Source organism: Chionomys nivalis, chromosome 15 (genome assembly GCF_950005125.1).
Source record: "Chionomys nivalis chromosome 15, mChiNiv1.1, whole genome shotgun sequence".
NCBI lineage: Eukaryota > Metazoa > Chordata > Mammalia > Rodentia > Cricetidae > Chionomys > Chionomys nivalis.
This window is the reverse complement of record NC_080100.1, coordinates 1,526,548-1,598,636: the sequence shown is the minus strand read 5'-3', so window position 1 is coordinate 1,598,636 and position 72,089 is coordinate 1,526,548.

Genomic DNA, 72,089 nt, shown 5'->3' with positions numbered 1-72,089 from the left:
TTAATCTGTTAGTTGCTCAGAAAGAAGGAACTGTCTTTCAGTATTGGAGTGTCCAGTGGTAGATATCCTTGGACATGTATGTGATTGGACACAGCCCAGACAGTGAAGGTTAAATACATCTCCATGCTGATGGATCCACACAGTCAACAGCCATCCCACTGGCCAGCAGGACTCCTTGGTGCTGTCTGTTAAGCCCTGACTTGGCAACATCTGCCCAAACACCTAAAGCACCAACACTTTACAGGTAAAACACACAGTGCAAATAGAATCCAAGGTTTCCACTCACTTCTCTGCCTCTCTTTATGGAACTAAAAGAGTCCTAGACTCCTCTCAAATCTCTGAATCCCACAAGGATGAAGAAAGCAATGCATTTGAAGCCATTACTAAAGTCCAAGGCACAGGACAGATGCAAGGAAGTGCTACTGAGGCTGCTGGTGTATTCGCTTCAGTTTCAGCACAAAGGGGAAAAGAAGGCTTGGAGCATTGTAGAGAAAACACATAGAGAAACATAGACATGGAGCCAGATCCTCAAAAACCAGGTTGATATTAGAATCATGATTCATAGATGGAGACAAGGCTGCATTAAAGGGCTGAGTCATGGCCAGCCTTGCAGTCAGCCCCCAGCCCTCCCTGTGGCTCTGGAGAGGAGAGGTTTAGAGTGTGAGATAGTGACCCCCAGAAGACCACCTCCCCTCAGAACTCTCGGAACTGAACCTATAGACCCCAGCGAAAGCATCACTTCATTCAACAATGTTGAGTTTTCTCTTTTGGACCTTTGTGAGGTACTAGGTGCACATGGAAATCTTTGCCTTGTTAAAAATACTGCTTAGTTTGTGCACCTCTTGTTATTATGGTTTTGTGTAAATAAAACCAAAATTTTCAGTGACATATTGTATTATTATTTAATATCAAAATTTTAGAAAAATACGCCATTATACTTCACTTATGTTGCTTTCAGAGCCTCTTTATCCTTTAGATAAATTTTCCCCAGAAGCAGTTTATCTGAGTTTTGCTATAAAATAACTTTAATCAGGTACAGCACAAATGAACCAGCTGTTATTTCTACTGCCAATCACAGGTACACAGGAAGCTCTTACCTACCAGAGTGGATGCAGCGTTTGTCTTCATCCTACGACAACTCCCCTTTTTCAAACACCCACTTTCAGCCACCTTCCTGTTCAGGCTCACTCGCCTGTGGGCTCACAGACATGAATTTGGGGATTCCGGTAGGCAGGAGGATAAACTAGACCTGGTTATTGGTGGCTTAGTCCTTTCCATACGGCCCTGTTCACAATCCTGGTTTCACAGTGGCACACTGGGAACCTGCCAAGATGTCCAGTCCTGGGCTAGCACTCCTGCTGAACCAGTGTGGTGGGGGCGAGGAGGGGCTATGGTCGGAGCTTCTGAAATGCATCCCTGCTGTCCCATGTCACTAATATCCAGGAAGCAAAGTGTGGCACATTCAAGTTCTTTTCCTGCATGACAGAATGCACATTTTTACGTCTTTCTGCCAAAATTTTCTTTTTTCGCTACACAACCAGGTGAACACAGTAAAAGGCGACCATGCTACAGTCTGTATACTCTGCTACGTCATCAAGAAAATCAACCCCTAAACTTTAAATTCAACCAAACTCAAATTCTTAGCAATGAATAGAATGAAGTCAGTGTTGCCGAAACTTTACACCATTGACCCATCTCAGTTCCAAATAATGTTTTTTTTTTTTTTTCCCTTCTGAAATATCTGAAACCTCATCACGCAGCCTCCACCGACCACCTCTTAACAGTCTTGTCTTCCAAGCTCCCCCCAGATTTCTTATTAATCTCTGCTTTCAGCATGCGAAGGCTTATCCAGCCCAAAGCAAAGTACCAAGCTGCTCCTTATAGTATCCGATGTCAGGAAGCAGAGGGAGGTGAACACTTATGCTCAGCTCACTTTCTCATTTTTATTCAGCCCAGGATCCCAAGCCCAGGGAATAGTGCTGCTGGGTTTTAGGGAGGGTCTAAGCCCTTCTATTATGCTGATCAAAATAACCCCTCATAGGTATACCTGAAGGCATGTGTCCTAGGTGATTGATTCTAGGCCCTGTCTATTTAACCAGTCAAGACTAATTATAACAGTCTGTAAGATGAAAAACTTTTAAATCTTCACATTGGAGTCAAGTTGCTGAGGTCATGCGGCAGCCTGACCCTGAAAGCCAAGCAGCCAAAGGAAACCTTGCGGGAAGATCTTGTCTGGTTCTGCTTGGGAGAACACCATCTGGCATGATGGGAAACTCAGGAGTCATACCCAAAATATTTCAACAAATTCTACAAACCAGAAAAAATGTAAAAATTCTAGACATATACTGCATACTAAGTTAGAGTCATGAATAAAAAAATTAAAAGGCAAATAATAAATGAAAACTTAGTTGAGAATCTGGATCTGAATTTGGTTTTGCATCCAGTGTCATATTAAATAGAGCCCTCTTCTGAGATCAGTCCAGGACCTGAAATCTTTATGTGTGAATATTGTCTAACACAAGAAGAAGAAATACTTTCAATTCTTCTCAAGCCCTTCCAGAAAATTAATACTAAAGTTCGTAATTTCCAAATTAATTTCCAAAGTTCTTAAGTTCTGCCAGAATTAGCCTCTACCAAGCTAAAACAAGGACCCTGTAGGAGAGAAAAATCACAGTTCAATATCCCCAGTGAACAGACAAACACAAATCCTCCAAAAAAAGCCAGGGAACAACACAAGTGCATTGAGAAGTCAGTCACCAAGATCAAGTGGGACCGACGTGGGAAAGTGGATGGTTGGGCAGATCAATAAACATTATGCCTCACATTCACGAGACAGAGGCCAGACGCCCAGGACTGTTCCACTGATTTGGAAGAAATCTCTACAAAAGTCAACGTTGTTTCAGGATCAAAGCACCCTAAAATTTATGCAGAAGGAATATACCTACACATGACAAAGGCCATGGAACATGTCACAGGACAGGTTAGAACCGTCAAGCTGAGGAGCCCTCTTCTGAGATCAGAAAATGAGACAAATGTGCCCCTCCTCACTGACTCTATTTAATATGACACTGGATGCAAAACCAAATCAATTACATAAGAAAAAGAAATAAACGTGAGCGGAAGATGTGAAATTGTATGTCTGATGATAGTATAATCTTATACATAGAACATTCCAGGACTGCGCACACACACACACACACACACACACACACACACACCAAACCCTGTTAGAAATGTCGTTCAAGGCAAATGTCAGAAATCCGTGCGAGATATCATTTACTGAGGACATGTGGGGTACAAAAGGGTTTAGGGAAAGGGAAGAAGGGAGGGATTATGAAGAGGGGGGAGAAAGAGGAAGGAATGGAGAGAGAAGGAGGAAGGAGGGAGGAGTGTGGGAGGGAGACAAAGAGAAGAGAAAGGGGAGGATCAGAGGTGAGAGAGGGAAAGACAGGCAGGGAGTGAGGAAGGGAGAAATGAGAAAGGAGGAGGGAGAGAAAGTAGAGGGGCATAATAGATGAGGGCGGGAAGAGGGGAAGAAAGGGAGGAGAGAGAGTGTCTGCCTCATTTCCTTGAACATTATTTGAGTTCTGCTTCAAGAGCTCCATTTTGTTAGTATTTGCTTCCCATAAACAGACCCCAAATTAATCAAGGCACACTGAGGTCACACTAACCACAGGTCTGAGGCAGAGAGACCTCCTGTGTACTGTGCGTACCCAACAGTGAGTTCTCACCCTCTCACCTCCAGAACAGGGGTATCCTCTACCTTCTGTAGCTAGGGCTTCTCTCACCTGTGGCATCTCCTTCCTTCACTAGCCATCAACACTCAGAACCACCCCTTCATCCTTGAGCAAACACTGTAACATCCAAACCAGCAACACTAGCAATTTGCTCGGCACTCCAAGAATTCCCCCTAATTATGTTTAAGGTTTGCGTAATTGTACACAATGTGTTGCGCCGTGATGTGTACATTTGCTCCAGTGTTCTCTCTCTTAGACTGTAAAGTAGAAGGTGGAGAAGTATCGTTTTAATGATGTTTGCACAAGACTCAGCAGGAAACCTCAGCTGGGGAAACAAAGTGGAGTCATCCGGGAGCTCAGACATGTGTGTTTTCCCAAACAAACAATCCAGTGTTTGCTAGGCTGCTTCTCCTCTATGCAGACACCAGAAACCAGCATGTATTTCGTCTTACTTCACATATATGCATCTTCAATAACCTGTACCTCAAAGCACAGTGATAGAAGAACCAGCATTATCTGTAAGGTAATATAAATATAAATATCTATGTCAATATAATATCTATATGTTCACAACACTGGTGCATGGCGGGGTGACCCCACACTGACAGGACTCTCAGTCTACTCTCTCAACTTCCGAACCTTACTGTGTCTCAGTCTCGCCAGACAGTTACTCCAGAGAGCTTTCTCTATGAGCCACCTTGATCTCTCATGTGCCCACAGCGGCAGCTTGCGTCCAGACCTGCCTTTAGCACAGCGGCTTTGTTAACAGTCACAGGCCTGTTTGGCAGCATCTGGAAGGAGAGAGAAACAAAACTAATAGACACGTTAGGTGTCTGGGCCGTGCAATGTTGCCCCATCTTGTTATTTTCCTGTGTTAGCATAAAAGAAAATTGTTGGTCATTACGCCATCCTTAACATCTTGACAATCCTTTAGTATACTGTATAAAAATCGTTAATTACTGCAATAAAGAAGCGGCACCTATTATCCATGCAGTGTCTTGGTTCCTCTTCTGCGAATCTCTCCCCAGGGCCCTATAATTGCTTCAGCCAACCATTAACCCAAAGCAATGAACTAATAGAGAGTATATTATTGTTTAAATAATGCATTTGCTTTGAATATACAGTTATGCTGTATGGACAGGGATCATAAGAGGAATATAATTTAGCACAGGGCTTCAGCAAGTGTGTTAGGCTTTTCATCAACATTTTGAGGCTCTGCCAAAGTCTCTGACAGTAATATGACCATTTCCTTAGCCCATCTGGAAAAGGGTCAGTGACCCATGACCTCTGGCTTCACTCTGGTCCCTGTTCAGGACCAGCCTTTGCTCCCATTGATTAGTCAGTGACCTTCATCAGTTAACTAATAATTGTACTGGATGATCATCTGTTGCCATTTGCACAGGAAAGGGATGTTAGTCTTCGTCCAGTCTGCTGGATTTGAGTTGCACTTAGTAGATGTTTACTGGAGAGTGTGTTATGGTCAAAGGCTGTTGGATTATGAGATGAATAAACTGGGGGCTTGCCTTTGAGTATTTGTGGACTCATTATAAAATCCCTGATAGTTGTTGCATAGTGTGTGCTACAGGTGTGTCCTACCTGGGACCTGAAGACTGTATGTATCTCATGTTAGCTATATTATGTACCCAACACATAATATCTAAAGTTTGGGCTGCCTTGTTGAAGCTTTAAAGTTGCTGCCAGTTCAACATGGAAAAAGCATGCCTCTAATGCAAGCAGCTCACCTCTGCACAGGGCAGTCCGGCCCCAGTGGGAGAACAGCAGGACATCTGCAGTCCAGGCATGAAGATTCAGGCAAGAGACTCAGAGACAATATCAGCACTCAAGATCCTCAATACCACTGTCATGAACAAAGAATGTGAACTTTCTAGAAAGACACAGCTGTGGAGACCGGAAGCACTTGGTACGTTCTGTGCTAAAGGGAATACTGGGAGATTTGGGTCAGTGTCCTTAATACTGAATCAGTATACAAGCACACCAGTGATGAAGATAAACTAGAGAAGTACACGCACATGTCCACGCATGTACACCTGCCAATGTGTGTTCATGTGTGCACGTGTGTACATATTTGTGTACCTGTGCAGCATCTCACCAAAGACTGTTGGACTGAGCTCCTCCTTGGGGATGGCAGCTGATCTAGGCTACACACCTTGTACACTTATCCATGATGGACTAAGAATCATCCTAGTACTCTGCATTGTACAGAGATCTATGACAGACATGGATGGAGAGACCAACAAGCCTGACTCTCTTAGTTGTATCCTTAGCAGCAGCATCACTGGGGTCACAAAGACGCATTTCATACCTTAGACAACTGCTCAACTGTTGCCTAACACGACACTGCCCTTTGACATTTCCCTGGCAGTGTATAAAGGTTTGTTTCTTCATTTCTTCACTGGCACCCAACATTGCAAGCTTTAAAATAAAATAACAACAAATCAGTTTTAGAATGATTTGTGGTTAACTTAAGTAAAAGTTTGAGGAAAGTAAAGATTTCCTTCAGCTCTCCATTGCCAGCTCCCCCACAGAGGTGTGGCAAAGGCAGGTGCTGACCCTCCACTGGCAAGGGCATCTGAAGCTCACGCCTTGCCCTAAGGCTCACTAGGGTACTCTAGGTGTGGGCAGATGTCTAACACCACAGATCTAGCATGATAGTGTCACACATAGAAACTGCTCTATCCTGCATACCCTACGTACTCATTACCCCCAAAGCCTGGCCTCCCCTCACCTCTTTACTGTTTCCATGGCTCTTCCTTTTCTTGAAGGCCATGCGGTTAGAGTCACAGAACATCTATTTACGGTTCTCCATGTCTTCTTGTTTGGTGGCTTGGTGTCACTTCTCATCAGTACAGAGCATCCTTGATGTAGACTTGCCATCAGTTCTCAGAGGGTGCCACAGCTTGTTCCTTAGCTTACTGTGTGGCTTCTCAATTGTTCCCAGGTTTGGGCAATTATGAGCAAAGCTGCTGTCTGCATCCATATACCAGTTTCGTGTGACTTGAATCCTAGGAAGTAGATTATGGAGCTGTATAATAAGAGTATCCCTAGTTTTGTAGGAATTGTCAAGTGTATCCTGAAGCAGCTCTACCCTTCTGCATTCCCACTGCCATGGTTCCAATGGCCCGAGTATCTTTTTACGTCAGCATCTCGCTGTTTGGGATGCAACAGCTTTGTGCTTTCAAATCAGGTTGTACAATTTCTTTAGCTTTGTTCTTGCTCAAGACTCTTTTTTTTTTCTTTTTGACTATTCAGAATCCTCGAAATTCAGGGTGGCTTTCTTCCACCTGGAGGAAAATGTCTTCAGGATTTTCACAGGATCACATTGAATCTCGAAGTCAGTTTTGACAGTGTAGACACTTTAATCCAGTAACTCAGTGAACACTTCCATATAGTTGTATTTTCTTAATGAATGGTTTTTAGTTTTTTGTATAAATTTTTTTACCTCCTTGATCAAATCTGATATCCTGGAGGAGGTCTTGTCTTTTTCTACTTCCCATGTAGATTAGATCCATGTATGTCTCTCTTAGGGTCCTCTTTGTTGTCCGGGTTCTCCGGGGTTGTAAATTGTAGGCTGTTTTTTTTAATTGTATGTCCAAGAATCATTTATGAGTGAATACATATGACATTTGTCTTTCTGTGTCTGGTTTACCTCATTCAATATAATGTTTTCTAGATCCATCCATTTGCCTGTGAATTTCAATATGTCATTATTTTTCTCCATTGTGTAGTACTCTATTGTGTAAATGTATCACATATTGATCCATTCTTCCATCGAGGGGCATTTAGGTTGTTTCCAGGTTATGCTACTATGAACATAGTTGAGCACATGTCCTTGTGGTATGATTGAGCATCCTTTGGGTATATATCCAAAAGTGGTATTGCTGGGCCTTGAAGTAGGTTGTTTCCTAATTTTCTGAGAAATCATCAAACTGATTTCCAAAGCGGCTGTAACCTGTACTTCCAGAATTGGAAAACTTAAGGGAAATGGACAATTTTCTGGATAAATATCAGTTACCAAAATCAAATCAAGACCAGCTAAGCAAATTAAATAGACCTATAACCACTAAAGAAATAGAAGTAGTCATCAACAGTCTCCCAAACAAAAAAGCCCAGGACCAGATGTTTTCAGCTCAGAATCCTAGAAGATTTCCAAAGAAGAAATTATACCAACACTCTTCATGTTGTTTCACAGAATAGAGAAGGAGCATTGCCAAACTATTTTTATGAGGTTACAATTACCCTGATACCCATACCATACAAAGACATTACTAAGAAAGAGACTTATAGACCAGTCTCACTCATAAGCATTGATGCAAAAATACTCAATAAAATATTGGCAAATCAAATCCAAGAACACATCAGAAAAATCATCCACCATGACCAAGTCAGCCTCATCCCAGAGATGCAGGATCGTTCAACATACAAAAATCTGTCAGTGTAATCTACCATATAAACAAACTGAAAAAAAAAACCCATGATCATCTCATTAGATACTGAAAAAGTTTTAGACAAAATTCTACACCCCTTCATGATAAAGGTCTTGGAAAGAGCAGTGTCTAATTCTTAACAATTTTGTGGTGAAATCTTTGTTTCTACACCAGATCATGGTGACAACAGAGATGCTTAACTTTATCCTTTTCAATCTGAACACATTTCATTTATTTTGTTTTCATGCCTAATTGCTCTGTCTAGTATCTCTAGTTCCACATCAAGAAGAACCAGACCAAACGGTCATGCCAGTTTCTTCCTAATCGTAGAGAAAATGCTTTTCTCATCATCAAATGAGGTGTTATCATTGGACCTGCCAAACATGGCCTTTATTGTATTGGGATACACTTCTTTAGTGCTTATTCGGTGAGAACTTCTACCAGGAAAGCATGCTAAACCCTTCCAAGTACCTTCTCTGAGCCTGTGGAGATGGTCACAGGGTTTCGCTCTCAGTTCTGCCCCTGAGTGCTGTCTTATTAACTCACCTGTTACCTGAAGCTCTGTTTGTGTTTCAGGGAAAGTTTCTGTTGACTGTCTCATCCTTCTTCCTGGGTACCTTTAATCCTAGTACTCAGGAGGCATTCCAGATATTTATAGGTGGACACAATTTTATTTGCCCACAATCTCTAATTTCCATGTGGCTAGGGAATATGTTCCACATGATTTTAATCTTTTTAAACTCTTTTACTTATGGCTTAGTACATAGTCAATCCTGAAGACTATTTTACTTCTCTGCTTTCAAAAAATATGCAAGTATCAGTCAATATTCTACCCTTACCTTTTCTGTCCCATTTTGCAGCCCATACTTAGAGTAGATTGTTGGCATGCCTAGTCATGGTTATTGAGTTGCTCATGTCTCCTTTGATTCTGTTGGTTTTTACTCTGTGGGTCTGGGGCTCCATTATGTATACATTGAAAACTGTTGTATCTTCCAAACATTTCCAGTGAAATAATTCTGTTTGCTCTCTAGATCCTGAGGGATTTCTGGTTTCTGCTTATTTGAAAGTCTGATTTGTTTGTTTTTTATCCTGACATTACATCCTCACTACAGCTTTCTAGCTGTGATCATTTGTCTCAAGTTCATTTTATACACATTCATGTGCTGGTCCTGGCCATTACAGGCTGTGTGGGTGGAGCTGAGTTATAGCCCAGGTCCTTCCTGCTCACTGTGATCTTTGCTTGGTAGAGAATGTGCTCTCTCTCCCCGCATGAGAAAACATGAGATCCAAGAGGCCCACTTGATGGAAGGGCATGATGGTTCATGGAGTGTTTCTGGGATGATGTCATGAAGAAAGGATGTGTGAAGGACCTGGGCCAGTGGACAGAGAAGCTAGCCACGAAGCAGATTTCTAGCAAAATCAGTACTCTGGTTTGAAACAAAGAAAAGTAAACCTTAGACTGATTAACCAATCACTATGGATGCTAGCAACATGAGAAGTGTGAAGGGGGATATAAAGTGTTCTGGAAAGTTATCCTTAAAGTAGTTCCTATAAGCTGGGCAGGTAGCAGACACCTTTAGTCCCAGTACTCAGGAGCCAGAGGCTGGCAGATCTCTCTGAGTTCAAGACCAGCCTGGTTCACAGCATGATCTCTGGAACAGTGGTGATCACCTGGGCTGAGAGTTAATGGAAACGTCCTGGTAACAGTGACCTCACCTTTCTCAAGCACAGCTCCTCTCTGCAGCTGAGACTTGGAAAAGAGGAATTAATTTATTAATGCAGTTCTTTGGGTGTGCAAAGTCTCCCTCACGGTGGTGTGTGTAATGAGCCTCTGTGTAAACTGAGGTGGGACGGCTCATTATAAAGGTGTCCTCGGGAGTAGCCTGTGGGGGGAGCCGTGTGCGGCTCGATAACGAGGTCCTAATGACAGGTGCAGGAACAGGCGCCTAGATGCAGCCAGAACAGGCGCCTTGCGCTGCACAGAAATTCAGCTCGTCACAGTTGCTCCATGACAGAGGGTGAGTTTCTCTCTCCAGGAAGTGCCCCATCCGTGTAGAGACCTCAGTGAATCTACATCCACCTGTGACTTCCACCTGTGACTTCAGCAAGCTCTTTCTGAAAACTCCTCCCTTAGAGGCTCCTGCTCCAACTGTCTTATGTCTTCTCTTAGCAATCTTCAGACATAAGCACAAATGCATGACAAAATAAAAGCCTCCTGAAAGGTCAGCCTCCTCCCCCCACCGTCTCTGTGGGGGAGTTGTGGGTGTGGCTATGAGTGTGTGGGTGTGTACACGAACTATTTAACAGTCCCCCAAAACCCTTGGAGGAGCTGCAACACGGGAGTAGAAACCCAGGTTCTGAGACACAGCAGAAGGTGTCTGTTGCTTCCAAGTTTACGAAGCTGTGAATGACTTGCCTTCTGAGGCAGGAAGATAACCAATGGGTTTTCCAATAACCTCTAATCGGCCCCAGAACAGGAGCCGCCCCTGGGCCTTGGAGCCTCAGATTCCTGCTTTGTGGAGCAGTCGTTTCAGTGATGATTCAGCAGGCACGGAGTGACGGATTCTGATCTGTAGTCACCACTGTTTGTGCAGCTATCCTTGGTGGTCAAGCTGTCAGCCTGTGAAAGGAAAGTGAGAACTGGGGCACCTCATGGCCACTCCCGGGCTGGTGAGTCAGCTCAGGGTACCCGGACTGCTAAGGAAATGGCTGGTCTGGTCTGTGAGCCTCCTAACATCCTTTGACCTTCAGTGAACTTAGAGACTCCTGCTCATCACTGAGCTGTAGGACATGTAGAACGCACATGCCTGTCACTGTCATGAGCACACCTGTAAGAGTTGCTCCCTGGGACCAAGGCTGTCCTCTCAGAATCCCAGCATACACCAGTCCTAGAGATGTTCTGGGTGTAAACAGAGAGCATAATTGCTGTAGAGAGCTTTCCAAGTCACCCAAGCCCGTGGGTGTGCCAACCTCTCTAGGGAATATTTTCAATGTGGATCGTAATTTTGCATTTAAGTGAATCTCTCTAACTTACCTTTATTGGGATTCTGTGCCTTCTTGGGCTAGGATGGGACATGTGACATTGTGTGAGCCACCACTGCAGATTTTCTTCTTAAGTTTTTCAGCCCTCAACAGTGCCTCCTCAGCTCTTCCTGGAGTGGTCATGAGTCAGGACCTCTAGTTAGCAAGCTTTGGGGTTCTGATGAACGGTTAACACACCCCCTCACTCTCTGGGTTTTGATCTTTAGTAATAACCAGACATCAAGGACCGGATCTTCACACCACTTTGCAGAGGCAGCAGCTGCTGCTTCCTAGGAAATGTCAAGAATGTGTGAAATTAAACCCTTGAAAGCACTTCTGTGAAGTTTCATCGCGAAGGCCGGAGCTTGAAAATCAGAATGAGCACTTTATTCAAATAACTAGGCACAGGGAATTTATGCAAGAATTCCTGCAGCTGTGATCAGTTAAACCTGGGCTATGTTCAGTGGTTAAATTGTGTTGGTTAAGAACAGCACACACCTCCTCCAGGGTCTGACTATGTACCCCAGACTGGTCTTGAACCTGCAGTGTTCTTGCCTTTGCTTCCGTTCTGGGTTTGGGATTATAGTACAAGCCACAATGGTGAATAACTACTGATTTTCTTTGTGTTGCAACTTATCTAAGTTTGATAAGAGCCACAGATGAAAAAAATTAAAAAGAAATTAGATCCCATGGCAAACAAACAATTTCACTTTGTAATATGGATTAAAGAATAATTCCCCAGGGATAGGGAGATGCTTTTCCATGGAAGCATTTGGGCCAGAGCTTGAATCCCTATAACTCGTGGGGAGCCAGACACAGGTGTGTACACCTATAATCTCTGCACCCCAACTACATGATGGGGTAGTAGAAAACAGAAGCTCATTGGCCATTTAACCTGGTGCCACAGAAGCGAACAACTAGAGACCCTGTCACAGAACAAGGAGGGAGGCAAAGACTGCCACCTGAAGATGTCTTCTGATCTCCACACATGCATAGCTGACACACGTACACTCATGCTCACACATGGACTGACACATTCATACAGACATATAGAGCCACATCACATCAAATTACATTTGCATAAAAGATAAACAAATGCGTATCTTCCCAGGACAAATAAAGATTCTCAACTTCATACCTGGAACTGGGGGGGGGGGGCTCTTGTTTGGAGAGAACCACGTTGCATGCCTACCCTTTCTGTCTCCATCCTTTGGGGGTGTCTGTGGTCCAGGTCAAAAGCCCCATACTAACAGCTGAGGATCTGCTGATGCCAAGGTGTTGTGATGTGACCTCTCCTTGACCTCAGAGTCTGCAGAGACTATGAGCCCAGAATGGGGAAGCCAATTGTCCATTTTCTTGGTGAGCATTGGAGCTCCAAAATGTACTCCTCACAACATTCTGGGGATACCTTACCACATCTGGGCACACTTGTGATCTCTGGTACCACCTCCACGTCATACTTGGGGCTTGCTGACTGTGAAGGTTTCTTTCTGCTGTTGTGGGACAGGGACATTGCCAATGGTTCTGCCATGACTTGATTACTTTTCACCAAAGTTGGTGACACGCTTTCTTACCACTATAGGCTAAACCATATCTTTTCTATCACAAACTAACTCTCTAAGCCCCAGGCTCTCAAAATGTGCCTCTGTTTAGAGGCCAGTCTTTGAAGGATTGACTAAGCTAAAATGAAATCACCATTAACGTTGACTTCATGCAATGGGTAGACTTGGGAGAAGACCCGGGATGTGGGCACTATTGAGACACCACACAGGGACATGGGAGAAGAGGGGCCACATCTGTAAAGTCACATGTGGCTCTCAATCTCGAAGCCACCAGGAAATGAGGGAAAACAATTCTGTTGGTCCTGTACTGTGGGCACCGCAGCAGATAAAGGCATGCCATAATGCCTCTGGGTGCATTCCTGTCCAGGAACTGTGTGCTTCCATTCCTTCAAACACATAAGAAGAGCTCCTGAATCACGGTACGAAGAACACATAAATGTGTACCTCATCCCGTGGCATGTCAATGCATGTGTAATTTTCAAAATATTTGATCAGCATCTGTCACTCTGCAAAGACTTGTGTGTTTATCTTGGAGCTGGGTGTGAAAGACTCTGCACCCACCACGGACCTGCAGCTCAGAAGTCAAAGATCAGAGATGAAAGAGGAAGCTCAGGGGTCACACCGTAGGGGCAGAGTATAAGTAGCATGCATGAAGCCTTCCAGCAGTCCTGACGAGCCATAGAAAGGACAACATTATGTTGGCTTCATGCAGCAGGCTTGCATATTAAAAATGAAGAGAACCTGAGCAAAATCAGAGTCCAAAAAGGCCAGCTGTTTTTCTTGCTTTTGTTCCTTTGCAAAGCAGCCATTGATAATCAAAACATAAACAGGGGGTGGGCCCTGTGGTGAGCGCACCCTTTAAATAGAGTGAGAAGGTAGCATCGGGCAAAGCAGCAAGAGTTCCCTGTGTTCTGTGGACTGACCTTTCTGTAATTGTGAATTCTGGACAAACAGACCACAGGCGCAGGGCTGGGAAGGTCCTCCTCCCACCTCTCAGCGAAATGAGCCGCCTTTTAAAGAGAAAAGGCATTATTGATCAAAAGAGAAGGGTGGCTCCCTATGTAAAGAAGGCACAGCTGGCGTCACCCAGTGCCTCATGCAGGCAGCACCAATGCCCCCGCTTATTAAAAACTGGCCAGATCGCATTCCAAGTCAAGCCTGCGAAGTTAATGATAAGCTCACAATAAAGCACCAACATGGATGTGAGCCTTGTAATACACCCTGATTACTTGCGTTTTCATTAGCGACCAAGCAGCGGGCTGGCCGGATGGTATTTGACACACAGACGGATGCTCCCAGGCGTTCTGTGCAAAGCAACCTCACTTCAAAGTCCTTGCCCTGCTGGCTTGGTTTACACCTGAGCCAATTAGCTGGGGAGATCAGAAGGAGCCTGAAAATGGAGCTGAGTCCTTATTTCTGGGTTGGAGAAAGTTACTTGATCCCAGGTAAAATGATACCAGGAGAACAATAGCAGAGAAAGTGAGAGGGGATGGGAGCAGAGGGTGGCGGGCACTGTGCACACACATGGAGCCCAGAACTGGCCGAGAACAGGCTGGAGTGAGGCCTGGCCCTCACTCAGGGGGTTTGTTGGGCTTTTGTTGGCAACAAAGGGGCTAATTGAAACGAAACAGTCTGCAGTCTGTTTGCTGGCACATCAAATATGCTGTAAGATATGCTGATGCGCACTCTCCCTGAATTATTGAACATCACAGCTTCCAGAAATAAGACAGGCAGGCAGGGCAGAGGGAGGTGCTGACATGACCACTCCGCTCCTCTGAAGCCTGTCTAGATGGCAGGGACCACTCCAGTGCAGGGATGCTTCCTCATCCGCGGTTCCCTCTGAAATGATGTAAGGCACCAAACCCAGAAGAGAGAAGATCCAGTCTCTATCCTCTCCACAAGAGACCTCCACTCAGAAGACAGCTGGGGTGGCATTATCTGGGGGCCAAAGGTTGGCATCCACTCTTACAAGGTCAGAGACCTGTCTGCCGGGCCACCATGTTCCAAGCTCTCCTGGAACAATACATCTTTAGTGTTGGGGACAAGTGAAGTGGAGACTTGCTGGGTGACGCTCCTGCCCTCCTGCCACCAAGCCACAGAAAACCAAAGAGAGCCACTGACGGAAACCTCAAAGAGGGGCAAGATGTGTTCTGAGACATTTGAAAGCAGTGCATGGTTGTGGGCATGAGCACATGTGAACACTTGAGGGACTGTGCTCCCATGTATGCACAGTCCTGTTGCACAGATGCATGCATAATACACTGGGAAGAGTCACAGTCCTGGGGCGAGAATGCCTCAGCAGAATTAACTTCAGCAAAGTCCAGTTGGGCCTTGATGCAATGTTTGGTAGGTTAAGGTGTTTTTCTCCCTTCAGCACGCCAGAATCTTGTAATTCACAGAAAGACTTCTCAGACTCTCTCCCTGCCATCGGGATCTCAAAGGTTGTGCATATCAAGAATTGAAAGATGTGATGGAGTAGTCAGAGGCCACTATGCAAACCCAGGAGCCTCTATCTACAGAGCCTTGGGATCTGGAGTACAGGAGATGCTTGTATAGCAGAGACACAACCACCATGAGTGGTGGCCTGCAGCCGCTATGAGCGATAGGCTATTCCCTTCCCCACCAGTGCTAATTAAGAAAATGCCAGGCTTGTGTACAGCCCAATCTTATGGAGGCGTTTTCTCAATCGAGCTTCTCTCCTCTCAGAAGATTTTAGCTTGGTAAGATGACATAAAACTAACCAGGACAGACTCTTATCTTCACCATGGGGGCTGCTGGCCATTGGAAACTGCAGAGGCAGAATTACCTACTTTTTGAAGCAGCCTGACATTCTATACCATGAGCAAGGCGACAGGGATCATATCTGAGGAGGCAAAGACTTTACAGGCACAAGACTGCTCCTCAACTCTCCATTGCTGGGTAAAGGACACTGTCACTACTGACCCATTGGTCTTGACTCTGCTTCCCAGGGCTCTGGATCTCTATGGACCATATAGTATATGTATATAAAGCCATATGCATATAGTATGTGAAGTCAGGAGAGAGTGAGCAAAAGGCTGTCTGAATCTTGGTTAGAGGCTCAGGCATCAATTTCAATGGAGGATAGAGAGATCACAGTCTAAAGATATGGGTAGAAAAGCCAGCCTGACCCAAGACAGCACCAACCAGACATCCAAATGTCAGTCCTGTATAGGGCAAATGGTGACCACAGCAGGTGTGAGTACAGACCCTGTAGTGAAGCTCTTAGGATTTCCACTGCTCTAATGGTAGTCCTGAGGCCTAGAGGTAGTGGTCTCTGGAGGTCAGAAATCCCTGACTGACTGTCCACAAAGCCTGACCTTACTCCCTGCACCCACCTTTCCTGAGTGATTCAGTAACCTTTCTGATCTGAAGCGATACACTTGGATTCTGCTGTATAAAAAGAATATAGTCAAAGCCTCTCCCTTGTAATGTTTTTGTAGGTACAGAGACAAATGGTATTGGATGTCAGGCCCTGTTCCAGTGTGTCCTCCATGCTGAGTTTCCTACCTAACCTTGGAAGTTGACTGGAATACTTGATTATGAACTCTGAAGTGTCTGGATGAGAGGAGGTGTTCTAAATGAATGTTGGAACCCCTAAAGCACCCTAATGCAGCAAGATACAATGGAGAAACCAGAGCAGGAGACTAGATACCCAGTGCCCATGAATAGAGCAGACATCAACACCCACGGTGTGCTGAGATACCTCAGAGATTTACAGAAAGAAGGCCTGCAGGGATCTGTCCCATAAGGAGGGAAATTCCTCCCACAAAGTAGAAGAGCAGGAAAGGGATGACTATGAGAAGTCTTAGACTGAGAGTCACAGTTTGAAAAGAGATGATGATGTGGGATGTCCTTTTGTATATGTGTTGCTTTTATTGGTTGATGAGTAAAACTGTGTCAGCCAATGGCTTAGCAGAGCAAAGCTAGGTGAGAAATCTGAACAGAGATATATAGAGAGAGGAGGCAGAGTTCCATGTAGGTGCCAACGGAGGCAGATGCCATGCAGCCACCCAAGAAGTAAGAGGCAACAAACCATGAGCCTCATGGTAAAATATAAAATAATAAAAATAGGTTAATTTAAGTTGTAAGAGTTAGTTAATACAAATAATGTTGCTATGAACATAGTTGAACAAATGCTTTCGTAGTATGATTGAGCATCTTTTGGGTATATTCCCAAGAGTGGTATTTCTGGATCCTGAGGCAGGTTGACTCACAACCTAAGACCCTAAGCAATAAAGAGGGTGCCTGAACTGGCCTTGCCCTGTATTCAGACTGATGATTATCTCAAATATCACCATAGAACATTCATCTAACAACAGATGGAAACAGAGACAGAGACCCACATCGGAACACTGTATTGAACTTCCAAGGTCCAGTTGAAGAGCAGAAGGAGGGAGAGTATGAGCAAGGAAGTCAAGACTATGAGGGGTTCACCCACTGAGACAATGTGCCTGAGATAATGGGAGCTCACCAACTCCAACTGGACTGGGAATGAACAAGTATGGAATCAAACTAGTTCCTCTGAATGTGGTTGATAGTTGGCTTTGGAATTTCCACAAGGCTGGGTGACTTGCCTTCTCTTAAAGTTGGAGGGGGGTGGGACAAGGTTGTGTGGAGGGAATAGGGAGAAAAGTGGGAGGAGGGGAGGAAATGGGAATTTAGATTGGTATTTTTTAAAGTTGTAAAATAAAATAATAATAACAAATTAACTAATAAATATATTCATACATATTTTTTTAAAAAAGAGTTAGTAGCCGGGCGGTGGTGGCGCACGCCTTTAACCCCAGCACTCGGGAAGCAGAGGCAGGCGGATCTCTGTGAGTTCGAGGCCAGCCTGGTCTACAAGAGTTAGTTCCAGGACAGGAACCAAAAACTACGGAGAAACCCTGTCTCGAAAATCCAAATAAATAAATAAATAAATAAATAAATAAATAAATAAATAAATAAAAGAGTTAGTTAATAAGAATGTCTGAGCTATTAGGCCAAACAGTGTTGTAATTAATATAGTTTCTGTGTGATTATTTGGGTCTGGCCGTCCAGAAAATGGAAGAGCAGTCTCCACCTACAGCTGATGAGTGTCCTCAAATAGAGCTACAGTTCACAAGAAGAAGTCTGCCATTCTCAGTCACTATCTGGAAGCTGGCTATGGGAAGAAAGAACCCATTCAGGAACAGCAATGAACTTGGATCATGAGGAAAGACTGCCTTTTGTTTGCATGCCTAGCAGCTGAGGGGTGAGAGGAGCATCTCAGAACCTCCATTAATACTGCCAGCATTCTGTTGACACTAAGAAGGCCAGGGAAGAGGAACAGAGGAGCAGATGAAACTTCAGTCAGATAACAGGTTCATTGCAACATAGAATAATCACACTGAATGTAAATGGCTAAACTCCAATAAAGACAGATTTTTCAAACAATCAGTGAGACAAAAACCAACAGTGTTCCGTCTTTCAACTCAAGAATAATCTGAACATGAATGATTGGAAGGGCCCTGTGCTTTCTCACTAAGACTGAAGGAAGGTCTTCCCTTAGGAAGGCTGTCATATATGTAGACATTATCAAGGAGCACCAAGGAACCAGTGGGCACATGGTAACTTGGTGGGAACACTAAACCGTGAGAATTTATCCTTTGTCAATGTGTATGAAGCCAGCTGTTGATATAGAAAATGATGTATGCAGCAAACTGACCTCACACTTCAGACTTGTTCCTAGAAACCGCTGAGTTCTGGGCATTCACTTGCATCTGATATTTTTGATGTCTAATCCATTTGCACATGCCTGGATGGAGATGTGGTGCTGGGTTCCAGACCCACTACATTTTATGGTCCTGTTTAAAGGACTCAGTTCCTCTAGATATAGCTGCCTCAATGTTTCTAAAAGCATTTAATTACCTCGTCTTAAAATTTTGATTATCTTTCTCTAGTAGCTTCAGTTAGAAGATGTAGGCTGACAACAACTGATAAGTCACAGTGTCTCCCAGATCTTTCCTCCCAGTGACTAGTATTTGCTCCCTGCTCCTTCAGACAGTGACTTAGACTGAATTCAGTCAGACACAACTGTGTATAAGCACAGGAATTTCCTTTGTATAGATTGTACTTAATTTCTCCTTTAAGCTAGGATTTAAACTCTAATAAAGGAAAGACATAAAAATGTCTCCAACACAGACACAAACTCAATAATGAACAGAATTTTTAAGATAGTCATATGACAGATAAATAAATAGATAGATGGTTTATAGATAAATGATGGATGAATGGATGATAAATGGTATCTAGATGAATAAAAATAAAATAGATGATATACAGATGATTGATGATAGGTTTAGATAAATATATAGATATAGATAGTAGGTAGAGATATGAAAGGTATGTAAGTGATAAATATATAAATGATAGATGATAGTTTAATGGATAGATTTAATTATAGATAGATGATAGATATATATGATAGATAGATGATTGACAGATGATAGAAATGATAGCTAGATAAATAGAAAGATTGATCAATAGATAGATAATAGATAAATAGATGATAAATACATGATAGATAGGTGATACATAGATGATAGATAGATATGATAGATGATAGACAGAAGATGATAGATAGATAGATAGATAGATAGATAGATAGATAGATAGATAGACAGATGAATGATCAGGAAAACATAAGCAAGTATGGGTAGGTAGAGAAGAAGCTCCAGAGGCAAGAGATGTTGCATATAAATGACCAGCTACTTCCTGAGATCCTCTAGACTTTCTCTACATGCGGGTATCACATGTTCCCTGGGCTAAGAGCAATGTCTCTAGACAGGGAGAGATTAGGCAGAAAAAGTTCTGGAAATCTCCTTACCGTACGACATTGTTTTCAAAGGATTGTTGTGAGAGCTTTTGATGACAGGGAATATCTGCAGCTTTCACAAAGAGGTCAGTGTGCATTAACATGTGAGCATTCTGTATATACCCAGGTGCCTGAAAATTTAACATTTAATCCAAGATTAAAATCTACAAGAAAGGGCTGTGGTCCTCAACTCAGATTGTGGGTCCTAGGAAAGGGTCTGCACTATGCAGAATATAAAGACTCATTTGACGCTGGCCTCTCTGAGTCCAACTCTTCCTGCCTCATAGTCTTTGTTTCTCAACATCCCTTTTCACCCTTCTTGGAAGCACTCAAGGTCCTACTGGGAGCCAGGGTTTATACCTAAACCTAATTACTAAATCACAAAAGAAAACAACACACATTTGTATCTAGGCCTCTGACTGTTGTGGAATATTAGTTTAGATGGGTTACATTTGTTTATGCTGTGGATATTTGTTTAATGATGCAAAGATGTGTTGCATTCATTCACATTCCTTTTGTTTAACTCTGTGAAGCTGTGCTGCTTTGCCTGCCTAAAACTCTTGATTGGTCTAATAAAGAGCTGAACAGCCAATAGCTAGGCAGGAGAGAGAAAGAGACAGGGCTGGCAGGCAGAGAGAATACATAGAAGGGGAAATCTAGGGAAGACAGTGAGAGGGGGTGTAAAAAAGAGTAAAGTGCAAGGATGCCAACCATAGAGTAAGAAGGAAAGAAAGCTAAGAAGCACAGCAGCAGATGTAGTTAAAGAGAAACAGGATAATTTAAGTTAGAAAAGCTGGCTAGAAACAAGCAAAGCTAAAGTCAGGTATTCATAAGTAAGTAAGGAAGAATAAGTCTCTGTGTGTTTCTTTTAGATCTGTGTAGAAAGCCCTCAAAGAACAAAAACAAAAAAACTACACCTGACTTCTTAGGGGAATTCTCTAAAGATACCTGGACGTTGTGCCCAGTTCACCGTGAGTCTCTGCGCGATGTTCCTTTTGTTGTCACAGTCTAATATTCCACAGTGCCTAATGCTCTGCACCCAGCTGCCTTTGTACTCAACGCCATCATGGTGTGGAGCGATAGGGAAACATCATTCTTGTGGAAGGTGCTTATTTATCACCTTCATCAGTAAAAGCAAAACATTCTCGTTTTCATTTTAACAGGTGACACAGATCCAAGGATTGTGTTCTTTGTTTTGTTAAAAACAAATAGAAACTCCAGCATCTCTTGTAGTCAAGGTTGACTAACAACTCACTGCACAGCCAAGAAAGACCAGGAAATTCTGACCTTTTTTTCCTTCATCTTTCGAGTGCTGGGATTACAGGTATACACTGCTATGTTCGGTTTATTTGATGCTAAAGATCAAACCTGGGTTTTGTGCAAGTTGGGCCAGCACTGAACCATCTGAGTTAAATCCCCAGGTAGGTCTCCCTCTGTTTTTCTCCAGGGCTTCGCTCCTCCCAGTCAAGAGCATGGGACTGCACAGCCCCAGGAAGTCCTGCTCTGCTGTTCTGGCCAGCTGTGGGAAATCCATGCTCAGCCTCCTCTATAGTTAGCTGATGGTGGATTAGTTACCTACAGGCTTCAGAGCCTGGCTGAAGAGGCTCTGCACCTTACCTCTTCCCCTTCCCTTGTTCTAGAGAATATGCCCATGACCAAGCATGTGTCCCTTCTGATGAGGACTCAGATTCCAGCACACATATGTTGGGGAACCATCTCACCTCTGACTGTCTCCAGCTTTAGCTGCAATCCTGGAGCTGCATCCTGAGAGACACACCACCGCAGGCATTGAACCAGGGCCAGCACAGTTACAAGTCACTTGACTTCCCAGTTCCCCTCAGGAGCAATGTCTTCTTCAACAGATGTTTTCAAAATAATGAAGCAGAAGCATGCATTATTGACAGCGCTGGATGCTTCCCCAGTGTGTGTGTGTCTGTCAGGACAGAACAGAGTGCTCAAACATGCTCCGCTGTCGTTTAATTTGAAAATTAGGAAACACCCACCCTGGCTAACTGTGGAGAAGAAAAGGAAGGTCCTAGAAGCCCTGAGGTCTTTGAAATATCCCATCAGGTTGTTCTGTGAATGGTGGAGTCTCCTCTGACACGGGTGTAAGCAGCCAGCCTCAGTCTCACTTCTTGACTTGAAGGCCTTTTAAATTTGCAGAAAGACACATTTCACCATACCAAATAAGTCCTGGACTAGGAAGCTCCTTCACATGGTACTTAACTGGATATACCTGGATTGGTTCTGTGACTGGAGTCTGCATGCCGGACCCTCCCTCCTGCCGTACACATGGGTTAGGAAGTTGCTCACACTGAGAATCATGCTTGAGCCACGTGCTGTCATGCTGACCATGTCTTTCCCAGTTGTGCGGTCTTGCTGTGAATCTGAAGTGTCTGTTGCCTCCCCGAACATCTTACCAATCTTTTTCCTAGTTCAAAGTAAAGATGATAGAGCTGTTCTGCTATTATTTGCTTTGAACACATAATTCCAGAGCTCTTTCCTGGTCCCTATAGATAAAGTATAGATAAGACCAAGTTATCCCCCACCCTGTTGAACTTGAACTGATAGAGATAGATGGTGAACAAAGAGAAAGTTGGGTACCATTAACGGCATGGTCTCAGTCAGTGTTCTAATAATGCGAAGAGACACCATGACCAAGGAAACTCTTCTAAAAGAAGGCATTTGACTGAAGTTTGTTTACAGTTTCAGGGGGTTAGTCCATGGAGGAGAGCATGACAGCATGCTGCTAGACATGGTGCTGGAGTCGTAGCTTAGAGTTCTACATCTAAATCCACAGGCAGCAGGAGAAGAGAAACACTGGGCTTGGATTGCACCTCAAATCTAGGACATTACTGTGTGAGAATAAGGAAAATGAGCAGCCAAGGAGGGAGGAGGAGGGAGAAGGAGGAATGAATTTAAAAGGAAAAATCCAAAGTGGTGTTTTATTTTGATATTAAATGGCATTTGTGGTAATGTGGATGTTTTTGACAAATCCTGAAGTAAAAAGTCTCCATCTAACATTTTCTGCCTTTGAGAGAACTAGGATTTTCAAAATAAGAAACATTTTTACATTGGGCTGGAGTCATGGCTGGGGCATGAAGGTGGCAGAGTCTATCAATACCCTTTCAAATAAGAAGTATAAACTTCACTCTAAAATGTTGATGTGCTCAACATTTACAGTGTAAATTCTTTTAGACAAAAACATGAACTTGGACGAAGTTTTGTTCTGGGAAGGGGAAGGAAAATAAAATTCCTTGAATAGGAGATAATACACGCACACAGAGAGACTAAAGGTTGAAAGAGGACAGCAGCCTGCAGGCCGCAGGTTCAGGAGGGACACGATGCTGAGTCAGCGGAGCTTCCTCTTTGCCGCGTATCCACTGACAACCCAGAGAAACAAATAGGCAAGCAAAAAAGCCAGCAAGAGGACACTGTAGACCGGGGGTCCAAAGAAAAGCAAAAGCCAGGGAGTAAATCCAGACAGTAATCACCCTAATCCAACAACATGCCTCTTAAAAGGCCAGCGATTAAGCTGGGAACACCCCTGTCTAGGGCTGTACTGAGGTGGTCCATGCTTGCCACCCTGTTAGGAGAGGCTGAGTGGGAAGACCAGACTCCCATCACCATGAGCAAGACATGGTCGCCAATACCCGGGTACCACGGAGCCTGTTTGAGCTGATCCTTACTCATCAACCTCACTGCGCTGGATGACAGAACCACGTGATGTGTCAACCATCGACAGGAAGAGCCCAGGCATGAATCTGCAGGCACGTGCCAGATAACTAAAGGGTAGACTAGGCCCCCACAGTCATGTGTGGAAATGTTGGGGATTTAGTCACAGCTCACTCAAGATGCTGAGAACCAAGAATAGCACAGACTGATTGAGAAAGTAAATTCTGTTGTGTAGATATTAAAGTGTGTGGTGGTCTGAATGAAAATGGCCCCCATAGACTCATAGGGAATAGCATTTTTGGAGGTGTGGCCTTTTTGGAGAAAATGCATCACTGCAGGGTGGGCTTTGAGGTTTCAAAAGCTCAAGCCAGCCCTAGTGGCTCACTGTCTCTTCCTGCTGCCTGTGAGCTCAGATGTAGAACGCTCAGTCGCTCTCCAGCACCAGCTCTGCCTGCATGACACCATACTTCCCACCATGATAATGAACTAAACCTCTGAACTGTAAACCAGCACAAATTAAATGTTTTCCTTTATAAGAGTTGGCATGGTCACGGAGTCTCTTCTTAGCCATAGGAACCCTACCTAAGACAAAGTGTTAGAAGCTTCAGGAATGAACAATGTGAATGTGCCTTCAACAAAAGAAAGTGCTAAAAGAACCAAGGAGAAGCTCTACAACTAAGACTAAAAAGTGACTTCAGAGAGAAACATCAGTGGGTTTACTCGACAGCAGCAAGGGAGAGGAGTACAGAGTCAGAATACTTGAAGACGGGATCCTAGGAAACTTCAGTGTGAGTAACTGAGGGCAGGCAGCCTGCAGAACAGTTATGAGAAACCTGGGTGGCAGTAGCTATTACTCAGACCACTGTCCTCTGGTAAAAAAGAGAGAGAGAGGACTGAAACATACTCTATAATATACCACTACAAAGACATAAATCTACAATTTGAAGAACCCCAAAGACGTATGCCAGGACACATGTAGACAAACTTCTGGAAGCTAATGGTGATGAGAGATCTTAGAAGAGGTCAAAGAACACATTCCTACAAGAGGAGATGATTTGAAGTGTGATGACTTCTCCCACAGGAGCATGGAAGACAGGAGGGAAGGGGATATTTTCAAGTGCTGAAATCAAAACTTGGTCCACTCAGAATTCTTACTCAAAAATAGTGTTCTGAATAAGGATAGGCATGCCAGGACATGCTCATCTGAGGGAACACTTTGAACCTATGCCTCCAGAGAACTACAGGGGAATTTCTCTAAGGAGAAAGAAATGGGGGGAGAATGGCTTTTAAAATGAGGGAGGGAGAGCAGGAAGAGAGGCTGTGAGGCCAAGTGTTTCCCTTGTTTCCTAGCTTTCTTGAGTGGTGCTTATGATAGGACCAACAAATTATACCTCTGCTTATGATGTGGGATTCCCCTCTGTGTGCTGTGAATACCGTTGGTTAATAAAGAATCTGCTTTAGGCCTATTGCAGTGCAGAATAGGGCAAGGTGGGAATTCCAAGCAGATAGAGGAAGAGAAAGTAGGCAGAGTCAGGGAGATACTATGTGACTGCCAGAGGAAAAGACGCAAGCCACCAGCCAGAACCTTGCCAGTAAACCACAAGCCTCATGGTAATATACAGAATAATAGAAATTGATTAATTTAAGATGCAAGAGCTAGTTATAAATATGCTTAAGCCTCCTGCCCCGCTACCAGAGATCCTGACACCTTGAGGTGGGGAAATCTTCCTGGTCAGTTGCCCTCCAACATCAAATGGATATGATGCACTCCTTTACTTGGAGATGAGGTTGGAGATTGTTCTGGGTGCTCCTGCTTGAACTTTCTCACGTTCACCAGTGTGGTCAAGGGAGAGAGACACTTGTCACCACACAGAAGGTCCCCTAAGGACTTCAAGTTACTGCTAAAACATGTAATTCCCTAAACAAAAAGACTTCTGTGCTCTAGAGACTTACACAGGAGTCAGAGCTGTAGAGATTGAGGAATGATGAAAAGCAGTTGTGAGTTTTCAAGATCTGAAAATGGCAGCCTCTACAAGACCTGTGGGAAGCATAGCAGACCATGGTCACCTCCCCGGCTTCCTTTCCACCCACCTACACCCAGAACACTTCCTTCCCACTTTGGTTTCTTTCCTCTGAATATTTTTAAGCCACCGCGGTTATAATTTAGCTTTTCCAAAAACCCAAGTCTAAATTAATTATAGTTCTGCTAAAGGGAAAAAAAGATATTAGATGGCCAAGCTGAAGTAAAATGAGTCAACTTTTTCTCCCCTTATTAGATTTTAATGGTATTATTATAATAATTAAGCTTTTCATTAATTTCTTCATGCTTATTGAGTTACAGTTCCCTGCAGATTTGAATCATATTTAACATGTAATTATGGCAGTCCATTTTTAGAAGGAAATGTGGATGTGGGGTGTGGAGTCACCAGGCTTCTAAGCTAAGAGAGAGGGAGATAGCTGGGCATGGAAGCACACCTGTGACCCCAGCACTTGGAAGACTGGGGCATGAGGATTGAGAGTTCAAGGCCAGCCTGGATGTATGTCCAGATACTGCCGACACTGTCAAGAATGGAAGGACTGGGGAGAGAAAGAAAGAAGGGCTCTCTGCAGCACCCCAGCGTGACCTCAGCATTGCATGTGTGTGTGGTGGTTGGACTGGAGAGAGAGCAGAGTGTCAGTTACAGATCTGGGGTTTGCTGAGGAGGCAAAGACTTGCTCTGCTTGGTCAAATCTGCCCAGGGAACATCACTCACTTCTGGCCCATTTCTTGAGCAGCCATGGTAACCTGCTACTCTGAATTTGGGGTCTGTTGCAGTGCCATGCTCTTAGAGCTTACATGCATGTGTGTGTGCACACACGCACGCACACTCACAAACACACACTATATTGATGAACACCACAACCCACAGCAAATACAGTGACACTAACCAAAGCTGCAGACTCCAGCCTAGATACAAGAATTCTTGAATTTCAAACTTCTCGTCCTCTGTGGCACATTTAACAGATGATCACCACACTCGGTTCACCTGTCAGAGACTGAGTTCACCTGTGTTCCCAGCATTAAGTTCTCCTTCCATTGCCTTTTCTGTGTACATTGGAGTGGATGCCCGAGATGCTAGGTGACCCAGGATCCTGGGTCTTCAGTCTGATGGCTCGATGCCCTAAACTAGGATCCAGATGAGACCAGCATGTGATGCCAGACTATCACAGCTATCTCATTCCCAAGACCCCATAGGAGGGTGCCCACAGCAGCTCAGGCCCTGGGCAACAGTGCTGTGTCTACCTGGTAAACTAAAGTTCAGAATGCTTAATGAAGGGTTAAATCTCAAGGTCAAGGCTGTTAGATGCCACTCAGCTCCACACACCTCAGAGGTAGGACCCTGAGAAAAATCCTCATTCCTATGTGGGCATCACCCCTGTGTAGCTGGGTCTGCTTTGCCCCTATGGCAGCTGACACTAAGAGAGGACAGGACCCTTATTCCTCCAGTCTTGTGAAGATTCTGATACAGCCGACACCCTGAGGATGTAACCCATGTGAATGTCTCTCTGATCACGGGCATGCTCAGAACAGTAGTTTGGACCAGAGGTAGGAAGAGGTGGCATTTAAAATCTATGGTCTGGCTAGGAACCTCTTCACAGGGTCAGCCAATTTATTTGGCTTGAGAAAGCTAAGTACATAAAGGAGGGTCAGGGAAATGCCATAGGGTCCCTGGACCACCAGGTTCACCCATGGTGGTCTCTGTACATATGCATGCATCTCCTCCATCGCGGCAGAAAGAGGTTCTACCCCAGATGGCAATGCAGGGTCCTGGCCTCTGTCGCCCTAGGTTTAAGGCCTTGGAAAGGGGGCTCTGGTTGGGCAGTTTAAGTGATGCTTCATTATCCTTGCAGGCGAGTCCTGGACTATAATGTCCCCAGGGCACTGTCTAGTCAGGGAAGGCATAGGGTCACCCTGAGTCTCCAACACCAGGAGGTGAAAATGCCACCGCCGAAAAGAGATTCCATTAGCCTGTGCTGGAGGAAGGAAGGCAAGTGACTTGAGTCCCTAGGTATTACCATATAAATGAAGACAGGCTGAGAGGTGGTGAAATGTTTCAAAATGCTTTTTTCCCAGCAACGTGGTTTACCAGTTATTGTAGCTGTTGAATACTCACCCACATATACCCAGTGTCTTACTTTGAAAGCTGCACAGCATCTCCAAGTACTGCGTTCAGACCTAGGTAGGAGAGCACACGGTGGCTCCAGTTCACGGAGGAGGCTCTCTGTCCCGTATGGAATGCATACATTTGCATTTTTATGTAAAAAGTCTTGAGACGATTATGCCATGTATGAGCTGACATTTAAAGTGCTGTGACTTACAGGAAGACTTGGCCAGCGTTTGTGCCTGCTGGGGGAGGGGAAACCAAGCCATGCGCCCTCCCCTTCACCCCTCTCCTAGAGTAAATAAAAACCAGGAGGCCTTTGTGAGTAGGGTTCCTACCTCTATTAACAGTGAACCACACAGGGCTGGACTCTGTGGACTTACTCGTCAAACCAGACCAGGGGGCAGCACATACAATCTATAGGAGTGTTTCCTTCTGCACGGATTTAGGGTGTTTTCAGGGGCTGCATTCATGACTCCATCGCTGCAGTGAGGTTTGGGTTGGCAGCAGACTACAGTGTTCTGCAGATGCTCTCTCTGCTCCCTGACATCCCCTCATGGTACTAACTGAAGGTACAGTACTGGCAGGACCCAGGGATGCATCCTCCAAGGTCAAGAGATTCTATTTACTTACATCCTGCCTTACCCTGTCTTTGGGCTGATTCTGCAGCTTTGACATAAGGCAGAGATGTGAAATGAACAGCTCTCAAGCCCCCACGAGGCCTCGGTCTCCCTTATAGGTCAGGGTCTTTGATGTCATTTTATTCCTCTACTACACTAAGAAGACACCAGCCCCTGGTCCAGTCCCAATTCCCAGAGGCTTTTTCTTCTCCTTGTTGCTACTAAAAATGGCCACAACCTTTCAACCTTGGCATTTAAAGGTACCTGTCCAGAGAGGCAGAAAATGGTCAGGGGAAAACTGACCCCCAGAGCACTGGTTTCTGAACTGAGCCCACAGCCCTGAGCACATAGCAATGGCCTTCACACCTTCACATTGTCTTCTGCTTGACATGGGAATGTACAACCCAGAGACCCGCCCACCCCTCTGCGTCAGCCCTGAGAGTCCTAGCCTGACCATGGCTGCCTGCCCTGTTACCACCCACTGCCCCACACTCTCCAAGGGAATGAGATCATGCAAGGGGGTGGCACGATTGAAAATGGAGAGGAAGGTTACAGTCTCCTCTGCTTATTTGCGGTTTAACTGGCTTTTAAGAATTCATCAGCGCATGTTTGTTATATAAAGTAAGGGGTTTCTGCATTCTGTTCCGGTACAAAACATCCTCTGCCACGTTCACTCATCACCCTCTCCTGCCCCCATCTGTCTGCCTCCCTAGTCCCTGTTTCCTAATCTCCTTTCTATTTCCATGTCGTGTGTGTGTGTGTGTGTGTGTGTGTGTGTGTGTGTGTGTGTGCATGTTCCACGTGAGAGAACACAGGCACGAGTCTGGTTTATTTCCCTTAGTTTTGTGACCTCTAGCTCCATCCATTTTCCTGGAGACGACGTAACTTTGCTCTTCTTTATGGCTCACTGAAACTGCACTGGGTCTATCTGCCACGTCTTCTCTACCCATTTGTTAGGAACCCGATTCCCATGCCAAACTTCACAGGCAAGGCCTCTACCAGCATCGAACAGACGCTAGGTTTGGTTCAGGAGGCCTCCCTGACAAGAAAGCTCTTTGCACTTGATAGGTCTGAAGGCAGGCATGCCCACACTTACGCGGACCGAGACCAGCTTTCTGGCCCTGAGTGGGCTCCCTAAGCACTAGGACACATGCTGACCCATGTGTCTCAGGAGTGACACCATCCCAGCTACGTCGGGACATTTAGAGGAGATGCAGCTGTGTTCTCAGTATTTTCTACCTGTAGTCAGTGGCATCTATAGACATGGGGGCAGATTATCCTTGAAGAACACAGAGCTGGTAACCAACCAGTGTTACATCCGGCCCACCCAACTACACGTACCCAATGGGTGCAGCAGAGCTGTCTGTGGAGCCCCAGGTACCCACCACCCCACCTTGTGTTCAGCCATCACTCTCAGCATGGGTTTCTGTGGCTGCCCACAGTAAGGTCTCTTACGCATCTGGAAGCTTCCACCAATGCTCTACTTTCTTGACTGAGGAGAAGAAGATGAGCTGAAAAGGGGGTCTTTTATGTTACCCCCAGACCCCACTCCCTGGACCTTTGCTGGGCTGGTTGGACTGGTATTTTCACACTCTGCCCCAGAAGTATGGCCACCGTCCTCACCGCAAGGCCACCCATCCACAACCCTAGCAGTCTCTGCAAGCAGCTGTTTTCATCTCATAAACAGTGAGCTCTGTGACCTCATTCTGGTCTCAAAACCTGAGTGTGACACTGTACCCAGACATCACAGTGTGAGCACTGGAAGGGTCCTGGTTGCTCTCCTGAGAACAGCAGTCAGGTTGGTGACTCTGCCCTTATCTCTGCTGTCGCCTTTCTGAGAACATCCTCCATGCTTGGTACATCAGTAGAATTCAGAACAACAGATGGCTTTTCTGAGGTTTAGGAACCAAGGAAAAAAATTAAGCTAGGTTTACTGGAAATTGTCAACGTATCAGGTTGGTCTGGAAAGGACAGGTGTCGTGAGGAAGGTAGACGGTGACTAGCCTCACCACCCTAAGTCAAATGTGGCCCAACACTGCCTCCATGTGTCACAGCCTCGGGATATAAACAAAGGAATCCTAACTTCAGAGTGAGGGCTTGGGATAAACAGTTTAGTTTCTGCCAGCCTCGGGAGTCTAGCTCCAGCCAATTGGAGACGGGATGGGGTCATAGGAGCTGATCATTTCCAAGCCAGTTAGAGCAGTCATGTCCCAGCCAATCACAGTAGTCAACTCCAGCCAGCCATGACACAGGATACACCACGCTCTCTGGATCTCTCCCGGTTCTTAGGGCTGCTTGATTCATGAATTTGATCCCAATAAGTTTAGTTGACCTGGAATTTTCTTTTATGACAATCTGGTGACTTCTATAGCTAACCCCTTCCCCATTTGTGGTGGGCAGCTTTTTACAGGAAAGTTAAACACAACTATCTTTCTGTTAGGAAGAAAGGCATCCAAGGAATATACAAAAACCACCTGCCTGATCATTTCTTCTTTGCTGATACAGAGGTGAGAAAGATAGTAAAGGGCCAGGCAGCTCTCAGAGTGAAAGGCTCTGTCTCATGGTGGTGGTACACAGCTGACAACTTAACCAGGCCACAATTCCCAAGCCCATTCTATAGCAAAGTTCCCATAGACCAGTTGACCAAGAAATGCCTTCCCGTGACCACAAGCCAGCTGCTGACTCTGTTCCTGCACAGCTGCTCTTTCCTGGAGGTGTGCAGAAATGCTGCTTAATAAGCATTCGTGAATTCCCCGAAGTAGCCACCCATCTTTCAGAAAGATGTACCTGCAGCAATGACTCCCAAAACACATTCTACCTGAGTACTCCTGGCCAGACGGAGGAGCCTCCACCCAGCAGGCAGACTCTTTGTGGATGGCATGGTCAGGCGTGGTAAAGCTGCTCACATCAATCTCCTGTCAAAGAAGAGCAGCAGCTCCAGACGTTGTGGACAGACCCACGTTGTTCATAACGACTGCTTCTTTTCCAAGTGGGCTCAGAGCAGACAACTCTCAAACGCACAGCACCGTCCCCTCCATAAGCAAAGTGATGTCTTTCTCAAATCCCTTTCATAGATCACCCTGTAGCCCTTACATATTCTCCAACGTTGTTTGGTTGTCTTTGGCAAACGGTCCCTGGCACAGGCTGTGGAGGCCGCTCGGTGGGTTTGATGAGTAAACACGAATGAACATTGTTTTGACAAGCTGAGAACATGTCCCTCTCTTGTATCAGCAGTAAACATGGAGCCTTGTGGGTGTCTTTGTGCCCTTCTTCATTTTTAATAACTGTCCCTGAAAAGCAGGAAGACCTTGATGTCTTCACCCTGGGCAGACAGTCACTGGCCGCTAATCTGATGCCCCAATGTCTGTGGGATAAAGGAGAAAACCAGCTCCTTCTCCTTCATGGATGGCAGAGGCCAGCTCAGAGACCACTATCTCTATTATCTGTAAATGGAAAGGAAGATTCATCTCACAAGTTTCTTCCCACTCTGTGGAACTACCACAGACACTTGAATGAAACCATCAGCGGCCTTTGACAGTCACCTCTATCCCATAACACCATGGCATAGCCATTCCAGACACAAAGACTTCTGCTACCAGCCTAATAGTGATCTGAGGAGGGGGATCTTTTCCCCTCGGGTCTTGGAAGTACACATGGCACAGAACTTTATAGTCACCAGGGCTGCCCCACTGGGAGAAGTAAGGCAAGAACAGGCAGATGCAGTCCCTGCTGTGCTGGCTCTCTGCTTGTCACACGGTTTCAGCTCCGTGTGTGTAAGAACACAACAGGTTTATGAGCAGGGTCCCTAGGCATCATTTACCCCTCCCAAAAGACCCCTCCCTCTACCTCAGGTGAAGACAGCACATGGTAGAGAGGGGTCAGTCACACAAGAGGCCCAGACTCTAAAGTAAGACTCCTCTCTGGAAGGAAATTTCCTTTCTGTCTTTTTAACAGACAAAGGAAAATCACTTAAATGTGAACATTATTATCATATAGACATCTTTATTCAAAAGCCAAATTGCGATTTATGTCTCACAATGGGGCCAATCTGTTTTGGGTGTGAAACAAAACTGATATAAATTAAATTAATAACTAGATATTAGTAACTATATATCAACTAGAAACTTTGCTCCCCTGAGATTCCCTGTTTTGTTTTGTTTTGTTTTGTTTCTTAAAGCACTGTCCAAGTGTACAGCTATGTATAATTTTCATTTTTACAAAAAATATTAATGGCAAAAATATTTAACCAATTTCACAAAAACATGGCAAATGCTTGTTTGAGTACTGAGCCTGCTGGTGTGAGAGGTTGGAAGGACAGAACCAATTTTTCTTTATTGGGGCTAAGCACACATATTTGCACAGAATGTATGTGCATACAAATATATGGTGTATGTCCATGCCTTAGGTGACTGTTCCTCTGTCTCACTGAGTATGTCTGGAGGAGTAGAGGTGGCAGAGGCCTTCATCAAAAGCTAACACAGGCACACAACAGTCCCCACAGTTCCACATCTGTCAGAGAAGATGGGTCACACGACTAAGAGCAAAATTTAGGTGGAAGCAAGTTCCAACATTGAGCCCCCAGGTCCTCAGACCCTGATTGCCTGGATCCTCTTCAGCTGCCCTCATTCCATCCTGTCCTGTTGGACCTAAGCCACCAGCACGCTCCACAAGTGACCGAGTATTGGAAACAAATGTCCAAGCCTGGCTTTTAAAACTGTGATTGAGGGAAGCAGAGAAAAATGTAGAGCTCAATAAAAATCAATTTAAAAAAACTGTTTGAAATGTAGGTCCATGCTGAGTTTAGAGACATTGAGACTAGGGTATGGTGTTGGATAATCTTGGGGCTCTGGATTTCTCTCTCTGCCTAATTCATAAAGTGTCAGAGCATCCATCTTGCTCCAGAGAGCTCGACCCAAACCCATATGCTCATGAGCCTCCTCCCATCTCTGCATTCTAGTTGAGGCCTCTCTGCAGACAGCACTGGGCTCTGCTTACAGTAATCACCCAGGCCAGCCCTGTAGGTGTCCCCTTTTCTTGGGAAATTCCCTTCTCTGGCCTTCCATCTCTATGTGGCTCGTCCAAGCTGCAGGCAAAGACATCCCCTGCTGGGATCTGACTGATCCACTTCCCTTGTCACAGATGTGTGGCCCCCAAATTGTCAGCACCCCAAGACAGTCAGTGCTATCATTCTTACCGAGATCCTATTCAAGGCCCACCGGGCCACGAGCTATCCTGAGTGGCTTTCAGAGTCATAGGGTAGAAGAAGTGGACAGTGTGGACACTCCTCAGCATGCTCCTCTTACAAGGGGCATTTGACCCCACGTCCATTCCTATTGGATGTAAACCAGCTGGATGTCTTGCAACAAGCACTTCCGTGGTCATCCTGCTCTTGCTGTCAGCCCGTCCCTCAGCCTGGGGCTCAGTCACAGCGGTATATACCATTGTCCCACACTGCCCTCTCTGGTGGGATCGGATCAGACTAGCAATATGAAAAATATGACATCTTGAGATATCATTGCTGTGTCCTATTGCAGAGATGCAGAGGGGCCCTGGCGTGGGTGCGGTGACTCCCTTGTTCTGTCATCAAGTGGTTCTCACTGTGATCACACCTGTGTTTCTATCCTTTTCTGCTGACCTGCTCCACCATATTCCACCTTCAGCTAACCCCAACTGAGGGCAGAACCTCATCATGCAAGGTCAAGTCTTAGGGACAGTAAGCAAGGTAAAAGAAATGGGGTAAGCTCGGTGGCATATCCGCTGCAAAAGGGAGTAGCGACCCTCCCTTTGGCAGAGCCAAAGGTCAGTTCGCAGGATGCCTTCCAAATCGCAGCCCCTCTCTCTCCACATAGTGCACCTCCAGTTCTGTCTTGCTGTGTAAATTACAAACCAAAGCCCAGGGAATAATGAGCCCAGCTTATCAGGACATTGGACGATCCTGTGTCTCCCTCATAAGAGCACAAGGCCTCTCAGATCTTGGTGTTTTTTTTTTAATTACCCCACAGAGGTTAAAAAAAAATACTACAAGCCATGAGACTATAGAAGAGGCCACAAGATTAATCTAGGATTAAGAGGGATGAACTTTAGTGTAAACAGAGAATTATCATGTTACCACATGGCAGGCGAAGGAACACCAAAGACAAATAAATTGGTGATTGGGAACAAGTATACAGATACTGTCTGCTGAGGTTGTTTATGGCATTTTAACATCGAGCCTATCCAGAGAAGAAACATGATAGAGACCAAAAATCTGCAGTGAGCAGAGGACAGAATGTTTGTAGAAATTTCTTTGTCAACACAGGAGACTACTTTCTGGTTGTATCATATTCAACCATCTCCCAAGCACTTGAACAGAATCTCCCAGAGACCAGCTCTTTAAGAGCCCTTGTAGCACGAATTCTAATTGATCTTAATAATAAAAACCTGGAGTCAGATATTTGGGTAAATGCTGAAAGATCAGAGAAGTAAAGGAATCAGACACTAGAGACACATTTTACATTTACTGAATCCTCAGACTATAGGGGGGCAAAATCGTGTCACCACAAATTCTCAGACTGAGTACATCCAGTGAGTTCTTGTCTCCTCCCACCTTACTTTCTTCTCTCCACCCAGGCATATGGCCTCCTGTATCTACCAAGTGCTGGAATTAAAGTTACTCCCAAGTACTGGGATTAAGGGTGTGAGCCATCACCACCTGACTCCGTCTCTCTTTTAGATTGGATTAATCTTGTGAAGCCCAGGGTGACCTTGATCTCACAGAGATCCCTCTGCCTCTGCTTCCTGAGTGCTGGGATTAAAGGTGTGTGCCACCACTGCCTGGCCTCTATGGCTAACTAGTGACCTAGTTCCACAAGTTTTATTTGTTAGATCACAAACAAAACATCACCATAAGCCCAGCTTGCCATTGGCATGTCTGATACCACCATTCTCACAGGAGTGATCACCAATGCATCCTCTCTGCATGGAGTACCCTTGCTCTGTAACACAAACTTGCACCAGATGACTTACCTTATAATTCACATTTTCTTTATGGAAGAAAGATGGCTGGACAACTCAGGCATATGTTAGGCCTTTGGAGACCTCTGAACTCCCAGGAAAAGGAGAACAAATGGTTGCTTGCTCACTACAGATAGCAGGGATGTTGTTCACCTGCCCAGTAGCCCTTCCCATGAGGAAATACTGATCATTCTTAGACTCTGAGGTGTAGGCATTAGGTGTACACCTGACTTATGCCCATCTACTCAATGAAATGCATGCATCTTTTCTTCTGTTCTGTGCTGGTCATATGAATCATTTAAACCAGATGTTATTGTACACTTATATTCTAAGGTCACCTGCTTCTCTCTTGGCTTTCTGTACTAGAAGAAAACTTTCATGTTCCTGGGTAATATGTCATCCTATTATCCATGGACTCCTGTGTTAGCTGAAGCATTACTCCTTAATTAGTATATTCAAGGATGCTGGACCAATTTAGTAGAGTTTGTTCATTTACTATACTTTCACCCATTTTCTCCCTCCATCCATTTACTCATCCATCCATCCACTTCCCTCCCTTCTACCCATCTATTAAATTATCTATACATTCACCCACCCATCCACCCATCACTCATCCTTTCTTTCTTCTAACCATTTTCTCGTCCATCTTTCCATCCACATACCCTTCCATCCTTCTGTCCATCCACTCACTCATCCATCCGCTGGTTCCCCCATCCACTCTTGCCTTCCACCTATCAATCTCCAGTCATTCATTCACATACCCTTTGCACCCACACATCAATCTGTCTTTTTACCCAGTCTCCATGCATCCATCCATCCATCCATCCATCCATCCATCCATCCATCCATCCATCCACTGGACTGCTCACTCCTCTCCTCTCTCACTCAAGAACTTCCACAGAGTTGTTGATTGATCCGAGGCATGTTTATGCCTGTCTTTCAGATGGGGGCTGGTACCTTCCCCTCAACAGATAATCCTAACCTCAGTCTGGCCAGACCAGAGGAATAAATCCTGGGTCCCTACCCAGAAATACACAGAGAAGTCTGGGCCTCAAGGAGCATGGGCTGTCTAGGATCCTTGGGCACAGAACTCATGGACAGAGTCAGAAGGCATGCTCCTGTCTCACAGCACAGACAAAGTCTTAGAGGTACAGCAGCACAGAGGGTCACAGGAGTCTGCCTATTGACCCTCAATGAACACATGGAGTCCCCAAGCCCATCCTGGACCCGGAGCCTTTGTGTGTAATGAGATGCAGACAAGCAGTGACATGACCCTTGACCTCTCTATAATGAATGTGATGATGTTCCCTGTTACTTCTGCCCGTGAGGTTAAACGAGACTCTAAGTAAATAAATAAACAAATAACCCATCACAGAGGTCAATTACTTCTGTAGCTCTACTGAGCTGCATAGGGACACAGAAGCCAGAAGGCACCACCAGAGAATCTCAGTGGAGAGACAAGCTGCAGTCTGGGGTCTTCACCGGTCCCTGCTGCAGACGGTGGACCCCAAACCTGCGCCCCATGCATGATCTCAGCCTCAACAAGAAGTGTGATTCTCCTCTGAAGGACCGCTTCTGGTCACTGCTGAGGGTAGTAGGAAGAAGGCTCAGTGTGTAATCTAATTGCTTCTCCTCCACCCTCAGGTCCTGCATATTATATTATATTGAAAAGCAATTATGCAGTGAAAGTAAAATGTCAGCGGTACTGTCTGGCAAGCAGCGGCACAGATGTGAATGATTCTCTTCTCTGCGCCTTACAGACATCTCTATACCTCTCTCGTCACACGCCAGCGGTGTGTGCTCATGGGCCCGAGTATTTATGCACACGAGATGAGATTTTTCAGGTTATTTTTTCTTCCCTTTCTCCTTGCAGCATCAAGATCCCAAGCTGAGTAGCCTCGTTGGCAATGATTGATCACCCAATATCTAATTAAACCTGATCCAATCACTTATTATGCAGAGTGGAACAAACAAACTGAAGGCAACTGTCAGCCCAGTGATTGATGATACGGCCAACCCGGCTTTTGTGGCTTCTAATGTCCCGACGCTTGTTACAACCAGGCACAGCCACCACGCCGGACCAAGCGCCTGTCATCCCCTCCCTCCCCAAATGAACTTTAAGATGTGTGTTGGATGGGAGGGGAGAGGGGAGTCTGGTTGGTCCTGAGGACAGGCAAGGTTCTGTTGGCATGAGTCCCATAATGGGGTCAACACAGCCCGGATAGGGTCCCCAAGCAATCACCAGTTGGGAGAGTTTCAAGACTGGCAGGCATGCAGGGTGGGGGTAGGGGGATGGGCGGGAGTGTCTATGTCTCTGTGTGGAGTGTAATCGTGGAAAGCAAGTCTGTCCACCAGGTCGTGTGCTCTGTGAACTCATGTGTGCACCCCGAAGCTTCAGGGGTCAGCTGTACCAGTGGATACCCCTCAGGAAGACTGACAAATAAGACATTAACATGACCCTAATGGGGTAAAAAATTCCTTTTCTATCATCTACCAGGCAGGATTCTCTTAGCAACACTCATTTATAAATTTTTCAGTTTTAATGTTTTAATTATTTAAAATGCAAATAGGTTCAAGAAGAAAGCAGAGAAAGTACAGAATCCCTGGTGGAGGCCTCTGAGGGGTGTGGGCGTCATGCTTGCTCCACCCCTGTCATGCTTTTGTGCTGTTCTGAGACCTACGGTTCCTTGGTGTCACTGTGGTCCTTCAGGAAGCTGATCAACTCGAATGAGTGGGGAAAAGACAGACAAATGCCCAGAAGTAAGCCATGCAAGCTGGGAGACTGAATGCATTTGAAACTAATTCCATGTTGTAAACCAGCAGTCTTGGGCCTTCTGTGTTAAACAGGGTTCCTTGTTCCATCTATGTAGCATGATCAGAATGACATACACACGGTGAGATTGTCCTCAACTCAGAGCAGCCCTGGGGAATGTGGGACTCTCCGACTCAGCAGCAGCCCGTGAGGCTTGTCCTCAGAGCAGGAGAGCAGGGCTGGGATTGCTTCATGGGCAGCCTCTTGCTGCCTGCCTAGGTTGCTGTCTCTCAACCTTTCAGATGTTCCCAGGGTTGGATGGAGCCTCAGAGACACTGAACTCTCAGATTCAGCCAGTGCTGTCTCACCAGGGGAGCTTGGAAAAGGACAGAGTCACTCAGAGATGGCTATCCCCAATCAAGCCTCCTGTCCCCACATAAAGGCCATGTGGAAAGGGTAGGGATCCCAGTCCCAATTCAGCACCCTTAGGAGACTGATTTTGTCTCCCTCTATTCTTGATTCCAGGGCTACCTGCTCAGACCATGAAATCAATGGAAAAAAGAATTTCAGTTGTGTTTCTTCTGGGAATAATTTTTATCATATTGAAAATGTGCCTATGTTGATGCTGGGAGTGTACCCAGGGCCTCTTTGGACCACATCAGGACAGCCTGCCGGTGTTGACTCAGCCTTGTGGCTCCTCTGCATGGAAAAGGCATGGCTTTGGCTCCAAAATCCCAGTCCACGCCCTGAGTTCTTGAATTTGGGACATTCTCATCAGTTCTCAGAGTAGTTTCCTCATCTGTAAAATGGATACACTTACCCAGCCCCAAATGGAGAGGGGATGCTGTGTGTTGGTACAGACGCTCCTCTCAGGGATGAGTCTGAGGTGAGGGGATAGTGTACTTCAGGAGAGCACGGCTAGAAGCAGACCAGCTATGACAACAGACATTTACGTGAGCATGCAGAAGGCACTGCCTTATGCAGGCAGTGAGCCTAATAACCATTCTTCTCTGGGGAAAAAGAAGCCACCCTGCCTGACGGGCATCAAAGTTCCATTGAATGTTGGAAACACACAACTCATTCTGCGTGGCAAACTGTCATGGCTCTCCTCTGGCCGTGTGTGGCAAAGCTAAGTGGATCACAGCATAGAGTCATCTCTCCTGCGAAAGCCTCTGGTGCTCCCCACTCCACCAGCTACGTTCCATCATGGGATTCCACTTTCCAGGCTTAGGCTGAAACTCCTGATCTGGATTTGATTATCACCTACGCAGAGTTTATCCAATACCCACTTTTCAATTTCCTTTATTTTTTGAGATTATAATATAATCACATCTTTTCTTCTTCCCTTTCCTCACTCCAAACCCTCCAACATACCCCTTCCCTGATCTTCTTCATATACATGACCTCACATATATATGTATATATAATGTATATAATATGCAATGTCTATAATGCATATATAATGTATATATACATCAATATGTCTGTTTAATGCTGCTTGTGTGCATGTGTGCTCTCGGGACTGACCATTTGGTGTGGCATAACCAGCTGGTGTGCTCTTCCCGGGGAGAAATATTTCCACCATTCTCAGATTTCCTTAGTTGTTTGTTCACAGTTCTTTGCAAAGGGTGGAGCCTTGTGAGTTTCCCGCCTTCTGTGTTAGCAGGCCTGTTGGTTTCACCCTTGTTCTGGTCAGATTTAGGCAGCCTTGTCTGTAAGACTCCGGGGGTGTAACTTCTGATATTTCCAGAGTACATAACCTCACAGCAAACTTTCTGATCCTTCCATTCTTATGATCTTTATGCCCCCTCTTCCATGATGATTGCTAAGTTTTAGGTAAAGTTGCACCAAAGGTGTTTCACTTACGACCAGGTTCCACAACTCTGCATTTTGATTAACTGTGGTTTTCTGTAAAGGTCTCTCTCTCTCTCTCTCTCTCTCTCTCTCTCTCTCTCTCTGTCTTGTAAAGAGAAGTTTCCTTGGTGAGAGGTAAGAACTATGCTTATTTGTGGGTCTAAGAGAGAGTGTAGTTAAGGTTGTGTTAGTTTAGTAAAGTGGTAATTGTAGATTCTCCTCCGAAACCCATGACTTCACAGCCCTTGGTAGTTGGCTAAGTTTCTAATACCAAGCATGGTTTCTCTTTTGTGGAAAAGGACTTTGTTTTGAGACAGGGTTTCGAAGCTCTGTGCAGCTTTAGAACCAGTCCTGGAACTCACTCTGTAGACCAAGCTCGCCTCAAAATCACAGAGATCCACCTGCCTCTGCCTCCCCTGAGATTAAAGGTATGTGCCACCACAGCCTGGCTAATTGAGACAGTCTTGAGTTCAACCAGAGAGCTGAACCTCTGGTACCTTCTGGTGCTGGGAAACCTAGTTCTCAGGAAGGAGGTCTTCAAGTCAGACTCAGCCCAAGACCTCTGGGCCCTGTGTCTGAAGTACTTCAGCAAAAGGGATTTATCTTCCACCTCCGAGGGACGACCAAGGACAATAGCCATCTCAAGGCCTGTGAAGTGTTTTAAGAAGCCACTTTTTATACAGATGTGGGACAACTGGCCACATCCACCAATGTGTTTTAATCTGTCCAGCCTGGGCAAAAAGAAACAACTCGCTCGAACTCATCAGTGGATTTCCGCAACACTTAGACGGAACAGAATCAGTGACTGAGTGAATCTGACCAGAAAGGCCCGTCTTGGGCCCTGAGAAAACAGTCTATCATCAGTCCCGCTTCTGAGACAACCGTACACACTGTATAGCACAGATGACGTCAGCCTAGGGCCCGCCTCTCTGCTTTTCATCATGGCTGCTTTGGGCCCCATCTATCCAAGTTCTACTCTGGGAGATCTTACCTGTGAGTTGCTGGCACGTCATCTGGGGAACCCAGGCATGGCTGCTTCTGATGAGTCAGCTAAACACCTGGAGGATTCCGGAGTGCATTTGCATGGGATGAGAACTGGGGGCAGATTGGAAATGCAGTGTTTAAACAAAGGGGGGTACTTGTGCAGGAGCAAGAGCCCATGCTGTCACAAATACACCCCGTTTTCTCCAAATCTTCCTGGGTGCTTCCTCTCACTGATCCGACAGGTAGCTCCTTATTTTCCTAATCACTAAGTTAAGAGAGGAAACGAGCACCAGAGAAACAATTTAGGCTGAGGGGAAATGGAGACCCGGAGATAAGGGCAGGTAGAAAGTTGAAAATAACTGCTTCTGTCATCGGGAAGTGGACTCCACTGGGCATGTGATGGTCAGGGAGTTATTTCCATAGTTAGTAGGGATCAGTAAGGACTTGTCTAATCTCTGCAGAGCAAATGCTCCAAACAGCAGCCCTTTGACCATAATAGACTCTTGTCTTGAGAGTTTTTTCCCAGTGAGAGAGCCTGCCTCAAGAAGTAAGGTGGATGATACCATACAAGGAACAACAACCAAAGTTGTATTCTGACCTCTACATGGGTACATGCACACACACACATGCACACACGTGCATGCGCACACACACACACATATGCACGCACACACACTTGACACCAATATTTAATGTGACAGGAGGCTGCTGAGCAATACCCACCAACCAAAGTATTTCAATCTGGCCAACTTAGGGGTGAGAGGAAAAAAAAACTGGAAGCCAAAGTGGGTTTTCCCAGCACTGTCTCGTGTAAGGGCAGAGAAAGGCCAGCACGAAAGGAGCACAATTTAACCCAGGGAGGTTACCTCAGGCTCAACGTCCAGTGACACTTCCTAAATTTTCATTTCAATTAATCTCTTGCAATTTGGTGTCTGAGCCCCATGACAGTTGCCTCTGGCTTCTTCGGAGTGACTGCCGAGGAAAAATTATCTGACACACATCAAACAAGCAAGGAACGACGCTGGACAGCATTAATCAAAACTTTCTCATTTCCTGAAGAATTAAGCATTAAATAATTAATCCCAGCACTACAGGCAGCTGCAAAAGAGGTCTGATGCCTCCCTGCTGCTAAGAATTTGTCCTTGTCTAAAGGACTAGATTGATATATTTATTATTTATCAGATTAATCATGGCCGGGAACATTATAGATTGGCAGTCGGACCCAGCCCACGATGGTGTCTGCTGTTATCTGAAAGGGAGGGTTATGCTGTCTGTGGTGGTGGCAGAAGTCCAGGGAGACCACTGGTCCCTAGTGCCCCTGTCTAAAGGAAAACATCTACAAAATGTAAGAGGAGGGAAAAAGAAGATGGAGAAAGGAAAGAAGTGACGTGGAGGCCGCCACTCCCTAACGTGAGCTGCCTCCAGGCCAAAGTCTCCTGATTTGCTCAGAGTTCATGGAAGCAGGTGCAACACGGAAGAGCTGAGATGTGGGAAAGAATCCCCAGGTTCCTGGGGCCCCTTCTGTGTTTCTTCCACAGGCTCCAGGCAGCTTCTTCCCTCCCTTAGGAAGTTAAACACAGCTGACTGAAAGCAGGAGCAAGCAGGGCTGAGGGAAAAAAATTTCCAGGTGAAGCTGACTGTGAGAGCTGCACATTGGGATCTCACGGAAATGGCACCAGTTTCGTCGTCCACTCCAGCGACCTCTGCTTGGTTGTGAAATGAGCACTGTTCACACAGACAGGAATGGAGAGTCTGGGGCACCCTGAGGAGAAGTGTTGGAAGCCTTAATGTCTTAGGGCTTATTCGTAGAGATTTTAAGGTAATCAAAATCTTGGGTAAACAGATTCCGGGAAAGTAGGAAATCAGGCTTACATGGACTTCTCAAGGTCTTTGACAGCAAAGAGGCTTTGTGGGGTTTGACTAGATTAACTCACAGCACTTTCCCTGAGGGTCCAAGGATACAGTTTTGGCCTCTGGGATGGAGTGGTTAATCCCTGTAAAAATTCCTGCTCTAACCTCACTTTCCTTCCCCTAGGCCAGAAGGATCAGGCCACACCCCCTACCAGTCAGCAGTGATGCCGTTGGTGAAAGGTGATTTAGGATACTTTGCAATGAGGAAGCACTGTTTAAACTAAAGAGACCACCTTGGCTAAGTATAGGCAGTACTGCTGGGGTAACCTACAACACCTCTGAGAGACTCCAGGGAGTTCAAACACACTTTAGCCAAGCAGGAAACTACTCTGGGAAGAGTCTGGTCAGCACCCCAGTTGCCTACATAAGAAATACAAATACAGTCATACCTATAGAATAATCACACCATGTAACATTTGCATAATCACGTAAGAAGAAATGCTGGGATATTTATCTCACGTTTCTGTAATCAGTATCAGAGGCAGTGGATGAGAACCAGCTGCAGGACATTCCCTTAGACAGGACCCGACAGTGACTGCAAACCGCACAGCCTTCAACCAGGAAAGAGTCTTGCCTCAGCTCTGCAGGGATCCCCAGAGCTGCATCCTCTGTACATGTAGTACTGTCCTGCTGGCATGAGCTGCAGTCACCTCTCTGTCCTGCATCCCTTTCCTGTCCCAGTGCAAGGTCAGCTTCGAGCCCCTGGCCCCTCATTACTTGGGTTAGCAGAAGGCACATACGCCTTTGGAAGGATCCTGGAAAACTCCTGAGAGAATCCATGCACTCTGAGCGGGAATTCAGTCTGTTCCTGCTTCTCAGGTGTGAGCTTTCCACAGTTCTCAAGTACTCTTTTTCAAAGGTGAAGGTCAAATTAAGTATTGAAAGAAGTTATTTTATATTTGATTTTGTACGTGCGGCACGGAGGGGTATGGATTAGTGCGGGTGACTTGGGGTTCCCCTGAAGCTGGAGCTACATGTGGTTATAAGCCACCCATTGTTCCCACTCAGGTCCTCCTCAGGAGTGGCATATGATCGTAACTACGGAACCGCTTCCCCAGCCTCTGTCTTTTGTATATTATCTTATGTGTCCATTAATGTATTTATTCTTATATACTTGTATGGTCACATATGGTGGCGCACATGACACAACATACATGTGGTGATCAGGATACAGTTTTCAGGAGCTGGTGCATTACTTCCACCTTGTGGTCCCAGGCCATCAGACTTGGCGGCAAGTGCCTTTTTCCTGTGACTCCATCTCAGGGGCTCTAAAGTAATTTGTTTCTCAGATAGAAAAACCAAGGCCTCAGCAGATGAATAAGAGTCTCAGTGCCATGACTTTTCCAGACTTTATTCGACTACAGGCTTACCCTTGACTCAGTCATAATGAGAATTGATAAAAATGTAATTGCCCCTATTTCAACGCTAGCTCGGGGAGTCCACACGTGCCTCTGGGGTTGTGATGGAAAGGGGGTGCATGTTTGAGCATAAAGTCTCCATTGCCTAGAGAATTCGAAAATCTTTCCAAGCTTCCTGTTTTCCTTCCCCTTTAATACAATAATAGCAAAAACAATATGCTTTTGCTGGTGAGTAGGTGATATGGACAGGTGAAGAATGGCTACAGATTTCGTTGCTGCCTACCATTGAACATGCAGGGTGACAAGGGAGGGCCAGAGGGCCAGACACTGGCCACATGGAGATGAACGGCAGAGGATCCACTGGGTAGAAGGCCATTCAGACAAAAATTTAAAGCGCAGAGTCTAATAGTCCTTGGGGAAACCCGGCACACAGAGCATTAACGGTGATAGCAGTCGGGGGCTGTGTCACAAATCCCTTAGCTTGGACCTTACAGAGCAAGCGAAAGGGGTGAAGCCACTTGACCCAAATGAATCACAGCCACTCAGTTCAGTGCCACAACCAGAAGCCTGGAGGAAACTCCCATGGAAGTCAGCTCCTTGGCTCCTTGTGTGTAAAATCAGGTTTAGGGGAACCTACGGGGACATTTGGGGAACCACCAAGGAGGCCAGCCAGGTCAGATCTGAGAAGCTAAAGGTAGTTAAAAAGTTAACAGTGAAAAGTGAAACACATACACACACACACATACAGAGAGAGAGAGGGGGGGGGGAGACAACATGTTAAATTTGCAAATGTGTGCATCGTGAAGAAATGTGAGAATGTTCACAACACACATATGGCTGTGTGAACATATTCACACACTTAAGAAGTAAAGCCGTGTAAAAGGCAAACTGTGAAAATATTGCATCCAACATGACTAGAAGAACTTTAGAACACAGAGCAAGAATAATGCTAAAAATGAAAGGAGAATGAACACCAAGGACTGGTATATCTAAGAGAGATGTCCCCTAAGAAGTCAGCACCACAGACTTACAGATACTAAAGTAGGTAAAATTAATGGTCAGGGGAAAAAACAATCACTCTTAATTACCAGTTGTGTAAGTTTTGGAGAGGAGAGATTCCAGCAGAGCCCAGATGACCGAAGACGCCAGGCCGACTATCCACACTTGGCTCCTATCTCCACGTGTTCATCTGTTAACATGCAAAGCTTTCAGCTAAATGATGAATCTAAGATCAATATAAAAATTCTGCCGTGAACTTGTATAAAAAGATCGTGAGATCATAAGGGCACAGTTCATGCTTCTCAAGTGAGACATTTTGTGTATGTGCCTGTGTCCACAGCCATATTCATTCTTTATTTAGGAATTTTCATGTATATTCATATACATATATGTATGTAAATAACAATTAGTGAAAAAAAAGAGGCCATGAATTTGAAATAAAGCAAGGAGGGTCAGATGGGAAGGTTTTGAAGGAGGTAAGGGAACATGGAAATAATACAATTATATTTTAATCTTAAAGAACTGTTTTGGGAAACAGATGGAATAAAGCCATGTTTTGGAATCATAAGCCCTATGCTGATGAAGATAAATGTGTTTCTACAGAAATTGAGATCATATCAAATGCATTTCTTTTATATTTTTATTTTTACAGATATAATTGCCAAGCTTGCCACCGAAGTAGCCCCTCAAACACAGCTGCTGGCTTCACACGTGTTCATGTGTTTCATTTCAGTTAACCTGATGTTGTCTAAGTTGTTCTGAACATTTGATCTTATAGGTTGTCCTATACCAAATAACTTTCAACAAATGTGCTTTATCACATCTTACAACAAGCCTGGTGTTAGGTAGAAACTGAGAGTGCCCACCCTTGGGAACCAGGAGCCTCTGTTGAAGACTCCCGTGGGCCAGAAGACAGGAACCTGAGAACTTTGTAGAATTGGGCTTGATTAAGGCCAGAAGAGACCCCTTACACTCACCCTCCTGGGTGCATCCCAAGTGTCTGCTCTGTGTTGTTCACTGCTGGACAGGAGCATTAAACACGACAATGAGGCTACAGCTTGATTCTCCCCAGGTCCTCACAACATGGCATCACAGGAATCGTCACAACTCCTCAGGAGCGTGCACCCGGCAGATCCATATCTTCCTTAGCCCTAGAGATGCTCATGCCTATCTCCATCAGCACCATTCCCCTCAAGAGGCACCTTACCATGGGAGATATAGGAAATCACTCTCTTCTGGCCCCACGGGTGTTGGCTCTCATCAATTCAATTCCCAAGGTGGAGATGGGGAGATGGCTACCTTGGTAAAGTGGTTACCTTGCAAGCAGGAGGGCCTGAGTTTGAACTCAAAACTCAGGTAATTAAAAACTGGGCTAGTGGCACATTTTTATAATCCCAGCTTTGGAGAGTTAGAGAAAGGTCCTCTGTTTAGCCCAACTACTTGGAGAGTTACAGCCTTCTCAAAAACTAAGCCAAACAACACCTGAGTATAGAAATCAGAAGTTGTCCTCTGACCTCCACATTCACACCCATACATGTGTGCATGCACACACAGGTGCTTGTGTGCCTGCCTGCACACACATGCGTACACACATGGGTACACACACACACTCAGAGGCATACATACATACACAAATACGCACTTGCACACACATACACACAAACACAGAATTTCCTAGTTGGCCATTTGTTCTATAGATTTCACCTCACCTGAACAGAATTCCAAAGCTTTGTTATTGATACTTACTTAACTTTAAAAAGGAACAAAATATGAGAAGTGAGGCTGCACAAATTAAGATGATAAACCGAGCACTTCCATCCGCAAGGAGGGAGCTGGGCAGCTGGCGCCTGCTTTGATAATAGGGCTCTGATCTTATTTTAGTTTTAAGAAATAGGACATTCATCTTATTAAAAATAAATATTTTATACATGTTTTCATAATTTCCTTCATAACAGATTGCTGTTGGAATTGTTCCCCGCATCTATCCTTTTCCATTTGGCTCTGGTTACGGAGTTTGATTATTTCTTCATTGAAGTTGTTTCATCCCACTGAGCATTAATACTTTGAATTCGTGTCATTAATTTCATACCTGACCCTGAGCTATATTTTTATTACATTAAAGAGTTCTGGAGTAGATTGTATTCATTTAGAAATCAGGATTAGGGGGGAATCCAGCCAAGAATAGAATGAGGCTTCTCCTTTCTGTGTGCGTTGTTCCTCTCAGTGTGGCTTACAAAGGTCTGGTTGAACACCCTGCACAGACAGGATTCCTGACTCTGGGCAGACACATCCATGGTCCCACAAGCAGCCTAGGCTTTTCCCAAGCCTCCACCACGTTATTCCACCATCAATGAACTTAGGTTACAGCATATCTCAGAGATAGATATAGTGACACCATAGATGCTAAAGGTGTCTCTTCTGGCTTCAGAGATTCTCTTCTACGGTAAAGACACAAAGAATAAGATGTAGCTAGAGGTTGGGGTTGAGGTCAGGCAGTGACATAATTCTACCACCACATCCAAGGCGTTGAATACCTGCAGGTGACCCAGGCCATGAACATTGGTCACTGAGCTGTGTTCTTCTGCCAGGAAGTTTAATTAGTATTTCATCATCACATCAAACAGACTGCATTTGTGTCCAGCCTGCACCACAGAATCTCTTGAAGTCAGCCCGTCTGGTGATCTTATATGTGGCCCTCAGAACAACCCAGGTGTTTCTGGGTTCTTCAGAGCAAGTACCACATTTGAATCCAAAGTGCCTTCAATTATTTGCTCGGTGTGGATCCCAATTCAAAAGTACTCGTGAGTCCATCACCAAGCATGGAACATCTTTCCTCTTCCTAGAGGTTGTCTCCTTCTTGCCCCTCTCTACCCTAACATGGGGTGAGGAGTGGTGTGTAAAACAGTGTGGATCAAGGTCCTGGAGAAGCAAAGAGAAGGTGCTTTGTAGGAACACTGACTGTTCCATACAGGATGCCCAGAGCATGGATCAAAATTACAGCCCCCCTCAGGAACCCTCACTGTGGGAACCTTGGCTTTGGCAGTCTGAGGTCTGCCATCCCCCAGCTGAAGTCTCCACACTAGGCCATGACTGTTACCAATATTCCCTAGCCTTGGTTCAGGTTCAGTCTACTCCCTAGTCCCAGAGCTTCCCAATGCAGTTCGACACAGATCTCCTAACCGTGCCTCTCTGTCATCTCCACTCTGTGGCAGCTGCTCCAAGACTCTCAGCCCCCCCATTGCTAGTGGAGCCAGCTTCAATGTGGGGATTCCCCTCTGTACCAGCTTTCCGTTTATCTCAAACCGAGTCTCCTGGCCCAAGGCACCAGAAAGAACAGCTCTTTCTAGAAAAGGCAGCTGTAATGTTTGTACTCCCATGATGATCTCAAAGGTCCTTTCAGCTGCAGAGAAGCAGCCAAAACCACAACTTGCTATTGCAAGTCAATTGTCACCAGCATACTTAGCCCCCATGAGTAGACTCACACCCATGCATGCACATACACGTAATACACCCATGACACTCATTTATGCATACCACACACGTGAACACATACCGTGTGTACACTTATACGTGCTTCTGCATACCATAAACACACACTGTTGTGTGAATTTTCCTGGGGAGATGTGGATACACATCTCTTCTCCCAGACAGGATTCCAAAGACAAGTCAGAGAAAGTTCCACCCGAGTCCTGCTTAGTGAACCAGTGAGTTTATTGTAGTGAGTTATAGGACTCAGGGCAGCCACAACATGGAAAAAAACCATCTTATCATGGGTAATGACCCCCAAAAGCTCATCACTGGAGCTCCCAGCATGACTGGAAGTCAGCTCCACTGAAAAAGGTCTCATCTCCCCAGCAATAATTTACAACTTTTGTGACCCCAGTGTGGAGTGATTCTGGCAACGTTTCTCAGCTTGCAGAGCCTTGTAAATTGTGAGTTCCCTGATTATCAGGAGCCTCCCTTCTCCCTCCAGGAGGGAGTATTTCAATCCAGAGGAAATCACTACACAATATGCTCACAACTGGCACATGCACACACACATACATTTACACATACACCATACCAACACATACACACACATGCAATGCACATATACATATTCAAATATTTCATGCACAAGCTCATACTTGCCATGAACATTCTCACATGCTTGTGCATGACACTCATGTATGCCATGTCTACAAATGCACACACATCCATATGTGCTGTGCACGTGTTCATACATGTCATATGCACATATATACACAGCTTTCTTGTCATCTCTTTCCTGTCCATAAGGAACCATGTGAGGACCCTCCTGTTGACATCTCATTTGCAAGAAGAATGAGTCACAAATGGACAGAGGGGCCCCAGATCTCTTCCCAGCTTCTCCACAAAGGTGTCATGATGAAGAGGAGTTGCATTAAATGCAAGGATTAGTCCACCATATGACCTGGAGGTCACCCCTCCTTCACATATGACCACTAGCAACATAACCTGACCAATCTGAAAATTCCACATCCGCCCTACAGGGGACCTTTTTCACCACCAAAGATGAACTTGTTAATCAGGAGTTGAGGACAATGGCTTGCGGAAGACTAGACTGTTCTGCCAGGCGGGGTCTGTTGAACATCCCTGCTCTTTGGGAAAACTCTGACCCTTCTCCAGCTAGTGATGTAAAGACCTGGGTGAGACAGTAGTGAGACAAAGACCAATACGAAGAGTCTCGATCAGGGAGATTAGCAATTGTCCCGTCCCAGACATGGGGCACTGCCCATCTGAGCAAGGCAGGCATCCACATGCACTGGGTCTCCCCTGTGTGCCTGAGAAACGGCACACCCAGCCACGGGCAGAGGCCATTTAATGGAGGTGGGGGGCCCTGTGTGTGAGAACCTGCTGCTGGTAATTCCTTAGGCAAACAGCAGAGCTCCGCATGCAGGCACCAGAGGGAGCACCATCAGGTGTTCTATTTACAGACATTTAATTACATTTTCTGTTAGAATTTGCTCTCCAAAGAATTCAAGCCAGCAGCACAGCACTACCAAGCCTCTCCGTGTCCCCAGTGCCCCCAGCGGCCTCATTCCGAGCACCAGGCTCCCCTGAGCATCTGTACCTTGTGAACCAGGCTGAGAGGAAGGCAGGAAGACACCATGAGATTGACACAGCTCTGCCTGCCAGGGCCACTTCCACGACACTATCTGACTTTCTACTCCCTGTTGCCTTGCCAGCGTGTTAGTTTGTGGAAGCAAGAGGATGTGGGGACAAACACTGATGTTTTTCTTTGGACAAAGTTCTTGAAGACTTTTTAGAAATCTTCTGTCTATCCCGCAGTGATATTCTGGCCATAAGATACTGAGTCTTCAGAGAGGGACAGCGCCTGTTCCACATCAGGCAGAATACAATTCTTCCAGAAGGCTCAGCGTCAGCCACAGAAGATTGTACTGCATGTAGGAGGGCAGAGAGCCCTCACAGAGACACTGTCCAGGGCCCAGATCCTACAGTTGGGGGCACCTTGTGGTCCATGTGGTCATTGTCTGGCCTGCAGTCAGACACAGAGGAGAATATCCAGAGTTGGCGAGGAACAAGGTCACATCCCATGTCTTGTTCTCTAAGTGACTGAGGATCAAAAGGACTAGCCCAGGAGGCTAAGTAGGGCCAAGAGGGACCTAGTGGGTGTGGTGGCTGCAGGTACTCAACAGAAGCAGGGGAAACAGTGCATATGGACCCGGGCTGTCCGCAAGATCCTGGAACTTCTGGGTACCATACCCACTTCTTCTTGAGATGTATTGGGAAGAAGCAACCACTTTCTCTGACTTCCAAGTGGGGACCCTGGTGTCTGGCCAGCATGGCAGAGAATTACTCGCTTGAGACCATCAGGAGGAATGAGACAACTGGACCTCAGCTCAGACCTGTCTGACACCAACCAGATGTTCTCTGGTGTCTACATACACAGAGGCACATACAGAGACACAATTACGTACACTGAGGCATGTATGCAGACATATCCACACACACAAAAGCATGTACTCACAGACATATACACATACAGTGCCGCTCACACAGAGAAATATGTACTGGCGCAGAGACTTGTACACATAGACACATTATACACAACTACACAGAGACACATAGCAACAGCTACAGGCGCATACAGAAACAGATACACAAATACACATAGATGGATGCAAATATTCACATACAGAGACACACAAAAGCACAGAGAGATCACAAAGACATTTCATACACACTGTTACATGTGCACACATATATAGGCAAACACACAGACACATATCCTCACACCATACACACACAGTCCTCGCCATATCTACATACACATCTAAGCACACAATACACAGATACAAACATATATTCACCTACATATGTGTAATTTACATACACACATATTTATATATAATCCAGTCTTCCACTTATATTCACAGATATACACATGTGTATGCCAGCATATAAACACATTCATACACAGACACATTCAGTGCAAGTTCACACATTCTCTTCACACATCTCCTCTGGCACAAGTGTGTGGCCCACAGGATTAAGCCTCACCTTGAACCTGTATTTCTGTCTCTACAGTATGGACAGGTTGTTTCTAAGGCACTGATTTCTTAAACTCAGATTCAGGGTGCCAGCTTGAAGAAGAGATAGCTGTGAGCATCACGACAGTGACCAGCTTCATGACTATTAGCTTTCTTGTCATGTGTAGTTCTGGAGAAATTCTTCACTCACCAGGACACACACACACATGAAGCATACACACATGCATACAGACAGGTGTGCAGATACACAGACATGCATGCCTGTGTGAGGATGCAGGTGACTGATTTATATGGACATGCAACTGGTCCTGCAGTCAGGAACCCATCCCTCCTTCCAGCTCCATCCTGGATCCTGAAGAAATTTCCAGAGCATCTGCTATGTTTGCTATGGTGCTGAAATAATAATAAAAAACCGCATACAATGTGTACATGTGGTACAAATGTGCCCACTCCATGTGTACCCACCCATACACACGAATATGCACACGCATGCACATATGTAAGAATTTGATCCATTGCCTGACAGGGAAAGCCCTTGGCCACTATTCCTGAGACTGCTCGTCATCACATGTCTGTGAATTGAGCGAACTAAGTAAGAGGATGCACTGAAGAGGCTTGTTGTAAGGAAATAGGAACGATGCTCCTCGAAATCAAACACTTTACGACAAGTCTCCGTGCATCAAGGTATGACTGCCACCTATGGAATGAAGTCAGAGCCCTGTGCAGCTGCCACACACAGTCACGTGATAAGGTTGGGGACAGGGGAGGAGCTCGAAACATAAAGTCGTTTTGTTTTGCCTCTTAAGTCAATTTTTTTTGCCTGTATCATAATGGCTCCTGTCAAAGTTTTAAGTTATACTTATTAGCCTAATCATAAATTAAATTAAATTTGGTGTAGAAGGGTCTTAATATTTCTTAAAGGAAATGATGAATAAACAATGAACAAAATTTTACACAAATGCAAATACTAGAGTATGTAATTATAAAAATGTATTTAAAGATACATAGGCCTTGTTTTTAAAAAAAAACAGCCTTTGAATCTTAGTTTCAACCAAAAAGTAATGCATTGAAAGGAGATTTCTGATGACTCCATCCTGCTTTCCAAATACACAGTAATGAAAAGTCCCCTGTTCTTCAATTTGTTCTGTGATCTTCCCAGCATCCGCCAGCACAAGCAGGGAGGATCTTCCCAGCATCCTCCAGTACAAGCCGGGAGGATCTTCCCAGCATCCTCAGCACAAGCCAGGAGGATCTTCCCAGTATCCTCAGCACAAAACTGGGAGGACACAACAATTGCTGGTTGCTCTCTCCTCACCCTACTCCTCCCTGACTCCCTGTGCAAATAATTCCCATGCACTGACCAGAAGGATTCTAACTGTGAGGAAGGGACATTGGCACCTCTCTGAATCCCCTCTGCTGGTCAGAGGCCCTTACCTTTGTAACATATCTCTCCTGTAATTTTAACCATAACTGCCCCCCCCCATAGGGGCCAGCATGGGAAGCAGAGGGCAGCGTGCCGCACACAAATACAGACACACAGCTGCACATTCACAAACATACACATGGGCAAATGCATTCACAAAAGGAGAGGGGGTAAGAGAAAGAAGAAAAGGAGGGACCATCCAAAGGGTCTGTGTCATTCTTTTAAAAATCCATTTGTGATCGCAAATGAAACACTTCCCGTCTCTTAATGTGTAGCTTGCTTGGTTTTATTACCAACCACGCAAAGCAAGACCCTGTCAAAAGAAGCGCTGTGTGGAGGTCCCTGCTTTCCATTAAAATAATTTCAAAAAGCTTTTTTTTCTTCTCTCCCCTGAAAGAACCCATTTTGCAAGATGATTTAGCTCAAAATCTGCTGGGAGTAACCCTTGGCATAAAGTCAGATTGTGTTGGAGTTAGGCCTAAATTCATACATCAATTATTTACTGTCGACGCCGATTGTATAAGTGTAGAAAATTACTAGGAATGATATTTTCTCTCAGGCAGAAAAAATGTGATACAGCAGGCCCGCCCCTCCTAATGTGCCGCCCACTGTCCGGACCCAGAATTATTTATGCATTAGAAAACAGTGCGCCAGGGCAAAGGGGAAAAGACAGGGAGAGACAGACACATTATTTTAAACCTTTCATAACACCCATAAATATTTCATAACAAATAAATAAAGAATGTCGGGCCGTGTGGAGACAGCTGTAGAGGCACGGTTCAGTGCTCCGCCAGGCTCCGGGGACCCCACGCTTAGCCTCGGTTAAGCCCCCATTTCTTTTTAATCATCCACTTAGTGCATTATGGGTAGGGGCTCTGCAGGTGAGCAGGAATGCTGAAGGTTACAGAGAGAGTGCCACTTTCCATGGGAAACAGTGTTTTTCTTTGCCGTTTAATCTTTCAGACAGACACACAGGAAGGGAGCCTTTTACCGTCTGTAGCTCTGTCGGGGGATCTTTCTTAGGGTTTTCAGGCTGCCCCCTGTGGCACTATGATTTCCCCCTAATAAAACGTACTGACATGGAGGTACCTTCCTGCCTAACGGAAGTTTGAATCTGTGGTGACCAAAAAGTAAAAATTAAGCGAAAAAAAAAAATAATAATAAACTAAGAAGAAGAGGAAGAAAGGAAAGTACGCAGACCTTAGAGCAGTTCTCTGTCCTGTAATAGGGAGCCTAAGGCTAGTAGAGCGTGTGTGTGGCTGGCCAGTGTGCACTGGCTGTCCTGTACCACACACACGAACCATGTGCATTGTTCACCATGGGGCAGAGCCTGGAATACGGGCCACACCATTCACATATGCATGCACTGTGAGCGCTGGTCATCATGGAGCAGAGGCGTGGTTTTCAAATCCACAGAGAGGAAGTACCCTGTGAGTCTGGTACCAAAGGTCTTCAAAGGAGCCTTCAGCAGAGGGAAACAGGCAAAAAAGCCTGTGGGCTGTGGCCTCCCTCCCTTTCCAGACACCCTCCAGGTAATGGTTAAGCAGGTGTTTGCACAGCTCACCTCACAGGTACAGTGGTTCATAAGGTCGCTCTTTTGTGACCACTCAGAATCTGACTGTGGCAAGGGCAGGGCTCAGGTTGATTCTCCTAGAATGAAGTCTTATTTTGTGGCCTCTTGATCATAGGCATGAACTAATTTCAGTGACATGCAACACGGCTCCTTTCTGTTGTGATGCAGGCATGCCAGGATGCAAGAATGCTGGGTCACAGCTGTGCTGAGCCACAGGTGTGTGTTTGACTGCTGGGACACTGGGATCTAAGTGTGTTTGAACACCAGTGCTCTCTGTTACAGTTGTGCACTTGGCTCTACTTGACCACATTTTCACTCTGGTCTAGGTGTGCCAGGCTGCAGGTGTACTGAACTGCAGGTGTGCTGAGTTGCAGGTGTACTGGACTGCAGGTGTGCTGGAATATAAGTGAATGGCTCCAAGTCAGGCCAGGTATCCAGACACCCTGCACCTTACTAGGTCTTTCCCAGTCTTAGCTATCAGCTTGCCTACAGTTGTGGAAGCTGTCTCTGTATGGGATCTGATCCGAGGTCTAGCAGACATGATGAACAAGTCCAGGGTCATCCCGAAGACCAGGTCACCTGGAGATCTCTCCACTGGCCAATGACTTCTTGTGTCCATTGAGCAGCAGAGGTGAGACCCCCACTAGACTCGCTCACAAAACTGCTCTTAGGGATCTTTTGATGCCTCTGCACTGGAAGCTGGGTGTCTCTGTCCCCAGGGGATGACCCGGGAAGACTTTTTAGAAGGGAGTTAATCAAAAGAATAGGCCTCTTACTAGACTCATGATCTTACAGACCTGGCACATGGCTCCTCATGCCCCCCACCCTACCTCTCTGCTCTTGAGAACACAGGAGATGAAAACCAGGAGACCTGGAAATACACCAGACTGACATAGAGCACAGCCTCCAGAATTCAGCTTGCTCCTTACTCCTGTGCCTACCCTCTGTGGTGTGCATGTCACAGCAGCCCTGGCTACACAGCAGGCCTGTATGTGGCTACTCCCTGGAACACGCTCTGTTGTGGTAAGGTAGGGGGCGCTAGACCTCTGATAGCGGTCCTCAGCTGGTTTCAGTTATCAGCACTCTTTCTCTGCACTGACCAAAGTTGTATGTGATGTGTTTCCAGAATCAAATCCCAGTTTGGGGCAGATTCTTGGAGCTGTCGTGTTTGGCCCTCAGCATGAGCTCAACATCTCTCCCAGGGATGGCCAACCTCAACGCAGTGTTCAGACCTCCGCTCTGCTCTGGAGGACTTCACGGAGAAGCGTACACTGTGAAAACTCTTTTACTGAGTCATAGCTTGAAGTTTTAATAAACCTCTCATTACTTTTTAAACATCAGAGGATATAATAGATATCTTAAATAACCTGCTAAATATTTATCTCATTAATACTTAAGCACACATTTATTTCTTACTAATTATCACATGTGTTTCTGAGGTTGTTTGCTGGGTCTCATCAGCAGTGGCATCAGCTTAGGAGAGAGCAGGGCACGGGCATCTGGACTTCCTGTCTCCAGCCCTAAAGCAAACACGTCGGCTTTTCCTTACTCCTCTGGCACTAGTGATAGAGACTGCTGTTCCTGCACATAGCACATATCGTCTGTGGTCCCAGAAAAGAGAATTTATGAAATGTCACCTGAGAGACACACACACAAAAAGGGGGATGTTCAAATGTTGTGAAGATGAAGGGAGGGAAACACTGAGGGAGAAAAGGCAGTGGCACAGGAGACCTGACCAGGTTCCTGGCCAGCCTGGGGACTACAGGGTTGGCATGTGACCCACAGGGTGGAGTCCTTGCTGAGCTGGCCACTGGATCCATGCACATTTCCTGTTATATACCAACTTCTGTTTCAGAATGCCGCTCTCGCGCTTCCCCAAACAACCATTTCAGACACGGAAAGGTGAACGCGGTTGTTTGAAGTCTGCTTGTTGAAGGAGTCTGATTCGAACTCCTTCTCTCGGAGATACTATCTGCAGAAGAATATTCCAGAGAGACTAAAAATTAGAAAGCCTGGTGTATCAGGATTTGGGGTTCTCTCCAGTGCTTCTTGTTATATCTGTTAGACTTGGTAACAGTCTTAGAAGGATTCCGTCAGCTTTTATTCTATGGACAGGCATACGTTGCTATCCTGTGACTGTTTGCATGTGTCTTTTAGAGCGAAGGGGTACCTGGCAGTTTCCACTATATCTAAAGGGTCTGCTTGTGTTTCTGCCTGGAACCCTGTGCAGCTGTCCTGGGTTGGACCCAGGGACCCTCAAGATGAACTTGCCCCATGATGACTCTGACTCTGAGAAGCCCAAGAACTCAGTCTGGGGAAATTCTGGATTTGTGTGGACACAAACTGATGCCTGTCCAGGTGAGCTGTCCTGGGTGCTCTGGGGAGACCAAGCAAATCAGGGCCACACAGAGCATTCATTGCTGCTATCCAACCAGGTGTCACTGGAGACCAGGCTGCCAAGGGTTGCAGGGACCTCAGAGTACAGAAAAATTCCTGTAGTTTCAATAGCAGAAAGCTAAGCACGTGAAATCAGGACCTTGTCTTTATCCGCAGGGGAACTGAGAGTTTTGGGGAAAACTGCTACTGTGAATTTTTTTAATTTAAATAACAATTTTTATCTATTTACATACCAACCAGTTCCCCCTCCCTCCTCTCCTTCTGTCTCTCCTCTTTCTCTCTATGCCCCTCCCATCCACTCCCCCTCCATCTCCATTCAGAAAGGGGCAAGCCTCCCATGGGCTTGCACAAAGCACAGCACATCAAGTTGAGAAAGGGCCGAGCTCCTCCCCTTATATCCATCTTTAAAGAAAGAAATCCAGAAAACCCCTCAGTTCAGCTCACCAGGGAGCCCTGAACAGGAGAACTGCAGGCATCGGTCCTGCCGGTCCCACCTTCCTGGGCCTTACTACCAAGAACTCCACTGAGCTCCCCGAAGGTGCTGTTGGAATCCGGGGGAGGAATTTAAACACTGCGACACCAGTCAAGAAATCATACCATGTAGCAGTTCTGTCCAGGCCATTTCAGAGCCATGGACAGCTTTCCTGTAAGCTTCCTGAACCTGTGAAGGACAGAAGAGCAGTAAGAGGAGAGTAAATCTCTGTGGTGCTGGTTCCCCAAGAACACAGAGCAGCACACCCTGAAAGGAGCAGTTACAGGAGGAAGGAGACCCAGCACACAAGACAAAAGCAAACCATTTCCAAACTGCAGAAATCCAAGGACAAAAGGGAAAGCAATACCTCACCCATGCAGACCAAGGGAAGTGTCAGAGTGGGAACCTTATCAGACACTCCACAAGCAAGAAGTGAGCAGAGTGAAAGATTGGAATTGTTGGCAGAAAAACCCTAGAAGTGTATAATTACTGACATTAACCTTTAATGGAGAAAGAAGACAGAAGCTTTTCTCCACACCCCCCTAAAAAGATTATAAAGGAATTTATTATGGTGGATCAGTCCTTCAAGAAATAGTAAAAGATATGTCAAGAAGAAAAACAATATGGGACAAGCTAAGGTAAAATGTCCAGGGCGACTTGAGTGTCTGGGCAGGTGAAACAGCAGCTGTGTCACAGACGGCAAGAGCACAGAAGAACCCTCTGTCAGGACTGTGCACACGCATGCAATGCACTCAGCTTGTCTATAATTGGACTCGGATTGCACCAAATAGAGACTGGACTCCTTGGCAACAACTTTTTAAAATGTTGTCATGATGGAGACACCCACTGAAACAGCTTGCCTTAGCTAATGGAAGCTCACCAACTCCATCTGGACAGGGAAGGAACCAGCGTAGGACCAAGCTAGACCCTCTGAATGTGGGTGGCAGTTATATGGCTGGGGCAGACTGTGGGGTCACTGGCAGAGGCACCAGAATTTATCCCTACTGCTAGTGCTGGCTTTTGGGGAACCTATCTCTTTGGAGGAATACCTTGCTCAGCCTAAATATAGTAGGCAGGGCCTTAGACCTTCTACAAAGCAATGTGTCTCTCCCTCTCTGAGAAGTGGATGAGGGGATGGAATGTGGGGGAAGATGGAGGGAGCGGGAGGAGGGGAGGAATTGGGAACTGGGATTGGTATGTAAAATGAAAAAAGATAGTTTGTTTTCTTTTTTAAAAAAAGAGAAAAGAAAGGCAACAAAATCCCAAACAATAGGGATTATAGGTAAAGTGCACAGTGGTGTGAAGAAGTGCCAGTTTATTCATTACCCTAGTCTACAAATAATTCTTGAGTTCTTATCTTAAGCTAGGCATCAGGCTCTACTTCTCTCTCTCTCTCTCTCTCTCTCTCTCTCTCTCTCTCTCTCTCTGTGTGTGTGTGTGTGTGTGTGTGTGTGTGTGTGTGTGTGTGCCTCCCCCTCTCTCAGGAGGATCTAGCTGTATAATGCAGACTGACCTGAATTCAAGATCCTCCTGTTTCCACATCTCAAGTGCGAGGATTAAGGACATTCACCACCACGTCCAGATATATATAGCAAGACTCATTTCTCTCAAACTCAGATGGAACATTCTCCAAGAGTGGCAGCATTCTGTCGCACAGAGCACCTAACCCATCCGCAAGAGTGGAAGTTCCAGAGGGTGTGGTCTCTGACGGCAGTACGATTGAAAGAGAAGGTCATAGCAGGAATAGCGCCAAATACTTAGAAATCATGTCTATGGATTGTTTTAGCTAGCATACAAAACAATGCATTTCCTTAAGACATTTTTATAGACACATCGCTGTGCCTTGCTCTGATTTGCTCCACACTCCCCAATCCATCTCCTTGAAGGAGCTTTTCTCCCTCTACAAATAATGAGTTAAGGAATGCACAGGCAACGGAATGCACAGGCAACAGAACTTCTATGATAAACGCAAAGATATTTTGAACCAAATGAAAACACAATGGCAGTCAAAGATGCAAGCTGTAGGGAAGCAGACTTTAGAGAGACATTTACAGCGAAAGACCAGTGTGTTAGAAACACAAAAAGGAATGAAAATAAGTGTTCTTAGCTTCCATGCCAAGCAGCAAGAGCCTGAAAGGAGCTGAAGAAAAGGAGCAATCAAAGGAGGGCAGAAATTCGCAAACAAAATGATAGAAAGCTCAAAGGCATGATGTTGACTGGCTGAAGAGACCAGGAGGACTTATACATCACGTCACAAATCTCCCCTGAGAAACTGAATAAGAGGGAGAAAAACTCATAAACTCACCAGCGGCTCTGTGTCTATCAAATGAGTGACTTAAGAGAAAGTACAAGATTTGTTCATTTCATCAATGACTCTTTCCAAATATTTGAGGGAAAATACTTCAGGGTTCCATATCTTTCCAGAAGCTCTGAACAGAAGACAATACTTTCCAGCTCACTCTGTTAACACCAGCCCTATTAACAAACTTGGTCAGAACTTCAGAAAGGCAGACTACAAGATAATATCTACCATGAAACAGATTAAAAAGTCCTTGATTAAAATACCAGTCAGTCAAAGCTAAGGATGTGGGATGGCAATTAGATACCAAAACCATGCAGGATTTGTTACCAACATGCAAATTTATCTCAAAATTTGAAAATGTAAACTACTGTATAAGTAGACTAAAAACATAAAATGCAATAATATCAATTGGTACATAAAACCATTTAACAAATTCCAATGTTAATACAATGTGGAAAAAATTAAAATCTCATAGTAATCGAATAAAGCTGTGATTCTTTGCCTGTCTGAAACACCTGATGGTCCTAATGAAGAGCTGAATGACCAATAGTGAGGCAGGAGTAAGGATAGGTGGGGATGGCAGGCAGAGAGTTTAAACAGAAGAAGAAATCTTGGAGAGGAAGAAGCAAGAGAACAAGGAGAGGAGATTGTCAGGGGCCACCCACTCAAACAGCTAGCCAATGAACCATGGAGTAAGAAGGAAAGATATAAGATATACAGACGTAAGAAAGATAAAAGTCTAGTGGCAAAAGGTAGATGGGTTAATTTAAAATAAGGAAAGCTGACTAAATCAAGCCAAGCTAAGGCTGGCCATTTATAAGAAAATATGAGCCTCCAGGTGATTTATTTGGGAGCTGGGTGCCAAGTTTCCCAAAAAAGCCAAAAGAGTAAAGAGCAGAGACATTACACAACATGTGATAATCAAATTTAAAAGGTTAAATACTCATTCTGGCCCATAGGTTCAAGGTTTTGTGATGAGGTGGCCGCTACATCATGGAGAGGTTAGGAAGGGCATGTGTCAGAGGAGACCAATTTACCTAGTGTCTGGGAATGAGGAGAGATGCGGGATTGGAGTTCCACACTGTCCCTCACGAGCATGCCTCCACTAATTAAGTCTCTAAACAGCCACCACCTATTCTACTAGCATCCCCTCTGGGTACCGATTATTTGATGCTTTGGACTTTTAGCGCTACCTAATACCGAAATTATAGCAGGATGGGTAGGTGGAAGAAAAAGAAGATGGAAAAGAGGAAAGAGGGGAGAGAAGGTGAAAGGGAGGGAGGAAAGAAAAGAGGGTGGGGATTGTCAAAAACAAGTGACGCTAAGCTGAGCGCAGACAAGTTAAATGCCTACTGAGTAGACAAAGATGTCTCGGCACTCAGTGGGCACCTGCAAAAATTCAGGCTCCACAGTGCACAAGTTATGGTATTATACAATGTAAAATGAGTAAATATGAGGAAAAAGAGAAAAATGAGACTAACTTAATGATCACAGACACTAGAATGACAAGGTTGCTAGGACGTGCCGTCACCATGTCCCTTCTCATCCCCACCTGGCCCTGTGGCCAGAGGGTCACATCCAGAGCCACTGTGTACCATCCTGCTGAGCCTGGAGTGTTGTGAGAGTGGGATAGACTAAAACATTTCAGTGCATGATATCCTCAGGTCCAATTACAGTTCCTCCATGATAAGCTGCAATCCCCACATAGTCCAGTAAGAGGAACTGAAATGCTAAGAGTAAGCAAAATGGAAGTCCAGTATTTTATGCATCTAAAATACTGAGGGGGGGAAGAAAAACAGGAGTAAGACTGCAATTGCAAGCAGCATTGCAGCGAAGCTCTCATCCTGACTGCCCACGTGATCACACTGCAGTGTTCTCGTTTAAACGGCTGCATCAAAGACAAGGCAGAGGGAAGCTTGTCATCAGAGCCCTGAACTGATCGCATGTCATTCCCCACCCTTTGTCCCTTGGAAGAGTTTGAGACAATGCTCAAGGGTGGCCCTAACAGGACCCTTCCTGAGCCTTAGAGGTTCCCACAGGGCAAGGCTCCACATGAGAGCAGACTGGGAGATGTCATGGGCTCCCTTTTCAGAGGCCTCTCTTGCTGGAGCTTGGATCTAGTTACTCATAAAGGAAAAGACAAAAGCATCCAGTGACTGAACATACCCATGGGTATCAAGCTGTATGTGGGTTGACTGGCCATGCATCCACTGGAATTCACTTGGAACAGACAGATTCTATGAGGTCCTGAGGTAGAGACTGAGAGCAAAGTCATAGTGTAGGTATCCTGCAGGTGACCTTTATGGTGGGTACCTGTAGGCAGTGGTAGGTGAGGGATGGGCTTTCCTGCATGCAGGTACCCTCAGCACACATCATGGGAGGTGTTGGAACGGACTTCCCCTTAAGCATCTTAACAAGCACACAAGACTCTTGTGTCTAACTATCGCTTTAGGTCTGGGGTGGATACTTAAGTCAATACTAGTAACAAACATCAAGAAGATTAAAACATTGTACTGTAGATGCCCCACTACCTGAGGAGGTCCTAGGGGAGGTGGATAGTCACAGGGTTTATTGAAGCCCTAAGTGCTGGGGAGTGCTGAGTCTCAGTCATCTTCCCTCAGATCCCAGAGCCCAGAAAGCACCCCTACAACACCTTCTGCCACTTATTCAGTGGGGCTACCCAGAACTCAACCAAGGACCCCTCATCAGAGGCCATTCTGAGAATACACGCCTCCCCTAGTTCTTTCTCTCAATTAGTAAGGCAAGGGTTAGGAACCAGGCTTCGAGGCCACCTCGGCCAATCTCACGGGGAAAGTTGCACCAAGATCCATGGGTGCACATGCATCTCAAGAAGAGATAACCCACCCAGTGACATATCTACCGGGACTGACGAATCTCAGCACATCTCAGAAGAAAGGGAGCTCCAATCGCAGTGACACCCAGTTAGAAATAGGGCAACAGAGGTTGGGTACCTACTTCACAAGCTTTCGAATTAAAGAACTTACTTTCACATTACTTCTGTCAGAAATGGAACCAACTGGAATAGCTCTAACGCCCTCCCCAGAGTTCAGGAACATAACGTTCAAGGGGGGTGGGAAGACTATAAGAGCTGAATATGGGGAAGACGCACAGCGAAAGCTGTCTCCTGGACAATGATGTCACCGTTATACTCACTGAGTTTGTATGTCTCCATAGATTTCACAACATTGGGTCTGTCAACATTTCGTCATGGGTGAGAGGTGGGTCCATAAGTCCCTCTTAGAGGGACTATAGCAATCAACACTTGTTAGGGGCTAGGTGTTTTCCTTCAGGGATGCAGTCACAGAGAAATTGACCTTGCTCCACTGAGTATCATTCCACCACCACCCAGGCAAGAAACTGTAATTAAACTTGGTCGGCCACACACACACACACACACACACACACACACACAAACGATGTGAAAATAGGAGAGACTTTGAGAAGAAGGAGGAGGGAGAGAGATAAGATATGAAGTCAAAACAAAAAAATTATATAAATGTATGAAAGTGTAAAACAATTAAAATTGGAAAATAAAAGTATAATAGAAACTTAAACTATTTTAAACTCAAAAACAAGAAAATGTTGCCTGTGGGGATTCTAGACTCTGTGAGAGCGGGCAGGAGGATGATAGCAACTTGATTCTGCACATCTCTGTTTCACCTGTCAGAATTTGATAACAAGAGACAATCTTGGGAAAATGCCCAAGGGTACACTTAGGTTGGTCACAGGCTTTGGTGAGCCTGCAAAGGCTGCTGGGCCGAGGAACACACCCTTGGAATCTGAGATGACACGTGAGCTGCACTGGCCAGGATGGAGGACGCAGACATGCTCAGGAGAGGACTCACCCTAGTCACATGGACACCAGCAAGGCAGGGGACTGGATGAAGAGAAAAGAATATTGGGGTGACATATCACAGGAAATAAATACGGCTATCTGACTTTAAGGAAGGGACTCTCAAACTCTTATTTCTGGTATTTAAAAAGGAAGTGTGCTGGCATATTGATGGAATTTTGGAAGAGTAAAATTATGTGACACGTGGAAAATAACACAGATTATGAGGTTAATAAATAATAATATTTTATTTAAAAAAAAGAATCTAATGTAGCCAGAGAGGGAGGATGAGAGTCAGATCTACTCATGCCAACCCTGTCTTGGCTTACAAATCACCTCAACTCTGCCCTCCACTTGCTCATGGTGGATAGCATCAAGTCTCACCCCTTCCCATGGTTGTGGAGGCCATGCCTGACATGCATGGTCATGAACACCGGGAAGACCCTGGGTGAGCCGGAAAGCTGGGGAAGACCAGGTTGATCTCAGTCACCCCACTCTACTGTCCACTGCACCGTTTCCTCCTCTGCAGCTACCGCTGAACAGAGGACCTGAGAGAACACACATGGAAATCACAGGAAAACCGTGATCTCAGAACAGTCAATATGGCTGCCTCGGGGACTCTGAGTGCCTAGCAGTTATCTGTACAAAGAATGGGTAACTATTCAGAGTGTAAGCCTTGTTTTGAGCCTCAAAACAAAGGTTAGTAACGCCAATATTTTATGAGGCAATGCCTTTCAAAATTTATTCAAGCCCAGCTAGATTTCAGTTTGTTGAGAAAGACCCCTCTCTCTCCTCGCTGCTTTCCAAACCTCTGCTCTTCCTCCTGAGTCTTGCTTCCCATCCTGAGGCCTTCCTCTTGTGTATAACCTCTACACCTTCAGAGTACATGCTAGCCCTTTATCTCTTGTTCCTACAAGTCAGCTTGAATAAAGGGGCCATTATCAGCAGGACCACAATGGGCCCAGACATCCTCGGTCAAGATGTTCCACAGATGAAATATTGATCCATCCTCTCTGGGCAATAAGACTCCATGAAAGAGCACATGGAAGTTAATGGGTCTGGCCACACAAGGTACAGATGAGGCATTCAGCCACTCCAAGGGGCCCGACCATGGATATAATCAGACCCCACGACCATAAACATTAGCATTGTACTTGTTATGGTCTGCCACCAATGGTCATTGTGGGAGATACACTGAAAATCCATTTGCAAACCAGTAAGTAGGTGGGACTCTGACTTCTTCAAGGAGTTCTGAGTATTAACCCTTAAGCTTCCAGCAGGCCCTGGCACTCTCTGTTCTGCAGGAGACTAGGATCTAGATGAACTCCAGAACCACTGGATACCAAAACCCAAAGAATAGTAGCAGAGCTTCTAATCCTGGGAAAGGCACCCATAGAGGAGTCTACTCAGGGTGCTGAGCCAGGAGCCCATCACCACTGACAGCATGGTACTCTATGCCAAAAGCTTACCTGTCCCAATACACAGACTAGAAAGGTGCCAATACAATGAAAGATGAATCTGAGCAAGACAGAGGACTAAAAGCAGCCCTATCCTCATGGGTGCTGGTGTCCAGTGCACCCCCAGAAGGCCATAGATGGCAAAACTAGACTTAGAACAGGCGAACCTCCTAAAACTTGCATTCAGACGGCAACCCCTCAAGAAGCATGCCTCATTCTGACAGAATCCTGATGCCTGCTGTGGTGTGAATGCAAAATGCTCCCACGGCCCAAAGTCAAGGTCCCCAAAGTGGCACTGTTGGGAAATGAGGGAACCTTGAAGCATAAGGGCCTAATAGGAGGTCCTCAGCTCTTTGGAGCTGTGTCCTCAGAAGGGACTGTGTGGGTCACCTCTCTGTCTTTTTGCTTCCTGTTTAAATGTTCCTGCTTGTTAACACAGACTTCCTAAAGCTCCAACCAGAGGCTAGGAAGGAGGGACTGCCTAGTGTTTGGTTTCAGACCTCCAAAACCAGGAACTACTTCTCCTCTCGCCTGCCTTGGGCATTTTATTATAGATGACGGTTCACTGACATCCCCTGAAAGATGTCCATTCAGGATCTGTTCAGGAAGCCACATAAGGTCTCCAGATACTGTCATATTCTCCTGTATCAGAAGAACATCATCTCCAGCCCAGGGGCAACATCCACTAGCTAGGACCTATCTACAGTCTCATGGAGTTCCTCCTGGCATTCTAGTGTGCAGGATACCAAAATAGCAAGGAGCATTCCCTTCTAAGTCACTGCTTCACCCCAGAAGAGGATGGGAGCCCCAGGCAGGGAAAAAAGGTATCTGCAGGTGGAGGAGAAAAGAGCTTGGCCACTGAGTGGACCTGACAGCCTGGCCACAGCGTGCGAGTGGTAAGAAGTGCCAAGAAACCTCACAGCATGGCATTTGCCTCCAGAAAACTCTGGGAAAAAAAGGCCACTTGGGCCATGCGGGTTGAAGTTCTTGGGTGGTTTGCCACGACTGTGCCCAGTCCCTAAGACCTGCTAAGTCTCCAATGGCCTCCACTGAAGTCTATCCTCTGTAAGAGCAGGGGTTATGCCGTCTTCTGATGGGGCTTAGCAGATGCACTCAGAAAGGGATAGGAGTTCAGTGTGCACCATGACTGCTTTTTCCTAATGGGGTCTGCAGTCTGTGAGGTATGGGACAGGTGCTACACAGGGCATTGGAATGAAGTCATTGGCAGTGCATTCCAAGGCCAAGACACTAACAGGAGCTAGCAGTGAGTTTAGTTGGTTGTGGGTCCGGGTCACATGATATTTCAGAATTAAACACCCTATCATATATTACCAGTTTAGCTGTAGTGTGTTAAGCAGACTGTGCCTTGGAGGAGCTTGAGATGCGGCCTTCCTACAAATATAAGAAGAGTCATGTTCAACACAGAGCTTCCTATCTGGGAGGTGACGTGTGTGCCTAGATTCCCAAGGGTAGTTGATGATGAATATATTAGAAATATTAATTTGATAAATGGGATAGATGGGTACATTGATGGATAATTAAATACATAAATGAATGGATGAATACATTGCCAGATGGATGACTGGGTGGGTAGACAGACAGATGGATGGACAGACAGACAAACAGATAATAGATAGATAGATAATAGATAGATAGTAGATAGATAGATAGATAGATAGATAGATAGATAGATAGATAGATAGATTTGAAAGAAAGAATGGGTGAATGGGGGCAGATGAATAGATAACTGTAGATATACAAATGAGTGAAGGAGGGATGGATGGATGGATGGATGGATGGATGGATGGATGGATGGATGGATAGATGGGTGGATAGGTGGGTGGATAGGTGGGTGGATAGGTGGGTGGATGCATGGATAGATAACTGAGTAATCCCTGGGTCTGAAGTATTCCTCTCCCATTTCCCATTTAAATATACTACAAACAGAGGGAGGGAGGGAGGGAGGGAGGGAGGGAGGGAGGGACAGAAAGAAGGAGGGAAGGGAGAGAGAGAGATTAAGATTAGGTCACTGTCATGACCCCACCAACATATCTGATGTCCCAGTGACACAGATACACATACAAAAGTAGGGGTAGAATCTACAGGAGGTCAGGGTCTGAGCATATTCTCCATCCAACCTCAACAGGACTCACCCCCATCTTGGTCTTCCAGTCTCTATCACTGGGAGAAACAATTTCCTGTGATTTAGAAGTGGCTAGACCTGTGGTCTTTGTCAGAAAGGCCCAATTAAGACAAGGTAGGAAGGGTTGAGGTGAGGGTGAGAATAAGATCAAAATGGGCTGCAAATTGGCTGCTTTTGAGGCTGGTTAAAGGCCAGCGGGCTCAGTCCACATCTTCGGCTTGGTGCTGGGGCTGAGATATCCCTCAAGAATCCACTAGGTTCTGACCATCTGGACATGGGCCTGTGAGGAACTGAATAGGAGTAAGTCAGGTTCCTCAGGTGGATCCAAAAGCAGCTGAACCAGTGTGTCCTCTCTCGTTCTTCAGGCTTGCTGGCCCCTCCTGAAGGGATGGGGCCTACAGAGGATAGGAACTGGGCTCAGGAAGCAAACCTCTCCATTGACTAACTTCTGGCTTTCCTGAGTTCTATGCAGTTGCTCCCACAGAAGTCCCTGGTCCCTCCTGCCCCGGCCTTGCTGTGTCAGCATCCTGGTGACAGTGGCAAGGAAGCTAAGTAGGACCAGTGGCTCCTGCTCACCAAGCGGAAGGAGAAGTCCTTCAGGCATCCCTTTCCTCAGAGAATCGCTAGGGTCTACATCCTTTCTGTGACTACCATTTTAAAGCTGGACACAAAATAGGCCATTTTTAAAATTAATTTTTAATAATGTGTAATAATCTGAGTGGCTCTGGACTGTGTGCAGAATTAGAATTTCCTCTGATAGAAAAGGAATACTTGTGCCAAGTTTATGAGCAAAATTGACCTGAGGCTTCCTGAGGCTGATTGAGAAATCGCAGACAACTTAACCCTTTCTTGTCCGGTTCCCCATTTCCCCAAAGAGAGTCAAGTAACTGCTTTTATAGTATAGACAAAAGCTGAAGGGGACAGGTTTTCAGACATTACAAAAGAGCTTTGATACTGAACACAGACCAGATTTTTAAACTTCCAGAGACCACAAGTCACTGTTGACAAATTTATTCTGCAGGCAGGAAGAGGTGAGTGGCCTCCCAGCAGCAATGAGTGGACAGGGTATCCTGGTTCTAACAATTGGTATGAACCAGGTGCACAGACCACAAGTGTTAGCCAGAACATGTGAGTTCACTTCAAATAAATACCTTGGTGAGATTGCCGTGGAGTGCTGAATCTCTCCCCAAGTCTAAGCCACTCAGACAGGACACCCCAGTACTTGTCCATGCCTCTGCCATCTAGAAGATGTACCGTGGATGGCCTATTAATTACTGATAAGAACATTCTTAATGGTGTCAAATGACTCAGGGGTGCTGACTCTAACTTGACTTTTTATATGGAGCTCCTTGTCCAGACTGCAGAGGAGTGGTCTACTGGTGGATTTTGCTTTCTTTGTGACAAAGATACCCAACAAAATTGATTTAAGGCATGAAGGGCTTATTAGAGTTTGAAGGTGTATCAAGGGAGGAAAGTCGTGGTTCAAGGCAGCTGAGCACACTGTATCCCACAGCCAAGAAGCAGAGAGACAGATGATAGTACTCTGACCATTTTCTCCTTTCTTTCGGATCAGGACCTCAGCCTGTGAAACGTTACCATCTATATTCAGGGCTCATCTTCCAGGTACAACCAACCAAATCTAGAATCTCCAAAGGTGTATATCCTTGATGATTCTAGGTACTGTCAAGTTGTTGATCAATATTAACCTTTCCCGATAGGAAATGAGAGGGACTAGGTCCACCCAGGCCTTAGGGTGGCTAGAAGAACCATCTGCAGATCAGGGGGCATGTGGGACCAAGCTGCCCACCTTCAGTGTAAGACCTTCAGTGTAGAAGGAGCAGCAGGCATCCCCGCAAGAGGCACCTTGGACAGCCTTCTGCAGTCCTCAGGAAGCTCTCAGCCTTGGCCTTGGTTAGACCTGACTTGAGGCAGCCTCTTAGGTGCCTGACAGATGCAGCACATTGGCCAGGTGAGAGTTTGAGCACATGGAGGGCAGTCAGTCTGTCAAGGGTCAACCAGAGTCTTTGAAAGAGTTGTTGAGAAGGTTTTAGGATCATTAGTTAAAAAGTTAAGTAAAATATAACATGCTCAAGTGAGCCTGGCATAAGAGAAGAGCCATCCTATGTAACTCCAATAACTCTGTGAACAGGCAAATAAAATGGATCTCAGGAGATTCAAGCCCAACCAAGCTTTACCCACAAGCTTCTTTGACCAAGGACATTGATGTCTCAGTGTGCCTCATCTTACATGAAGCCATAAATTTCACAGGAATAGCCTGACTCAACCTCTTTCTTTAAAAGGTCACTAGCAATATGCATAGACTTGTTAGGCTGTGCTTTCTTTAAATTTACAGACATAAGCTAAAGGTAACAAAGTCTAATAGAGCAAAATGTATTGTTGCCAGAATGTTACTGCCCCATATCAGAGGCCAGTTGTCCCTGTAAGATTGACAGTGTATTTTAAATTCTGAGCTGGACATGGCTCTAGAGGATCTAAAGGCTCAGAATGGGCAAGTCTCTTAGTGGCTGGGGGAAGCTGCTTGACTAGATTCAACCACAATGAAATGAAACAAAGCCACAGAAGCAAACCACTGTCTTCATTCAACCCTGCCGAGAACGAAACGTTAAAAAGACGTGATACCTACACATGTAATGTAATTAAAATGTTCAGCCAAATCTTTACTTACAGTATCAATGTACTCATTACAGTGAGAGGAGGTAAACTTTCTTAAGAATGGAACTCCTCCGTACATTCACACAGTGGAGGACTACTCAGCGGTAAAAAATAATGATATCTTGAAATGTGCAGGCAAATAGATGGATCTAGGAAAAGACATATTGAGTGAGGTAACCCAGACCTAGAAAGACAAATATCATATGTACTCATTCATAAGTGGCTTTTAGACATAAAGCAAAGAAAAAACAGCTAACAATTCACAATCCCATGGAACCTAGACAACAAAAAGAGAGACATATATGAATATACATAGGAAGGAGAAAAACACAAGGTCTCCTGAGTAAATTGGGAGCATGAGGGTCACAGGACAAGGCAGAAGGGGGGAGAGGAGGAAAGGAGGGGAGCAGAAAAAAACATATACTATAATAAAAACAATTTTAAAAAGTTTAAAAAAGAGCCGGGTGGTGGTGGAGCACGCCTTTAATCCCAGCACTTGGGAGGCAGAGGCAGGCGGATTTCTGTGAGTTCGAGACCAGCCTGGTCTACAGAGCTAGTTCCAGGACAGGCTCCAAAACCACAGAGAAACCCTGTCTCAAAAAATCAAAATCAAAAAAAAAAAAAAAAAAAAAAGTTAAAAAAAAATAGAACCCCTCTATTTTCAAAGGACTCTAGACTGAAGTGAGCTGCTAGCAGGATAGGAGGTCCAAGTACTTCACCAAGAAGGAGGCACTGTAAACACACAATAGTGTTTGCTTTTCACAGTCTTTGACAGCACTCATGCCTCTCTGAGGCCTTCCTGATGGGGATAATTCCAGATTCCTCATATTAGAGTATCCTCGACCTCCCTGCACACAGAGTGCATTTGTCCTTCTTCTGCAATACCCTCTGGTTGCCCTACCCTCACTCTCTGGAGAGCAGAGCAAAGAAGTCTTTCCTCCTTCCCTGTCCAGCCAATCAGTGACCTAAGTGTGGGTCCCTGAGGAGATGGTGGCAGGCTCCAGGAGGATGTGTGGGACAGAGCCATCTGCTGGCTGGGTTAGAAGTATTGCCGCCAGCCCTGAGGCTTAAGAATTAAGGAGGTTCTGCGTTTGGAATCTGCCCTGGCCTGACACGGTGTGAGGCTGTGCAGGTGAGTTCCAGGCATAGTCCTGCCAGCTCCAACCTGCAGCCTGTTCTCTGCAGCCAGCACACCCACCACAGGTAGTATCCACTCAGAAGGGGGCGGGTGTCACAGTGAATGGGGGCCCTGCTTTGTTGTTGGTGGTGGTTTGTTTTGTTTCTGTGGTTTGGTGTTTAGTGGGACACCTGTGCAGTTAGAATGAACCACAATGGCTTTGAGGTTATTCTGTAAGTGCAAACTCCCTTACACCCTGAAACCTTGGTGTTGGGAAAGCAAGGCTAGCAAGGTGGGTGTTGGGCAGCAGGGCTGGAGTCTGGCCAGAGGCGAGAAGTATTCTGCTCCCAGTCTTCCTCACTCCATCCTGCACCAAGCTCAGTCTGCTAACACAGAACGTGGGGGCGTGACTGTTTCTGGACATCCTTGCTGACTTGCCCTTACAACAGTCCCCAGAAGCAAATGTGCCTGGGGACTCTGCTAGCATGGCAGAAAAATGCACCAAATGCATCTGTCCCCTGAGCTCATGAATTTCTTGTGAGTGGCTGTTACTTACTTTATAATGCGGCACAGAGCTTGGATTCCACAAACCAGTGCCAGCAATAGTTCTCTCTGTCAAATGACCAATGACATGGGCACACAGTACATGAAGAAAGGATGGTATCTATGCCCTTTCTCTGAAGGGCATCCACAGGGGACCTCTTTAGCCCTGGTGTTTCCTTGCTATATGATCTACTGTTAGACAGGAGTCCTCGTGTGTGTGTGTGTGTGTATGTGTAAGTGTGTATGTGTGTGTGAGTGTGTGTATGTGTGTGTATTGTATGTGAGTGTGTGTATGTGTGTGAGTGTGTGTGTATGTGTGTGAGTGTGTGTATTGTGTGTGAGTATGTGTGTATGTGTGTGTTTGAGTGTGTGTATATGTGTGTGAGTGTGTGTATGTGTTTGAGTGTGTGTGTAGGTGTGTATGTGTGTGTCAGTGCGTGTGTGTGAGTGTATGAGTGTGAGTGTGTGTGTGTCTGTGTGTGTGTGTGGTATGGTGGGGGATTCCTCCTAGCAGGATCCCTGCAGCTGATGGCCTCCCAGATGTAAGTCTATACTTCATCACTGGGCTTTTTAAGGTTCTGAGAGTAGGAACCCATGCATCTCTTAAGCAGCGGGGACCCTGACTGCTACCTCAAGTCCAGGGGTTGGAATGTGTTCTTAGATAACATTAAGCACTGGTTCCCAAGGAAAACTA